The sequence below is a fragment of the Centroberyx affinis genome, unplaced genomic scaffold, assembly GCF_046629955.1.
Source record: "Centroberyx affinis isolate AG114_WGS23_722 - 3 ecotype Tasmania unplaced genomic scaffold, CSIRO-AGI_Caff_v1 ptg000503l_1, whole genome shotgun sequence".
In the NCBI taxonomy this organism is placed as follows: Eukaryota; Metazoa; Chordata; class Actinopteri; order Beryciformes; family Berycidae; genus Centroberyx; species Centroberyx affinis.
In genome coordinates, this window is record NW_027279155.1 from 154675 (window position 1) to 215622 (window position 60948).

The window sequence follows — 60948 nt, forward strand, 5'->3', positions numbered from 1 at the left end:
GCACACGGATTAGATAATGCATAATTTACAAGGCCCTATTGCAGAATGAGATGCCAGACCTGCTATATATGCCAGTTTTGATTTATGGTTTATGAATATGATTTAGGGGTTATAAATGAGATTGCACTGTCTCTTGGCCTCCATCAACACAGCTAGCAACAATGGTTATTAGTTTTCAAATCGCTTTGACTACCACTATGTATCTGTGTATGTATCTTAGCAGAGATGTAACATTTAGGTAATTTACTCGTAACATTTTTACCCAGATCATGTTTATGATTGTGTATAATGAATGATTGAACACCCCGAGTCATAAATCCGGTCAATATAGCAACAATTAGAGGTGAAGGGACCAACCAATGAACCACTAAATAACAGATGATTCCTTAGGGATTTATTTATGCCTCCTCCAATATGACAAAATAGGTCTAGTTTTCAAGACACCCAAAAATAAGTAATTCTACATAAAAACAACGAATGTTTCTGACATCAAAGAGGTAAAAACTGTATCTTAAATAATTTTATATCATAAGTACCACTTATGGCCTCAGGCAAGACTGCTGTGAGCAAACACAGATGTTAAGAATTGAAAAATTTGAAAATCCAATGCATAATTTGGACTAAACTACTGTTAGAAATGCTTATAGTGTGAATAAACTGATAGTAGGCCTGTTCTGCTTTTCACATGGTAGAAGAGAAAGTGTGGCAATGAACTGTGGTATCAGAAAACATGCATGTGGTGATCTTTTTGCAAACTTTGAACATTATATTACCTGAAATACAGCACTGATGGCTCTCCTCCAAGATGTGAATGAATTGGATGTGGGGATGTTGAGGCTATGGGCTATTTGATTGATGAACGGTTGTTAGTCAGTGCCATTTAAATAGATTCTAAAACTGATGGAGGGGAAAGACATGAGGGATGAGCTGTCTGGTGAATCCATGCTCCAACACCAAAAGCTAAAGAGTAAAGGGGTCCGAACTAAATGAATCTACAATCCCTGCCCAAAAGAGATAAGAGGGATTTGTCAAATGAAGGAAATGGATTGCAGAAAATGTGGTGGAGAGGATCATCTCTGCCAAATTCATCTGTATTGTCTCTAGATTAGGTAAATATGGTTCTGTTTATTACTGACTTATTTACGCACAAACATTAAGTCTGTGCACTGTCATCCTGACGTGCACGCACGTGGTGGTGGTGATGGTGAGGGTGCGGGGGGAGGGGGGGTGGCGGGGGAATGTTTGACAACCTCGCGCTGCATGCTGGGATACGTAGCGGTGTTGTTTACAAGATGGTAGAGGATATTTTTCTTTTGATTTGAAAACAAGAAATTCTAAGGCCTCTAACGGTTATTACATTTTAGCCTCATATGTGTAGAGAAACATATATTTTTTTTAAAGGGGGCGACCAGCACAAAAACTCATTTATTCGACTACATGAAACTACAGCAGCAGTCAGCCTGTCAGAAGAAGTGATTTTGCACAGTCACAGACAGATAGACAGACAGGACTACCGTTACCCTTGTTGAAATCACAGGTTGGTATGAAGCCATTGGAAACGTGAAACGCCGTTGAGTCTAAAACGTTGATTCATGCTATGTTCACTTTGTTAAGCTGTTTTATATCGTTGGTTATCGAAATTATCGAATTAAAAGTCGGAAACAACACGAGTGACAACCAATAAAAAATAACGTTAGGTTGAATGTTGACAGTTCGCCAGTCAGCTGTCAACTTTTTCGCAACATCATGTTGTTGTGAATGATAGCGAGGTAATGATGCCGCTAGTTTATAACAAAAATAGCAAATGATACCAGAGTAATTTTGTAGGCTAACAGTGTTCAGAGTGGTATTTTGAGTGCAAAGGGCAGCCTGCGTGTTGTATTTTCAGCTGTGGTTAAATACACAGCAGCACAACATGAGCTACATGAGCAGTAGACCAAACCACCTGCAGTAGGAGCCCTCCTTTGAATGAAACTTAACTCTGGTTTTCCGCGTGTTCTCATGTTTTGAGGCAAATGTATTTCCTTGTGCAAAGCGTGAGAAGCCATTTACACTTAATGAGATGTTACTTGAAACTTAAAACTTAAATTTTTCTCAACGTTTTCTTTCAGTGGGCCTACAGCAGGGGTCTCTGAATCCAGCCGAATGTAAGTCACACCATTTGGACTTGCACTTAACTTAGTTAAACTAATAGCCAAACTAATATACATGCAAGTAGTTAGACTAATGTCCCTTTCTTCACCGCTGCACCCCCACTGAGGCACATGTTGTTTATAAGCACATATCTGTCATTCACATTTTCCTACAATGAAGTCTATGGATCATGTCCTAGCCTTTTCAAACAAGACTGAACATGTGTAATGATACGTGTTCAATATTGTATTTTGTGGAGTAGCAAAGTGCATTTGATATACTTTATTATTTGCATTGCAAATATGTGTTTTTATGCTTTGTTCTAATCAGAGATGACACTGAATAAACGTTCTGACTTCCTGTTTGACTGTCTTGCACAGGAAGAGAGCGACTGCAAAGCATCTAATTGAGCGCTACTTTCGGCAGTTAACCGATGGCTGTGGAAATGGCAACTGCACGAATGAGTTTTGCGCATCGTGTTGTGATTTTCAACCCGTGGATAGCAATTCAGCGGCTGTCAAAGCGCTTGAGCTTTTTAAGATTAACGCCAAACTCTGTGATCCTCACCCTTCCAAGAAAGAATCTGGCGCTCTCCATCCAGACACCAGTGCCAACGGGATCCGTCCAAACTTCAGCAATACCATGAGCGATAAGGATCTCTTTCCCACCAAGGAAGACTTTGCAGGTAAATCTGAGTCTTTTTAATTACAGACACTGACTTTAAACCTGTTTACTCTGTTAATTCATTTTTCATTGTTTCATTTTGGTCCAGATGTTCACTACCTCACAGAGGACACTGTATGTATGATCCTGAGTTTCTGCGAGGAGGAAGGGGACTACTCTCCTCTCATCCGCATCATTGGCAAAGTCTTCTCCAGTGCAGACGCCCTGATGAAGAGCTTTAGGAAGGGTGCAACTCATACTACAGAAGATGCAGATGTGGACAAGCATGAAGATCACAAGGAGCTGGGTGCTTCTTCTTCTGCTGCTCCTTCACCAGAGGACAGTCCTACTCAAACGCTCGGCCCCAACGAGGTTTCTGTGGACATAGACTCTGTGAGGAGAGTGTATGACAAATTCCTCACCAATGACCAGATAGAGGCAGCTCTTGTAAACGCGCTGGTTTACCTGACTCCAAATGTGGAACTCGACCTGGAATACCTTGATGTGTACGAAACAAACCCCGATTACTTGAACATCTTTGTCATTGTGATGGAGAACAGTAACCTTCATAGCCCAGAGTACCTGGAGATGGCGATGCCGCAGTTCTGCAAGGCCATGAGCAAACTACCGGTGCCTGCACTTGCCAAACTGTCAAAGCTGTGGTCCCAGTACAGCCTTGAACAGATCCGCCGCATGATGGAGACCTTCCAGCAGCTCATCACTTTCACAATAATCAGCAATGAATATGACAGCGAAAATCTGGTAAATGATGATGAGACTGTGGTGGCCGCTACTAAGTGTTTAAAAGTGGTCTTCTATGCGAGTCTCCTGGGTGGGGACCTGGACGTAGAGCACAACGAGGAGGACGATGACGAATCGGACTCTGATGAGCTCACGCTGCAGGAACTGTTAGGCGAGGAGCGGCTCTACAGGAAGGGTCCCCGCATCGACCCTCTGGAAAAGGAACTGGGTGTTAGAACCGTAGACTGCAGAAAGCCCCTCATCCCCTTCGAGGATTTCATCAACGAGTCCGTGAACGAGGTGGTGGAGATGGACAAGGATTTCACCTTCTTCAAGGTGGACGCCGAAACCAAGTTTTCTTTCCAGAGCTGCCCCTTCATCCTCAACGCCGTCACCAAGAGCCAAGGGCTGTACTACGACAACAGGATCCGCATGTACAGCGAGCGACGCATCACTGCGCTCTACAGCATGGTCCAGGGCCAGCAACCCAACCCCTACCTGAAGCTCAAAGTACGCAGAGATCACATCATCGACGACGCCCTCGTCAGAGTGAGTCGCAGCACAACACATAACCGTTGCATGAGCATGGGGTGTCACGTTAAGACGAACTGGCTCAGTCCCACTCCTGTTTCTCAATGAATCCCTATTCCTCTGTGTTTCAGTTGGAGATGATTTCCATGGAGAACCCCTCTGACTTGAAGAAACAGCTGTTTGTTGAATTTGAGGGGGAGCAAGGTGTAGATGAGGGAGGGGTTTCAAAGGAGTTCTTTCAGTTGGTCTTGGAGGAAATCTTCAATCCCGACATCGGTGAGTCAAGAAATCACACTTTTACAGTTTTTACTGTTGCTGCCTATGCATCCCTGTTTTATGTCGTATTAATTCAAGTGTGTAATTGTACTCTTTGTATTCTTTCCTTGTTTATTTTTCTGAACAGGAATGTTTACCTATGATGACGAGACAAAGCTTTTTTGGTTTAATTCATCCTCACTGGAGAATGAAGCCCAGTATACCCTTATTGGAATTGTCCTGGGGCTTGCCATTTACAATAACTGCATCCTGGACGTACATTTCCCGATGGTCGTCTATAGGAAACTCATGGGCAAGAAAGGGACCTACCTGGACCTGGCAGATTCTCATCCAGTACAGTAACTTTCTCAAAACTTAATAACAGTGAAAGTCAATACAGTCCTACATTTCTAAACATGTTTTGGAGATGTGTACAGTATTGTAATATGTTCCTGGTAAAATCAGGAAAATAATGTTTCTCAAGTTTTGTGGTAGCAGACATGAAGAAAACATGTTGATTTCACTGTATAAGACAGATAAGCAAAAAAATAACAAAACAACTAAACAAACATTGTTTTCCTAAAAGTGAGGGTTACCAAGTTTGCTATAGAAAATGAAGGATGTTTACAGGTGTGGTGAAGTGACAAACACTTTTATAGCATATTCTTAAAACATTTTTATATCAGTCTCAGCATTGTCTCAGTAAATAAAAACAGTTTGTAGCAGTGGTGGAAAGCAAACACTTGCTTATGCTAAATTAGAGCTTCTACACATGTAAGTGGCTTTCTGAAGAAGCAGACAGTGGCTCTTACAGCAGATGTGTCTCCCACTGCAGGCTCTCTACCAGAGTCTGAAGGAGTTGCTCGGACATACTGGCAATGTGGAGGAAGACATGATGATCACCTTCCAGATATCACAGACAGACCTTTTTGGAAACCCGATCACATACGACTTGAAGGAACAGGGAGACGACATCCCGGTTACTAACGAGAACAGACAGGTGAATGGATTTCTGAAATATTGGTAGAACAGCTCTCTCAGAATTGGATGTTCATATTCAACTTTGACAAACTCCAGAGTTTCTGTCACTTCAAGTGTCTCAGTAATCCTAGGCATGGTGGTGGAAAGATGATGGTTTTAAGTTGGTACACTAGTCAGGGGCTGGACATTGAGTCTGAATATGCTGATAGGTCACAAAAAAAAACTCACTTACAAAAACTCAGTTATTGCACAACTGCCATTTCTCTGACATGTTTCAACATATAGTCATATAAATGTCAGAATCAATAGCATAGAAGATAAAAAAAAAATTCCGCTCTATAAAGGTAAGAAAACAAAAAAGGCCAGCTGATGCAAAAAATGGCATCATTTATTTACATGGTGACAGGTGGAAAAAAGGTGAAAAAAATGTTGGAAAACTTTTTGGTCAGCTCTCAAGAACTGATGATGGACTGTATTTTTAAGTTTTTTAATTTACGCACCTGAGACATTCTGTGTTTTTTGGACTTGATAAAAAGAGCGCAGACATTTTCACTTACCTATAGAATCAATAGCTTACACATTCATCTTTTGATCAGAAATCTAAATTAAATCTAAAACGGCAACAAGAACTTATTTCCATGTATATCAAATAATTTACACTTATGCAATATCACTGATATTTCCCTGACACTAAATGTACACTGATTCATTGATGGGCTCAGGTGTCTTATACAACATTTAGTAATGAGCAGTTGCTCTACTGTAAATTTAAATATCTGTTTTTACATCTGTCGTTCACAGGAATTTGTGGATCTGTATGCAGAGTACATACTGAACAAGAGTGTGGAGAGACAATTCAGGGCCTTCAAAAAAGGTTTCCTCATGGTCACAAACGAGTCGCCACTGAAGTATTTGTTTAGACCTGAGGAAGTTGAGCTGCTTATCTGTGGAAGCAGGGTAAGGGAACAAAACTTAAATTTGATTATTGTTACTTTTTTGTTGCCAGTGTTACGCTTTCCTATGTAATCTGTTTTCTGATTTCACAGAATCTTGACTTTGAAGCACTTCAAGGAACAACAGAGTACGACGGAGGTTACAGCAAAGACTCTCAAATTGTCAAGTAAATCTGATTTATCTTCCTTCATTTCTTTACGCAAAGGACATCAGTTTGATTATAAATAATTTTAAGTAGCAGGTCACACTACAAAACTGGCATTGATCCTAACAGTCTGTTTAAAGTTTTCCTTTGTTTTCTGCACACAGAGATTTCTGGGAAACAATTCACTCGTTTGGAGAGGAGCAGAAGAGACTGTTTCTTCAGTTCACCACAGGCACAGACAGAGCACCAGTTGGTGGCCTGGGCAAATTAAAGATGATCATTGCCAAGAACGGCCCAGACACAGATAGGTACAGTACAGTGAGCTCCATTAAGTATTTAGACAGGACACACACAACATTTGAAGGTTTGGTTCCTTTGGCTGTAAAAAGACACAATGATTACAAGGTTAAAATGCAGATGGTCGGCTTTAATTTGAGGTTCAATTTGGGTATTTTCAGTCATATTAGATGATCAGGTAAAGAACTGCAGCCCTTTTGTAAATGGTCTCCGCATTTCAAGGTGCCAGAAATATTTTGACAAGAGGTCAACTTTCTTTTTCTTTATTTACCTGCTCATCCAATATGGCTATAGAAATATGCCAATATTTCATCCAATATGAAAATACGCCCAAAACTGACAATCAGCACTTCTTTGTCATTTCACATTCAAAGTTGTTCGAGTAAAGAATCACAACATCAAACATTCTGTCGCTGTTCAAATACTTGGGGAACACACTATTCATAAGCTTGTCTCGGATCAGTTGTGTCCTCTGTTGTAGTGTTTTACTTGCCAAGCCAGGCAGTGCCATTACTTTTCATTCTGTCTTCCAGGCTACCAACTTCTCACACCTGCTTTAACGCACTGCTGCTTCCAGAATACTCCTCCAAGGAAAAACTGCGAGAGAGACTTCTCAAAGCCATCACTTATGCCAAAGGGTTTGGGATGCTGTGAAAGACATCGTTTTACAAAGAACATTTTCTCACTGCAATTTTTTTTTTAACTTCATTAAAAAGGGAATTTTACAAAATTACAGAGGGAAATGCAATGAAACAAAATGCTGCATTGATAATGTGCCTAAACACCCCATTCAGTCACACTCCACTATTGCCCTTTCACATCTAGGTGTCATTTTCCTGGAATGTAACTAATATACTGTAGGTTTCCCAAAGAGTTTAATACTGCAAGTAGATAGTGATGTCTCTTTTTACAAGTGTGTTGTGTTTATGTGCATATATTAGTGTGTTAATTACATTTGATTTGTGAAACTGTGAAAGTGCACTTATACGCAGAATTTTAGTGAATGCTAACTTTTTTTTTATTGATGTAGTTTGAGTTTTCTCGTTTTTTCCCAGTTGTCCACAGCACAGGAGTGTTTGATACACAGGCACTCATCCAGAAGTCACTGGACTGGGCATAATGGTGCTCCTTGGCTACAATGATTGTCATTATGGTAAACCGAGGTCTTGGGGTGGAGCCCTGCATATTACCGCTAAGCCAAATCCCCCCCATTGACTAGCTTTATATTTAAACTATTTTTTTTAAGGGTGAAAATATGCGCAGCAAGATCCTAGAAGGTAATTATTTTAAGTATTCATGGGTTGTGCTTCTTCTGTAATATTTAAAATGAATACGTGTGTGTAGATAGACAGTGAAATTGACCAGATAGTGTGGTTTTGGTGTGAGGTGGATTTCAGAATGTATTTACGGACTTAACAATCCAGCTTCACACATCATGAAAAAGGTCTTTGTTTCTCATTTCTTTGATGTTTTGTTTGCAGTAAAGTGTTATTGCTGATTGCACATCTGAAAGTGCAGTCCCTAGACAAATGTGCAATGCCTACACATGTTTGAGAATCACACTTCTTTATTGTTTTATTTGGCCAAATGATTTCTCAGGTAAATAACGAATGTGCAAACAAGATTGTGAAACTCTTATGTAAACCAACTATTATGCAAACAGGTCAAATAAAGGTGATTAAATCTGTAAAACCTTGTTGTAATTAGACATATAAGAAAGTAGCACTGAGCACACATGTCCTATTGGGCCCCCCACCTCTCGGTACGCACAAACAATACAAACAGAAACCTTTTACAGGTTCAAAGTAATCTGAAACTCAGATTTAGCTATTACAAACTGCCATTCCTTCTATCTGGAGCTCGCTCACTCAATTTGAGAGTGATAACATTTGTCCAACCTCAAGGCAAGCTTTAGTTCCTGGGTTTAAGTGGTGGGGCTTCCCTTTGTTTACATTTGGATTGCAGGTTGTGGTTTTAAGAAGGCGAGGTGATAGATGGTGAGAATGAAGGACCAAAAAAAAAAGTTAAATGTTGACATTTATTGAAAAGGTTTGACTGGCTGTACCTAGACCCCCCTGCCCCACCAGTATATAATTAGTGCTCTGCATCTTAGCTGGATGATACTCACTAAATGCACTGCTCATAAACATACAAGCAAGGGGTGGCAGTTTAATAATTGTGATTGGGGCCTCCGCATCAAAAGAAATGTCATTAGAGGCTGTGACTTGGGCCCCCATAATCATAAACTGGCCTACAGGCCTATATCTGTCAGGGTCCCGCCTGACTGCACATTTCAATTGAAATTCATGAAATGTTGTAAAATGCATTGAACACGAACACGGGACTTAGAATATTTTGGGGCCCCTGGTGGTCTGGGGCCCTGGGGCATGCGCCCTGCATGCCCGGTCATTGATACAGGCAACTTCAAGGCAAAGTGTTTCAGTAGTGCTGATTGATTGCTTTTATGTAATTTGCTACCCAAGAACCAGCTTTTAATCAAAAGCCACATTCATTTTCAAACGTGTAGAGTAGCAACACAATTTAATTGGTTATTTTCTATACACTTGCCCTGCCTTCATTGAGAAACAAACAGAAATTATCCACCCAGCATCAGGAAACCAAACCAGTTTGTGTATCATATTGTAATATTCATAATACTGCAAGTGAGGATTTAACTTTTTCCTCTTACCTACAAAATGACAAAATAGGCACATTCATATATTTGTTATATGTACATTTTAATGTTTTTTTTAGTTGGGAATATTCCTATGTCATAACATTGCAGGTTTACAACTGATATTGTATGCTTTGTACATGCAGTTACATACCAAACCATGTTTTACATGAACATAATAATTTCATTGTTGTGTGTTGTTGTACAGTATGCCCTGTAGTTCATACTTAACAGATATATCAAGGTATTTTCTGAGAAAAATGTCATTAATGATTAGGCAGAAAAAATAAACAAATTCCTCATAACACTAGGGCTAAGAAAAGCCATCTTGATGACAGAATGCCCTTGGTATGCAATTTTTCTATTGCTGACAAGTTTCTCTGAACAAGATAGTTTCAAGACAAAAATCCTGAAATGCACATTGACTGTCAATCATAGCATGCAGACAAAAATATATATTTGCTGCATACACTGTACACATTTTGACACATCTTGTACATGATGAATGATGATAATAAACGTAGTGATGTATAAATAGATATAAACATGAGCCGTTAAAAAGTAACACTCCATTCTACCGTTCTAAATGAAAAATCCCTTCATTTCCTGTGAAGTCCCCGGGTAAATTTCAAACATTTTTAAAACTAGTGCAGTGCCCGTTCAAAACATGCCTGTTCGGAATGGGCCGATTGCTTGGCCTCCGGTATCGCTGCTTGCAGCTTTCTCGAGAACCACTCATCCAAACTCCTCGACACTGTGCTTCCAGTTGCTTGCTTTGAGCTTTGAGCTGCTGCAGAGAGCGCTGTTCGCTTGTTTATTCAAAGTTTATTAATGTTGAACGTGTCCCGTGTCCAATCCGACACTGCACATCCTTGAGTCCCCAGCAATACACCCACCAAGTGTGAAGTAGATTGGACGAACGGTTCTCGAGACATGCGAAGGACACACATACAGACAGAGATTCCTTGCTTTATAGTATGATTACTGGACCTTTTTATCTTTGTCAGCTATGACTTCAGAGAGGTCCTCGGGTCGCACAGATTTCACTTTTGTCTCCATGTCAGTGACTCTCTGTTTCATTTTTGTCTGGCTTGAGGTGAACTCTGCCAACAGTTTGGCAAACTTGGTCTGCATGACGTCCAGGTTGCCCTCCAGTTTGAGGATCTTCTCCTCCAGATCCTTGGGGTCGGCGCCGGCGTTAGCAATCGCTTCATCAATCAGGTTGTCTTTCATCAGGATGGCTTTCCCCTTCTCCTCCAGAACCTTCTTGGCCTCTGGATACTCGGTGAGCGCTTCCATCAAGTCGTCTTTTGACAGGGCAAAGAGATCTGAGTAACCTACACTTCTGATGTTGGCTGTTCTCCTGTTTCCCGCCTTGCTGCCCTTGATACCTAAGATACTGATTTCCCCAAAGTACGCTCCATCACTAAGCACAACAAACTGAGTGACGCCATCGTCGGCCACCACAGCTAGCTTCCCCTCCTTGATGATGTACATCTCCCTGCCAATATCGCCCTTCTTACAGATGTAATCTCCAGGACTGAACACTTGTGGCTGCAGCTTGAGCACCAACTCAATCAGCAGACCGGCTTCACAGTCCTGGAAAATACGCACTTTTTTCAGTGTATCCAAATGGACGTTGATGGCAATCTCGGCCTTGAGCTTGTCGGGGAGGTTCTTCAACACTTCTTTCTCATCACAGGTTTTCTTCTCGGTCCACAGGTAGTCGAACCACTTGATCACCCTAGCTTCCAGGTCTTTGGTGACCTTTCGAAACTGCATGTACTGCTTTATGGAGTCAATCTTGGCCTGGAAATCGGCGCGAGAGGCGTTCATATTGGAGATCATGGCACCGACGTTACCGACGATACTAGCAAAAATCAGCACACCGGTGAGGAAGTCGGCAATGACAAAGAGGAACTCCACATCCCTGACTGGAGGAGGGGTCTCTCCGATGGTAGTGAGGGTCAGAGTGGACCAGTACAGGGAGTAGATGTACTTTCTGGCCAAGCGGCCATGCTCTGGGTGGCTGATGTTGGGATATACCCAGGTGTCAGTTCCAAAACCAATGGTTTTAGAGATGGCAAAGAACATGCAAGCATTCCAGTGGATAATGACGAGGATATAAAGCACAAGGTTACTAATACGAAACATATTTGGGAAGCTGGTTCTGGTTTCTGTGCGTTCAAAGAACTCGAACAGCCTTGGCATTTTACAAAGTCGGTTGAATCTGAACTCAGGGTTGTTGTAGCCAAATTTCAGAAACAATAGATCTGTAGGTATCATTGAAATCATATCATATTTGAACTGAGATGTTGTTCTGTATTTATCTCTCAGTTTGGTGGAATCTTTTACAAGCAGGCCTTGCTCCAAGTAACCTGTTGAACAAGCATAACATTAGTAGCCTGATCAGAAAATACAATACCAACAAACAAATGGCAAAAAGGGTTGTACAGAAAAATCCTGATGATTACATTGATTGTATTAACTGTCTTATTGACTTCAATTACTGCAGAGAACAATTTCAAACCTGTTCTTGCTCTGACAAATGTGTCCATGTAGTAGATGGCATCTGCGGTGTAGTCAAGCACTATCCACACATACGTATACGAGTCCTGGAGTTCGTTAAAACAGGCTCTAGAGGACAGGAAGAACAACCATTAAACTCAGTGATCATCCCACCGAGTAAAGAATAAGTTACATGCACATGGAGTAGAGAATACCTTGTCACAATCATCATCAGGTTATAAAATACTGGGGCTGCAATGACGGTAAGCCATCTGTAGTACCGGTCTGTTGCTGGATCCATAATAAAAATTTCTTTCCTAGAAAACAACTTGGCATTAGTTGATGTCTCAAGTTTTTGTTCAAGCTGTTTTTTTTACATAAGTGTGAAACATTAAGTGTGAAACACGTCTGTTTGTTTTCTGTTCTTTAATTGCCCAGTGAGCTCCATGTTAGCCACACAAGCACTGACAGTCCAATATGATGGGGTACTTACGGCGGCTCCTCTTTCTTTTTATCGTCTTTCTTATCATCCTTCTTAGCATCTTTCTTGTCATCTTTCTTCTCGTCCTTTTTCTCATCTTTCTTCTCATCCTTTTTCTCATCCTTCTTCTCCTCTTCCTTCTTGTCCCCATCTTTCTTCTCATCTTTTTTCTCCTCATCCTTTTTCTCATCTTTTTTTATTTCCTCTTTTTTGTCCTCTTTTTTGCTACGGATCACAAATTTAATTTTTATGTTTGTTGTTGAGAGGGACGGAGGTGGTCTAGGAGGAACTATCAGACGGCTACATGACTATCCAACACTGGAGCCATGAACTTGAAAAGGGGTCTGGTGGAGGATTCACAGTTCTTTGAATCAGGCCTTTGTTGGAAGATCTGGTGCAGGTCATACTTTTGTCCATCAGAGGGCATCGTTACACAGCTGTTTGCATTCATCAAATAGTCGCTCTTAAATTTTTGCCACTTAGAAATATTTATTTGGTAAATATCAAAATATGCCAATAGATTAAGATTCATAAGAGGGACTGATCACATCCAAATGGTCCCCAACATCAGTGCTGATGATTAGATTTGTACAACCAGCATCAAATTCCCCACAAGCAGGAACAGGGACTGGGGAGGTTTACACTATCTAACATGAGGGCATAATCAGGGAATCAGGGGACATATTGATTTAAAAACTTCTGTGCTATAAAAAACAACGCCATCTACTGTAGAAAATAAAAATACCACATTAGACTACATCTACAAAATAACATATATAACCTGAGCTATAATGTGCACTATTACTACTTTTTTTTGTTTTGTTTTTTTTTTACTAAAAAGCTACTGATATATTCTATAACTAATTTTTTTTAAAAATCTAGTTAGCAGTTCTAGCTCTATTCTCTGACACAGATCTGCACACACTTACTCATCTGTGTTGTTGCAATTATTCATGTTGTAAGCAGCTAGCGGCCACTTACTGGAAAGGTTTGGAGAAAAAAAAAAGATATTTTTGCACAATACTCAAAATATCAGAAATCTAAAGCTCTCTAACAGGATCTTTCAGGATCCCATTCTAGTCCCATTCTGCCCCATTCAGTTAGGCAAAGCTGTACTTGCTCCAGTTGACAGGAATCAGTTGTTATTGCTGTTCTGTGGTGTAAATTGATGGTTGAACTTGTTGGGCTTGTTTCAAAGTTTTCATATTGTTGGTGAAATCACTGGAGTGTGGCTGTAAGGGACAGATATACTGTATGCTGCCCACTGTATAAGAAGAGCAACCTCATAACTGGGGAGTAAGAAAATTATGCTAGTGTGTATTCAAGGTCACTCTGGGAGGCGATGAGGTCCGCTAGAGTCCAGACAGTTTCATTTATTTGCATTGATCATCTCCAGTGTTATCAGACATTACTTACTTTCTCTTACGGAGGCTGTCATGGTAACCCACAGACTGGGGATTGCTCTCTCGACCGGAAACGTCTTTGAGATCTGGACCTCTAAAACGCTCCAGGAAAGAGTCGGGCCTCTCTGCCTCATGGTTCATTCTGTGAGATGCCCAGTTCCGCAGCATGAATAGGAAGTAAGACAGCCTAGAGGATCAGCAGGAGGCAAAACAGCACACGGTGACACCTGTCTAGGCTTGTGAAACCATTTCATAGAGCCTTAAGCTGTAACTCCCAAACAGCCACTAAAAACCTTCAACTGTGACTACAGTAGTGTACCTGGCCATCGCCCCGGCACCGGCAAATGAATCTCTGTAGGACTGCCGAGGTCTGCTGGTGGCTAAAGACACGACTCCCTCCCCCTGCATGTCAGAGGTGTCTTCACAGAGAGAGTGAGCCCTGGAAGACAGCAGGTGGGGAAAAAATGACAATAATGACACCACACTAACTTCTATGATAGGGAGGTAACACACACCAAAAATTGTTAAGAGGTGCTGATCACTGGAAGTAGACAGGAGAAAACAAGAAAAAGTGTGTCGCACACTCTAGCTCCATAGAATATTGGAGCTAGAAGATCTTGAGGAAGGCAACAGGGCAGAAACGTCATCAAATAGCGAATATTTGCTATGGAGTGTGCGACACACTTTTTCTTGTTTTCTCCAACATACTAAACTTCTAACATAATTTGGGGGACGCTATTATTCAAAGCACCTTACAGGACCATGAGTGTGTACATTTTTAGTATGGGTGGCTCCAGTGGGCCTCCACTCAATTCCTAGCTCTAGTAATGTTAATGCCATGCTCTACCCACTGAGTATTACAGGGCCGCCTCATACTGTGCAAAAACAATCAGGGGTGGAAATTTTACCGGGCAATTTTACTGATATTAGTTTGTCTGACTGTTACACTGTTGACCGATTTGAATGGAGTCTAATGCAAAGGGCACTAATAAGGTAGACAAGTAGTCAGGCTAGAGTTCAAAATCCTGACCCTGTACATAATATATAAAATCCACATAATGCATAGAAACACATAGAAAAGCAGCACATAATGAAGTAGTGGAACATGACTGGAATCTTGAGAGTTTTATAGTGATATCAGACCTGCTGTCCCCATTTTCAATGACAGCGAGATCATCATCAGGGGTGCAGGTGGACAACCGCTGTCTGGTTGAATAGGATTGCTCGGTGCAGATTTTTGCCATGTTTTCCTGTCCAGCTCTGCTGGCCTGGTGTACACAGGCAAAGAGAAACACTGTAGGTAAGTCACAACCACAAGATAAGTGTTTGTCAAGCTAGAAAGTCTACATCAAAACACAACCTCCTATTCACCTACTTGAATTTGTTTGTGTGAAGTGTTACGTGACTTTGAAAAGAAAAGATGGACTATTGACTGCAAAACACAAGAGGGCGGCGGCCTCTTATCATTCTCCACCGTTCTCATCCAGCTCCCTCAAGTGCACTCATGGACGGTTTTAGCATCACAAATTCTTGGTCCACAAAGAGGATGGGATGCATTGAGATGAGGGACGTGTCGCTGATGTGTTTACTGAAGACCAATTTTCACTGTCTGAGCGTAGCGCCTAAAAATACATCCTGATTATGTCTTTAACACTAAACAGGATCAGTGCCCTGTCACTGTGAAAGATCAGATGGGTTTTAAAATAACTAAGCTATGGCTTATGGGCAGCCAGTGTAAGTTCCTATGTTTGGACATGTATACAGCATGTTAAGTCCATTAGGCCCAGGTACTGTGGGGCCGCCGTCAGGGTTTCCCTTCACTTTGAAGTTGTGTACAGTTTGGAAAAACAGCCAGGACTTGCATACAGTCACGTCAAATTGCCAGGAATTGCATAAGAAAATGTCCTGTTTTGGCTATGAAAAACATTTTTTAGGCTCTGGAAGATATTTTTATCCTATTAAGACCATTCTCATTTTTTTATTCAAAATGCATTTGTGTGAACATTACGTAGATGCATATTAAGGGGTTTGGGGGCATGATGGACAGAAAACTTTCAGACAGAATTCTCATTCTCATTCTCAATGGTCAGTTTCAGTCTTACACATTTTAAAGGCTTTTAGAGGAATGGGTGAAAACAATCAAAAACAACGTATTGCCTCACATAACAGATTTTTTTCAGTATTTTGCTGGTAAATAATGAGTCACTGATCTATGGAGTAGACCTACGGCTGCCACACGTGCACACATGTAGATTAGTGCTAATACCAGGGAGTTAACCAACCCCTACTAAATTAAATCACACTGTCACAGGGAGGTTCGAAACACCAGGAGGCCGAGGACTTGCAGGGTGACAGCAGGTAAACCCAAGGGAGTCGGTACACTAAATGTGATTTACATCATCATTGAAACACCAAACAGTTTGGTTGAACGTGACAATCTGTATTTACATTTCAGTGTTCGATAAACGAACATGAGTCTTTTTTATCCACATAAAAGATGGATCTGGGCTATGCTGACACTCATCTTTATTTCCTGGCTTTCAAATATGGTAACCATATGTTTAGCTTTATATAAACTGCATTTGGGCACAGAGTAGAACCAGCTAATGATACAAGCTGTTCTGTTCACTCAACTGAAACAATATTGTATATTTTTTAACTAATTATGCCATACATTTCCATACCAGCTCCATCGCATTGTGTTTGGGACATCTGTCCTTAAGGTTATTGGTTTAATCTTCAATAGAGTCATACCAAAACTCTCTGATTGCGTGTCTTTTATGCTGGTTGAATTGTACAACAATCTGACTTGCACAGTGGTTTTCTTAGAATTTCTGTCAAAGATAAGATACAAGTTATGAACATACAAAGTGTACACACTTATAGGTTTCAGAATCTAAGTGCCTGGGCCCAATCAATATCTGATATTTGGGTGTGGTGATTTATCTGCTGATAAGGATTTTTTTTTCTATGGTAGAGTGAATGATGGACATTTTCTGTGAAAGTGTTTTCTGTTGGAAGCATGGAAGCTCCTCACAAGGTTGTTTATTCAAAGCTCACAGCCTTCACCATGCCATCCCCTCTCACTTTCCTGTCCCTCTACACTGTAAAGCTCATTGCAATGAAAAGAATATAAAAAAAAGGCTTTGTTGTCAATGGTGACCAAGGGCTTCACCGAAGTCTATTTGAACATTAACATTTATTTTTACAGTAAGTAGGCTAACCCTTATTGTCCTCACTAAGGGCAATTACAATTACCTACACTTTGTATGTTTTGTTGATACATTATTGATAGGACACATTCCCATGTCATCTGAGAAAAACATACTTGGCCTACTGGTTCACTTCCCAGTGAAACACCACATCACTCATATAATGTGCCTAGATGTACCAATGTGGTGTCTCAAAAGACCCAGCAAGACGTGTTTCTGTGCACTCTAACACCACCAAGGTAAAGACAGCCATCATATCTTGGGTTTCAGGACCCTTTTACCAGTCTAGGGAGCCTCTGCCTCCACATGATGCCGAGTGCAAAAACATTATAATTGACAAATATTGTTAGAATTTATTTGAGCATCTTTACAATTTACAACCTACCGCTGTGACAGGCTGCAACCCAATCAAACAAATATCAAAACACAGGAATAGATATTTAAAAAAACACATAAATTGAAAATGCGGATCTCCCTAACCAAAAAGAACTGTAGCAATCCTAAATCCCAATGGAAATATTATAGGAATATGATAGTGATACAATTGAAGATAAGAGAAAAATACCACAAAGTACAACGAATACTATCGACTACCACAGACACACCATAAATCCCTATTGGAATATTACAGTGATATTTCTTTGGAGTGCATTTAACTATTGGATGTTTATCTGAAATTCAAACTATTGCAAAGTTTCTGAAGACAAAATAAATGTAGTCAGCTAGCAGCTCACCTGGATGAAGCTCCTCACACTGCTGTTTGCGAGTCGAGCATCGAACAAGTAATTCCCCTCAGATTGCTTCTGTTTAATCCCATTTTCAACATAGAACAAGAATATTTTTTTATCGTTAAATATTCCCGATTCCTCTTTCCGAGCAAAAAGTCACCAAAATTATTGTTGCCAACAGTCCATAATTAGTGACAGCGACTATCCTGGATCAAGTCAGTGGGGATTAAGCTCCGTGGCCAGCAGGCAGGTCCCAGATCAGTCAAGGGGTGGAGCCCGATCAATCAGTTTCTATTTGGCATCATTGTCCCCCACCAATATTTTATAGCCTGTCTCTAAAATAACTGTTTTGATTATATAATAATACATTTAAAGAAGCATCAAATATCACAGAAAAAAACATAATTCTCAATAGGAAACCATACCATAGGAGATAAAAACAAACAAAAACACCACACTATTGAATAAACACGTGTAGACAACAGACAACCCCATATGTGCCTGTGGGAATGTTATAGGAATATTACAATGATTCTTCATTAGTAGCTAAACCCAAGAAACGTATGACCGATGACCGAAAATAACCTTAGTTAAATATGCAATTATATATTTTTGAAAAGTAGCAGCGCGTACAGCTTCAAATCTTGAACACTGTGGCAAGGATCAAAACAAACAGAACACCGGCACTCACAGAACAATAGTCTTCTTATTTATTATGGGCAAAAACGAACGCGTTTGTTTTAATTAGGCCTATATATTTTTGCCATAATATTTTTCAGTGTTACACCCTGTGCATGCTTATGAAACTGGGGGATAATCACTTTCATTTAAGTCATGTCATGATGTGATGATAAGGCAATCAGAGTGAAATAAGCAAAAATGTCATAGCCAAGAATTCAGTTTGGTTTGGTTTGGTTTAGTTTGGCTCAATTCAATTCAATTCAGAGTAAATTTGGTAACAGCAAAGGCCTTGAACTAGAAAGGCATAACTGGAATTTTGGGCAAAAAATGAGATCTGTATATCAAATAAAAGCTCCTGGGGTGATGTATTTAGTAGTATAAATATCTCTTTATGTGATGACATTATCATTATCAAAAGATATTTACAACAGTTGATCAAAGTTAGATGGATGTATACAGTCTTAATAGTGGGGACCGTTTTGGCTTATAGGTTAGAAAAGCGGGCTCATGACAGGAAAGTCATCCTGTGATTCAAACCTCCTGAGGTGGAAATTGAATAAATAACAACAGGTCTTCCCTCAACAAATACCTTGGATGAATAGAAGAACACTGGTTGCACTTGCTAGAAAAGAGCATGCATGCCCAGCAAAAAAAAATATGGAAAGTGCAAATGCATGAGTTCAAGTGAAGATAGGATGAGGGATTTGAGGCAGAAGTCAGGGGACTATGCAATCCTAACTGTAGTTTTCTGAATTGTCAGCCAAATACTTGATGAGCAAGCAATTTGGGTGATTAGGACAGAACGAGAAAAGCACCGTCTGGCTGATCTAGATCACAATGTTTCACCTGTCTCTACACCAATTTAGCCCCGCCCCCTCACATCATCCTAAAGCATAAGGTTAAAAGAAAAATCCCTTGGCGGAGTTGCACCACTAATCCCAGCTTAGACTTGAGTACCTTTTTGAGCCACCTAATGCCCCCTCATGGACGCGGTCGCTTAAAGCAATATTTCACTTTGGTAGAACATTGTCCCTTTTCTTGCATGAATATTTCCATAAGTTTATCTCAAGTCAGCTGCTCCAGTGATCTGTCATCATCACTGGCTTTAGGGATTGTTTCTGATTGTCAATTCACTTACAGATATTTTGAGAATCTGGTCTAAAAATAATCCTTCTAAAGCATATAAACAATGCTGATGCCGACCCTGATAATGTTACTGTTTCTGTGTCTGTGGTCATCCATTTCAAACTGAATGGCATTAGCACTGTAATAGACTTTGAGATTGTCCTCAGTAGGGAGTGGGTTCACGCAATCCATTAATAGAAACAGTGTGTTGGACACACAGAAAAGGTGCTTATGTACAGACAGTCTATGGACCTGTTAACTGACGCAAATAATGATATTAACATTCCCTTAAGATTTTTCATTATTTGTAGCTATGATCCTCAATTCAATTTAAGTGCTATCTCAAAGCAATTATGTAAACCCCTTAACCCATCTGTTATTGTACAAATTCTTTGCAGTAATGGGTACTGGATCATTGTTACTGTGCTTAAAACTACAATAGTATATCACTGGAAAGCATTTTGCCAAACGATACACTGCTTACAACCTGGATCTTTGAGAGAAATAGTGTTTAAGACCAAAATGCACAAAGTAGCTCTTAGCTTAATCTGCATTAAAAATCCTACTTAGTGAGGAAGAGAACAACTCTCAACTGACACCACAATCTTCCTTTTTAATACATAATGCTCACTTTATTTTTTTATTTTAATTTGCAGCCACTTTTCTTCTCTCCTGTAGATGGACAATCAGAGTCAGGTGTACCAATCACCACAACATATCGATTATGCAAAATGTTTCAGCAATAGAGATCAATACCGTACAATCACCATTTCCTGTATTCTTAGTTCAGTTCATAATCACTTGCAATTAGGCTGCACTTTGCTCACAGTGGAACTAAAGCAACTGAAACATTCAGGAAACTGAATTGGCAAAGCGCAGCCACTGCTCCTGGACTGAAGTGCTTCTTGTGGACTAATGGATTAAGATCTTTCTCCATACAGAGGCGATGTTCTGGGAATTTCTCCAAGGCCTAGATACCCTCAAACCAAATTGTCGCTGACAATCCACGCTATTACCGCTTTAAATTTCCTCATAATGCTTCATTGCTAGCCTATTGTCCGCTGGTTAACATTGAATGTTGCCATGGTAAAAGAAATTGTGCAGTGACTAACCAATCACTCTTCTCTTTTCCAAACCTCATTAGGTTTAGGATTGTGTCCAGGTGCATAGAGATCTATTGAAAGCCTCTTTACATCTCTGCCAGAAGCCATGTGGTAATTAGCTACTGCATTCTAAACCCTGGCTTCCCAGAGTGCATCATGACACAGTGATTGTCCCCCTCATGTTGGGCTCTGTGTGTGTTTTCAAGTCAGTAAGACTCACCACCCCCTTCATTTATATACCCTCAGTCACTCTATCATGATTGAGTCCAAACTGATGTGATGAGCCTCTAATCAGGTCAGATCAACAACTGGCAGCACAAAGGACAAAGTCCCACAAGATATGAAATGCCCAACATGCAGTAATAACTTTGAACAATGTGGACTTTTATTTGGAGAGCCGTACCTGAACAAATTTTCAAAATGAAAATATTTGTAATAATCCTAACATTGCATCAAAGTACTGACACTGCAGATACGTGTAACATAGGAGAAGCACTCAGAAATCTTTGTACAGCCTTTGTACAGCCTCTGTGAGTTCTGCTTGTCTTCATACAGTTATTCTGAATATTGTTCAAGAAGCTCAGTGCTCTTCAGGGGTCACAAGGCACCCTGAGTGGAACTAGTGGGCAGTCAGTGACTAAATAGTCAAATGAAACAGGGACCTCTGATTAGTTTTGAATATAGACAGTCCTGCTCCTTATGAGACATTCACTAGATGGGTGTTAGTAATTCTCTGTTGGATTGAAACCTGGAGACTGGGCAGGCCACCGCAGTCAGCTGACCTCACTGTCAGGAAAGCATTCCTGAACAGTTTGAGTTGTTATCCTGCTGAAGAAAAATCCATAGATTGAAACACAGATCAGCACAATGCATCCATGAAGGAATGTTCTTGGCTCACAATGTTTTCCAGTGAAACTGCGGCATTTAAATGTTGCTTCTCTGTTGTCAAGGAGTTCAACATGTGTCGTGATACACACAACACACACGGGACACTATTGAAAGTCAAAAAAACAACAATCATCGTCACAGTTCTTTACACATTCAAACCACTCACGCACCTACTAGGATACTTAAATCTTATGTCTTTCCCATCTGTCTACTGAAGGGAACATACAAAGTGATTAAAGTGGATTAAATGCTGAAAATCAATAAAGGATGATGCCTTTCACCTGGATTCACCTGGTCAGTCTATTGTATGTGTTGCTGATATTTTGTTTACTCATTGTAGATCAGAGGTATGAACATGGTTGTTGATCTGCAGAAGGTGCAGAGCATCGTGGGATAACAGTTTAATGCTCCTGGCAAAGCTGTGCTCCTGTCATAAGGCCAAGACATAAGACTTAATCAGAGAGCAGGTGACCAGTAACATGGACAGCAGGACAGGAGGAGGTGGGTCGGGTGTGTGTGTGTGTATGTGTTTTTTTGGTAAGGCTTTATTTTACAGCCCGCTAATTACGGTGTAACTAGTTTGTAATTATGGGGGTACTAATAAAATAACAATGCTGTAGTTACAGGGTAACAAAACAAGAAGTCCGGGAATTAAGGGGTAACAATTTTTTAGTTATGAGAGATTTATAAGGTAGTTATGGTGTAACTGTTTTCATAATTACTGCATACTTAAAAAAAATAATTACAGGGTACAATAACGTAATTAGGGAGGGACCAAACTAATTTTATTGGTGCTTAAAGGTTCATGCACTGGAAAAAGGACATTGCAAAATGCTACCCATGTTTCTATTAACTACATGGGTTGATGCACAGGTTGTTCTGGAAAAAATAAATTCTACACCTGAAAAGCTGAATTGAAGATGAATAACTTTTCTTTTTATTTTCCTAAAGTATCCCCTCAGATATGATAGTAGGTAGTAGTAATAGGTAATAGTAATATATAGTAGTAATAGTAGTAGGTATTAGTAAGATTAGAGTGAGCTAACTTGTGTCTTAAAACAGTGAAAGTGCAATAGGAATTAGCAATTAAATAGATGTTTAAAATAGGGTATCTTAATACAAATTCCAAATATTCAGTTATGTGTTTTTTAATCATGTGTAGTTTATAAACCATGTACGAAGTGGGACATCTCTGTCATCAAAGTTTACTGGGGCCTGAGCTTCATCTGATGAATCATAAAGCAGCTGGACAGAATGCAGCAGAGATCATAGAATTAGAATGTCAGTGTCATAAAGGAGCGACTGACCTGAAGACAAACTCAGACTAACAGTTACATCTCTGATCGGTGTTCACCTGCAAATGGAGAAAGAAAACTCACGTTGCATTCATTTGGAGAAACATCAACAATATCTACCTTTTTATAATTGTATTATTTAACAGGAAAAGATTAGTACAGAGGATTTTGCTGAATAGACAAACAAGACAAAGACAGTCAGGATAGACTAGCTGTTTGTGTTGAAGGATTTGCATTTGTGTCCAGTACTTCCTTTGTGTGATTTATATTGTAATAGATTTGTTGTTGAAACAAAACTATGATGAAAGGCATAAAATGAAGCTATGATGAAGCATGTTCAATATCAGGTGGCCTCTTGGTTATTTGTTTCATTAAGATGTTGCCATTGCATTTCTTTCAGCATCCATGCAAATGGTCACTCGACTCAGTGCCTTTAATGACAATCGCCATGAAAACATCAACTGCATGTTTGCGAAAATAAGGAGCAATATCTTTATGCTGAAGCCTCTAGTTTCTCTGGAGTGACTGCTGAGCTCGACTGTGATATTTCACCTCAGTCTGCTGTTGGTCTCGGCTCCAAACCTGCTTGTGGATTTGAGAGCCTCAATATATGGGAACCAATAGCCAATGCGGCTTCATCAGCATGCAAACTTCCCTTGGATATGGACAAAGGAGACCTTTGGAGAGAGACCCCACAGAGAAAGAGTCTCCTCTCATGACTGAAGACACAGCGTTAGGTAATGCTGGAGCATCCATCCACCCAGCTCAGCATGTTGAGGCTCAATCCAACCTGCTCTGCCTTGTTGAGGCTCCATCCCATGAGGTTCCAGTGACTGATGACTTCAACCTCATTGAGAGACTGTGGCAGCTTCAGCACTCCCCCATTGGTTTTGGCGATGACTACCACCTGGAGGCAGTTGGAAAGAGATACCTCTATGCTCCCCCAGGTGACACATCTGGATTTGTGGCTGACTGCTGCTCACCCTGTGGATCCACTCTGGGCTGCCTGGATGAGTGGGAGCCACTGGTCAAATCCCACTTTGACTTGGAGAAGGAGGGATTTGGTGAGGAGCTCTTCTACGCTTCATCACATCTCTCTAGATTTGTAGTTGACTGCTCCCCACAATATGGGCCAACTCTGGACCATCTTGACAAATGGGAACCTCTTTGTCCTCCTGGAGGAGGAGGAACTTCGTGAAAAGCACATGAATGCTTCCTCATCAGCGAGTTTGACATTTATGGCTGCCTGTACTGCATACCATGCCCCTACTCTAATCATCAAAGCTGATTCTAAACTGATGCTGTTCCTCCAGGACTTGGAGAAGGAGGAAGAACAATCATCAAGAGGGAAATGGTCAGCCCTTGTGCACAGATTGAGGCCGCTGCTGAAAGCTCTGTCGCCGTCCTGCATCAACCTGAATGTTGTGAGGGAACAAAAGTCGCTGTCCTCTCTGCTGGACCTGACAACATCTCCACCTCAGAGGAGGTTCTCTCTGTCTCTATTGCTGAATACACCCTGATCCACCTGCTTCAGGAAGGATCAACCAACCTGCTTCAGGAGTCCCAGGCTCCAGCCATCCAGGTTGAGGTCAAAGCTCCATTAAGCCTTGTGGTTGAAACTGTAAAGGACACCAAGGATCTGTCCGGTCTGACCCTGGAAAAGACACTTCCACCCATCCAACTGGTCAAACCTACAGGACCTCAGAGTTCCAGTGCCAAAGACAGCCTGTCAACAAAACCAAAGAAGAAGAAGCGTGGCTTCTTCTATTGGCTATCCCGCATATTCAAGAAGAAAAAAAAATCTGCTGGCAACATGGCTGCAACAGCAGAGACGCCACTCCAACAGACGTGCCAAACAGAAGCAAATGAGCCAAGGCCCTGCTTGAACACACTCTCACCTGCACCTCCACTTCTGAACTCCTGTCGTCTTCCTATCCACTTTACACAATTGAACAACTGAATCATTTTATTTGAAACATTAATTTGCACACTACTTTTATAGTGTCTGCGCATTTCTTCAAAACACACCTTTATTCCTGCAGTTATGGGTGACATGTAGCCTAAAGCAGTGAAAGTGTAATGGGATTAGTAAATATATGTTTTCTATACCTCTATTACTAACAATATAATCAATATTTATTCTAAATGTGGCTGTTTTTTCACTGAGAGTCCATTTTGCTTTTAATATGCCACTTGTTTTCTGTTAAGAAAATGAAAAATATTACCATTATGGTAACGCTTTATTTTACAGCCCGTTAATTATGGTGTAACTAGTTTGTAATTATGGGGTGCTAGTAAAATAACAATGTTGTAGTTACAGGGTAACACTACAAGAAGTCCGGGAATTAAGGGGTAACAATTTTGTAATTATGAGAGATTTATAAGGTAGTTATGGTGTAACTGTTTTTGTAATTACTGGGAGCTACTTAAAAAGTAATTATAGGGTACAATAACGTAATTAGGGGGGACAAAACAAATGTTATTGGTGCTTGTTCCCTGTAGTTTTTCCCTTTTTTAATCTATAATTTGTGCCATTTTTGCTTTAGAAATGACATTTGTATACCGATCTTTCTGACATGTATGAATAGTGCTGGCTAATTTCTGATACCTAAAATACATTTAAATATCACATGAAAAAGCTGTGAGTCAATGTTCCATAGATTTATTTTTATTCTGTGTAATATTCTATTCAAAACGCTGAGTTATAATGATTGGACTTTCATCAAGGAGCTTCCTTTGATGATGGGTGGGCCAAGGTTAGCCAAGGAATAGATCATGGATGCCAAAGTTGGACTCAGGTTAGATGGTTACTCAGAACACCCCAAGTGAAAATACTGTATACCTCTGTAGATGACAATGATGATGTTTCGAAGGCAAGATATGGGGAATATACGCAGCAGAGTATGTTGCTGTGCAGACTGGAACATCCTTGATGAGGGAGAGGTGAGCTGGAGTGGTTGGGGCAAAAAAACAAAACAAAACAAAAAAAAAAACAGTGAATGGCAACACTTAAAGAAACAACACTTAAAATCTGGGACACAGCGGTAATGAAATTAACCAAACAATCCAAAAGATGAAATTAAGTTCTGATCAAAGAAACGGACAACATACATATGTACAGTATGAGAAATTAGAATGCAAGCGAGCCAGAGAGGCTCTCAGATGTGTCTTGGCAGCCAATTTCATTTTAAGTGGCCCTGGCACCGCTGTGAGTCCTCTTGTCCTGATGAGTTGTACCCTGTTCATCAGAGGCTTGGTATGATTCCTTGTACCTTGTCATTGTTTTATTCCAAACAGAGAAGACAATTTATCACTCAAATAGGGTTGCTATAACAACCTCAAGGACAAAGTGATGATTTGTGTCCCCTGTTCTAGAGACTGTAAACACAAAATGCCCAACATGAGGAAAAATACAAACTGAATCTCTCCAGTCACTGCATAAATGTGGCAGCGCAGATTAACCGGCAAGTTTGTACAAAAATGCAGTTCCAAACAAATTTGCCCACAGGAATCAATAAAGTTTCATCTTATCTGAAAAGAGTAATGATCCATTTAAATGTGAGAACTTACAGAAATGCTTCAATTATGTCTTGTTGCGCATTAATGTGTAAGATATCAGCTAGATGGTCAATAGTGTGTGCACATATTAAAAGGGCAGCAGCTTGGTACAAGGCCAAATTAGTGCATGGGTTTTGACGCATAAGTGATGGAGAGACCTCAACACTTTCCTAATTTCACATTCATTGTGCAAATAACAATCACAGAGAGATATCGCAATTCAAATACATGCCAAGATCTGACTCCTCTCCTGTATTAATCAGTAATTCCCCAGAGGAGAAGATCCAGCATGAGACCTGGCCATTCATCTGTGACCAGGAGCTTTGTGATTCCCTCTCTGGCCTCCTTACTGTTTTAAATGATGAGTCTGTTGTGTTCAAGGTTAGCAGTCATATTTCACAAGAAGCAACTCTCTTCCTAGGACTTCACCAAATTATTTAACTTATTAGGTTGTTCATCGTGAAAATAAATTATTGGAAGCTTATAATTGAATTATAGTACAGCAATTCCAACCTGTGCCCTAATTACACTTAAGCACCTCTTCCCAATCCCAATCATCAGTTGATTGCACAAGTGTGTGTGCATGTGTGTGTGTGTGTGTGTGTGTGTGTGTGTGTGTGTTGCTGCTCTTTACATACTGATTGCACTTTTGAGTAGAGACTAGATTTAATTATGTGAATTGATACATTATAACATCCATATTCTCAGAGTTTACCAATATTGATGTGAAAATATAGTAATATATTGTTTATGCACACACACTTAAGTTATAGGATGTTGTAATAGTGTATGTTTGGCAAGTTGGTACTTCTCTTGAGTGTCCTTGCCTACAATTCAAACCGAAGTAGCTGAAGCACTGTGGGAGGGTGTTGAGAAACAATACTTAGCATGGACAAAGGGCCTAATTAGAGTGGAAGGAGGAGTGAGCTTGCAAGCATTAAGGTAGAACAAAACTGATTTGCAAAGAAATTATGCTTACCGTGTCTGGCTGTTGCATCACAGGTCTGTATAGAGGAGAGGGAGATGGGTGCAGAAAACTTTGGACAGACAGTTTTCATCTAGTAAAATGTCCAGATCAAATAACATTATGGTGATCATGGTCTTTTAGCCGATTCTGAATGATTAGGATAAGTTTGTTCTGTTTGCCACAGTCAACTGTATGCAGCAATTTCAGAATAGTTAAGTGTAATTATTAGGGTTAGGGTCAGTGTATTTTATTTATCTGTACTGTATTTGTGAACAACCAACATTGATATGTAATATTCATCAGTGCTTACCTCTAATCAGATTTATGTTGACTTCTTTGATGAAAAGATTTCAGTGTTGTACAAGGAGAGAGCAAGCAGTAATGTCACAGACTATCAACTCTTCCATGAGCTAATGCAGTAGCCTATTTGACTGAAGAGGTAATTATAAAATTAAATACCACATACAGTATGTCTCAGTTTCAAAAACATATACTCCTTGTTGTTACATAGCAGCTCATAGAGTAGGTCTTAGTAAATTGTGTCCAATGTCAGCATTAATCGCATTCTGGCATCTTGTTGCAGATTCATTGGAGTTTGGCTCTACTGTACTTCAGGACAAAGATGAAATTCTGACAATTATGAACATGAAATACTAATAATTTCTCTCAACACAATAAAATGATCATTACTATATATTTGATTTATATCAATTAGGCTAACCAAAACTACATAAATGTGTTTTTCTACCATGTTATTGAAAATAAAAGAACAGTACCTCTTCAACTTCCCTTCCCATAAGTCAATGGTGAAGAATTTGCAAGAATTTATTACATCTCTGCCCTCTGCAGGAAGCTTAAGAAATTGCTGTCAGCAAATCCTTAAGTGTGTTGCTGGAGGTGGTGTAATGATGGATCAGGAACCTTGTGTCCCTGTCCTGGCTTATGATTACATCCCTACAGAGTCTCCTCTCCTGTGTTTCCCCTTATCTGTATTCCTCTCAGTCCAATTCCTCCTGTGTCAGTAATGGAACAGAATCTCCTTTGTGCTTGAAAAGAAGAATAGGTAATGAATCTGCATAATAAATAGTGTAATCTAACACAGAATCACTTTTTCTGAGAGGATGTGTTACTCCTGTAAACAGAGAGTTACTACACGATAGTGTCAGGCAATCATTGCTAGAGCTTGCCCATGTTTTCTTCAGTATAATGGTGTCACTGGACACTTCATCTCACTTCACCTAACCCCTTAAAACATCCAATGCTACTAAAATGCTACTGCCCTCAGGGACTCTTTCCATTCTGATTAGCTATTCAGAGATATCAAGATCTATATGTGTGAATGGCAGTAAAGGAAGCTGAACCCACCTTCCCTTTTCTTGCCAGTTTTTGCCAAAGTGTTACTCCAAAGCCTCTTGTTATTTCCAGAAGTAATCTGTCAAAGCCCTGTTGTATTTGTAGGATGTATGTTTAATGTCATAAGAATTCAAGAATGATATAACCTCTACATTTAACCAAATTTAAGTAGAGCCTAGTAGTTGGTACTGCTGCTACATTACTTGAACTGTAATATCAGTGCAAGTTATGGCAGGCACTACTGGCAGGTAAATCTGGTTTAACCTGGTGATTTCCCATGGCATGATCTTTCAAAGGTATCATGCATTGGATTCAGAGCACTTTGCATCGGGTGACCAAGGTAGGACACAGACTCCTGTTGGGTTGACTAAAGCAAGTTGGAAGTTTTTTTTCCAGCCAAACATAATCTAAAAGTCTGTTCATAACTAACTGTAATATTAATTAAGCAATAAGCCATGAGAGGCTGTGCTTTACAGTGGTTAAGAACAACTATGAGACATGTTAGGCACAACACAAAGCAGAGTGTTTGTAATGTCGTTCATCACATAATTTGCTGACACTGCTTCAAAATAACAACATGGCGGGTTGTAATTAAAATTCATGTTTTCTTCAGATACTGTCATGCCAGCAGAGCTGGCTGGTAGAAAGAAAATGGGCTGTCACAGCTGGTGTTACGATTTTGGCACTAAACCCTCATGGGAACATTCAGACAACGGCATATAACAGTTTTCATCTAAATACTGTGGCCCAGATAATCTCTCTATATACCAAATGTTTGACATGTTCCAGCATGTAGGCTAAAAAACAATATTGAAATCCCAACCTCTAATTTTTTTTTTCTATCCATGAGTAGAGCTATCAAATCTCAAAGCAGTTTGCTGCAGAGGGTTCCTGGAGCTGGGAGTGCCTCAGACTCTCGCTCAGGGACACTTTGCTGGGTGGATGCTTGCTTTACAGGAACTTGAATGTGGGTCCAGAAAGGTCCTTGCTAATGTTTGCTTGTAACACAGTTAGCAGAAGATGGTTTAAATCCATTCCCTCCTGGTCTACAGGCCAAGCACAGTCGCACTGTGCCACTCTGTTGTCAGTCACACCAGATGAGACTTGGATTCCCATTCTCTGGCTTAGGAGGCCAGTGCTTCATCCATTAGCAACCAATGAATTCATACCAGCCCACCAAACTTGGACAGTCCAATTGTTTGTGCTCATGATCAACTGCAAAAACCAGAAAGAACCATGAGCTACTGTACGTTTCAAAACAAAGAACCAAAACTCTAATCTATGAATTTTGTCTCAAGATGGACTTTTACTATAAAAGGCACTAGTTACAAAAATAGCCACAAATACATAGTTACTTGTCACTATTCTGCCAGCCACCAGCCACTATTGTTATTTTCCAGTTGCTATGTAATAGATTATAATTTACTAGTGACTTATAATTCTTGCTAGTAGTTTTAAGTAACTGATATTAACTATTCTCTTTTAAATATTAACATGTGATTTAGATACAAACAACACATTTTTATTAATAGGTTTTTCATTACTCACTACAGTCACTATTTTAATTAGCACTAGTCTCATATCCAATTCTGCTAGGTATTATTCATTTGTCACTAGTAATTATTTAAAGACTAGCTGCTATTACACTCTTCACTAGTGAATGTTCCATTGGTACTATAGTTGCTATTGAATAGTTGAATAGTAGAGACTAGTTTTTCAATAATGACAGTTGTATGATCAACATCTATTTTGACTAGTCATTTTCATTTTAAAAGTAGGTTTTGACCTACTTTTAAAATAGTAATAATAGTAAATGGAAATGTAATAATAGTAATGCTGTTAATTTCGATGTTAAAGTCACTATTTAATAGTAACTTGTAAAAGTTGAATAGTGACACCTAAAAATTTGGATAGTGATTAATAAATAGTCAGTAGCAACAAATACATAACAACTAGTAGCCTAGAATTGGATTAGAGACTAGTACAAATGAAAATAGTGACCAGTGAGTGATGAAAGGTTGATATGTAAAATGTGTACAATTCAGTTAAAAAGCAGCTTCATTTTTTTTTTACTAGTGAGAACATAAAAGTGACTTGCAAAAATGAAATTAGGTACTTGTGACTATAAAATAAATACTAGTATTTATCACATCGTTACTAGTAAAAGAAAAATAGTGACTAGTGAAAACCAAATTAGTCTTTACTACCTATTTAATTAGAACTAGTAACTATTATATAAAACTAGTAGCCTAATATTACAATAGCAACTATAGTGACTAGTAGGATAGGGATTGGTGACTTCAAAATAAGTAGACCTACTAGTGGTTATTTTTGTTAGTGTTTTTAGGGAATAAATGATCAAATGTGTGCCATATGAAAAAAGGCAAATTGTTTCAAGTTAATTGTTTCAAGTTTGTAACTTGAAATTACCGATTAACAATTGGGTGTCTAGAAGCAATGCAGGTCAGCACATTACAGACCTTGCACACTGCAGAAGAGCAGTTTGTACCAATCGATAAAGGTACACTCACTCCGCTACAGTAGGTAGCAGTATACACCACTATAATGCTGTGTCAATCTGTGACGCGCCCAAATGAAACGGAAGAGAAAGAAGAAGAGCGGCCAACGTCCTATTCACTTAGTTGAGTTCGAGTTTCTTCAAGGCTATGATTGACAGAGTCAGCAGAGGTTTATATTGGCATGTCCGCAGACTTGCTCGGTTATTATTGTAATACAAAGATCTGCAGTATGGCGAGTCAAGAAAGAGCTCATAGTTTTCACCACCCATCAACAAGAACAAAAACATCATATATCGGATTCCTGAGGATGTTATTTATTGCTTTCATTCACACGTCGCGGGCGAATAAACAAGGTTTGTAACTTAGCTGGCTACGTACACTAGCTAGCGCTAACTACCTTAGACATTTCTATCCGAAGTGTAGGTTGAGGTTATCCTATACGGGCCAACTTTATCACAGTTAGCCTGCTAGCTAGCTAATACCTTGCTAACCCTGCTCCGCTGTACCTATCTCTGCTTACTATTTAATGTAATTTTATTGCTGGAATGAATTGGTGCCTTGGAATGATGCAAATCATTCTTCAAAATGAAATTGATGTGGCCTTACACTAACTGGTAGCTTACTAAATGTTGTCACCCATACCATATATAGCTAAGCAGGCTAATGTTAGCTAGCTAGCAAGACATTTTATCTTAAGAAATAGGAACAGGAAAGGTAGCTTGTTAGCATTAGCTTAGCTAACACTCTATGATCTTAATGCATTGGAATGAAGACATGGCAGATTGGCAACATAAATAATAAGTCTCTCTATCGCGCAGGCAAGATAACATTACTTCCTCGTACTAGTGCCAGATGAAGGTATTTTGTAATTTCTCAGATGACGGTTATGTGTAAACGTGGCTGAAGGAGCGTTTGATACATGGTTCCAGCGAGGCAGTGATCAGTCCACCCTGCTGTCCTAACGGGCCAAATCGAATATGACTGAAGTGTCAGCTGTCAGATCCACCTATTCAACGGGCTGTGTTGTCCTTAGCTTACCAGTAGTGAGTGTGTAGCTATAGTTCACGTCCAAGAACAGCGGTGCCAATTTTGAGACGTGCCTGAATTGTTTAAATTGCTTCCAAAAAGTCATATTAGTTACGTTCCAGCTCTTTATCTTCCAGGAAATACAAGGACGCAGTGATTCCCTCTCACAACAACACAGCGTTGTGTATTTGGCAAATACTGTGACAACTAATTCACTGTTGTATTGTCGCATCTTTATTTCTATGCTCACCGTCCTATCATAGAGAGTGCAAGCTTAGCAAACTTAACATAGTAAACTTAGTCCTGTCAGAAACCGCTCAGAGTAAGTGCGAGTGGTGTTGAACTATTGAAACATCCCAACACAGGCCTAAATGACAGAAAGGGTGACTTGTGATTTAATGGAAAGAATCACAGGTTAATTTGCTGCTGCCCTTTTAATATTTTGACCATTAACCATGTGCCCATTATTGTTAAGTTGCTTGACCATATAAGTTGCTTGAGGACCAATTATAGAATGATGGGCAGAAAGATCCTAAAGGTTTTGGAAACAGTCTGTCTTCTATTTGTAGCCTTTGTCATTACTTTACCCAATGTTAAGTACCCACAAGCATCTTTTGTTTTGACTTTTGTTTTGTTTATACCATGCAACTAAAGAGTATAGGTTTGAGACTCATCAATGGCTCTTTCACTCACATCATGAGTTGCATTAGGTGTCACCTCTAATCAGTATAGGTTTGAATGGGAGGGTATCCCAGGTACATCTAGGCTACTGTCTTGATTTTTAATGTGATTATGTGCTTAGCAATTACTGATTTTACACATGGAGTTTGCAGTAAATTAGTTTATTTCCATGTAGCACAATGTTCCACAGATCATTGTGTCTGTTACAATGGTTAGCTAATTTAGATTGCATTCCATTACTGCAACCCATTCCACTTTGAGCATAGTCTACTACTTTTCTGCACCCTATCACAAAGACACTATTCACCTCTGCCTCAGTGCCATCTGTGTATTAATCTGAAAATTAAACTACTAACTCTAAAGCTTGTGCTGGATAACCAGCCTGAGTGAAGACCAATCATTCCAGTGGAAGATTTGTAATTTGTAATGCTTTCCCTGCTCAAAGTTTGCCATGAATTGGATCCATAGAGGTTGATCTTCTAGCACAAGCTTTGGCATTTCAGATCGTGTCAGGTGAAAAGCTTCTCTGTATAGTGAAAGCATTATACATGCTGAGTAATGAACTGAATGCTTGGATTTCTAAGCCTGTAGATTCATATTATGAGTGAGTAAAATGAGAGCCAATGCTAAAGCATCCTTTATATTTGTTGAAACAGTCTTTCCTTTGATAATAGGCTAATTATGAAGAACACTGAGGAGCTAATATCCTTTTCACATACAACCCGGGAATATTACGGTATACTGATCTGGGTCCATCCCTGTGGACTGTCACCTTGTAACATCATCAATAACAGACAAGTTTACATCCTGTGTTCACAATGGCAGATGACATGATGCTCCAGTCAGGGCACAACATCGGTTAAACACTGAACTTTGACGTAGTGGAGCAGACTTTCACGAAGTGGAGCAGAGTGTGACCAGGTCTCAACCCTGATCTCTACCAGGGTCGTTTTATAGGGTCACCTTACCCAGGTCGGCCCTTTACAACTGACAGTCAACCCATGTATTTCTCCGGTCACTAGTCCAGTGTGAATGGGGTATACGAGATTCAAGAGGGGTGTGGGGTGGGGTTACCTTTGCCAGTATTACTTCGTGTTTCAGTTCCAGGTTGTGGTCCTGATTATTTATACCATGTCTGTGAGTAGATCTAGGCTTACAGGCTGGACGCTTTCCCTCTTCTATCCTAACTGAATAGTGGTTTGTATTTGCTCGCAAAACTTAGCTGAAAAGTTGCAGCACAGTAGTGCTATCTCAGATTTATGGCAGGCAGCAAGGAAATATAGTAGCTGATTGTTGGTAATGCCATCCTGCACATTGCATAACCCACAGCTTGTGCTCCAAGAGAATGAAATGCAGCCTTATGATTTTAAATATAAATTATTCAAATATGTGTTATCAACTTGTGGAAAGATAGCTGTGATTGTACAATATTTGCGTGCAGCTATGAGTGACAAGATTCCTAAGTAGGTCTGGTGTTTTGAAAATGTATGTGATAATTCTCAAAGTCTTGAAAAGTTTGAGAACTGCACAAAAAGCCTGAAAACAGGAAAGAAAATGCTGTTCAGTCCTGGTATACTATAGAGTTGACAACACACATTTTATGTAGTTGCAAACTCACCCCTTCTTGCATGTTTTGTTGTTTGTTGTTGTGAAGAATAATCTTTATTTTTTATAGAGTCATATGCCATAGTTGATAGGCATATTTCCTTTAGCCAGAATCAGCGTGTTTTGTAGTGAACACTGACCCAAATCATCAAATCCAGTCAAGAAATTAAGGTGTAAGGACCCAGAGTTAAGAATCCCTATGTGATTTACACTATGGGGACTTTCCCCTGAGTGCAGAAAGCATTTTAGAAGTTATTGTTCTCTACTGATTCTGATATACAGTTGTCCCCTGTGATTTCACCACTTTCTTGCTGATTTACAGCTGGCAATTGTCCGCCAGTACCCAACATAAGTCCTGACACCACTCACTGTCTTAGATTGGCTTCTGACTTTTGCAGTGTTTTGAAAGATGCTTTGCCAGGTAAATCAGTTTAAATATAGCAGCCTTCGGTAGCCCGTTCATTGACAGGCAAACCACTGCATTTCTCTTTATATTCTGTTTCATTGTGTTTACCTATGTTTTACCTACAGAGCTTCTATATGTTATATTGTAAAAGTTATATTCAGTAGTATTGGCTAGGTTTTTACGTTTTTCCCTTTTACATAGGTGCCATTTAATGATGATGATGATGTTAATATTAATAATGTCTTTGCTTATTTTCACAGCATTCATTCAGTCAGACACAATTCTAGAAGTTCTACATTTTGGCGAGGGAAGCCTCTTACAGGTAAGAGATATTACTTAATTCAATTTTTCGTTATCATCTAAAACAGTCCCATTTCTCATAAAGGATATTAACATTTACACTATTACAGAACTAGAAAAGGTAATAATAGTAATTTAGATTAAATTTATAAATTTTATACCTCGTAATGTAACAATATATATGTTCAGTTATTTACAACATTTTTTGTAGTTGGGCTACATGATGGCTCATGTCTCTGTTCTACTTTTTTTGCAGGCAGACTCTGACATTGATTTTAGTTTATATCATCAACAAAGGTAAGTCTTTATTTCTATCTTTATTGTCTTTATTTAGTTTATAATGTCCTCTCCCCAAGTAAACTCAGTTTACAGTTAAAGACGCTACATGAAAAATATTCTCCTTACCACAACATTGTGAAATTGTTGTGATGACTCATTCAAATGTTAGCAGCAAGAGCTGCAAACTATTTGCAGTATGTAGTTTATATTACATAGGCCTGTGATGCCTGTTTGGTTACATGCAAGTGTTAGTGTGGGTCTAGTCAAGCAGTTGATTGTACACCTTTTACACATAAATTAAACAAGCACATAAAACAAGCTTCAGGACAGGCTGCGATTATACTTCACTTTGTCATATAGATGCAGTTTTTGAGGTCTGATCATTCAAAGGTCCGATCTGATCAAAGGTTGGGTGTTGTGAGATCACATCACTCTGCGTATAAACTTGGTTTGAAAATGTCTATTATGTGTCTCCTATAGCTGTATGTATATACGTACATTGGTCCATATTTTTTATCCAGCTCCTCCTCTCCATCTCTTTGCATAACTCATAAGCACACTGTGGCTGGATGTTTCCAGACTTGTGTTGAATTCTGGAAAACAACACAATCCTGACCACTGCCCTGTCTAGTTTTGAACATCCAATGGCAGTGGGAACAAAATCTGAATTTTGCCCATCATTCACTCTGTGCGTCATGGCATGATTGAGTGATACAAATTGCATTAAAATGACAAGTATAAGTACAAGTATAAGCATAGCCTGAAGTGATTGGGTAACATAACAGTGATCTTAATTTCATTATGCTCCTGGCTTTAACATAAGCAACATTAGCAAACACAGTAACAAATGTCAGAGACACTGCTAAAAATTATAGTGGAACGAATTTTCAAATGGATGATCAGTCACTGTGGTCATGTGAATGACCAAGTACAACAAGGTTATTCTGCCAAGCCTAATGAACTTGGACATCATTTTCATTATATTTGACACCAGACCAAATGCCAGCTAACAACCAAAAATGAATAGCTTGATCATCATCATAATCATAATCACAAGCTGCCAAAGCCAACAAGACAACACAGAAACAACACACAACCATGCTAACAATAGCAAGCTTGGCAAATTGAAAACTGCTCAATCGATGCCATTCAAACTGCCCATGTCGGTCCACTAGACCTCAGTGTGCCTCTCTCCTGACACAGCAGGTACAGATTTGGAACAGTTCATTCTAGCTGTACAGACCACTGAGACTTTTAATGCGAGTTTGTCAGTAGATTGCTTTTACCCACAGTGACAGGGCTAAGAGAAGGAGACAGGGGCGGATAGTTGTGTCTTTTGCTTACTTCCTAACCCTCTGATACTGACAAAAGCCCCTGGTTAAGTCATATGGCATCAAGGTCTAGATCGATTAAATGTCATACTCAAGCAAGCCTCGAGTCTAGACAAAGGCATGCCTGACAGAAGTGCATCTTTGGGGAAGTTATACTTTCCCCACCTCTGTCTTTCACAGACACACATCAGTTCCTTATAACTGAGCACTGTCAGGACTGTGGTGATCGTTTCAGAAGAGCACTGTATATCCAGTCTCCTGAAATACTGTCTGGGATACTCCAAGGATTTTTCTTTACCAATTAAACCTTGAGAGGAAACGGTCTTAAATGTCTTTATGTGATTGGCTGGACTCGACTGTGTGTTTATGTTGCCTATGCCTAACAGATAGAGCTGCTCAAATCAGTAAATATTTTTTCTAGATCAGCAAAAAGAGGGAGAAAATCACTTTGCTATATGACAATTTACAACAGACATTCATAGTCTCACTTTCGTTTTTTTTAAAAATATTTATTAACATTGAAGAATGTTTTTGTATCGTGGCTTGCACATAACATGTAGCTAATCTGTCCTTACTTTTACATGTATAGTCTGTGTCATACAATAAGCCTTGTCCATTTGTACAGTATGTTCTAATCCATGCAGGGGGTTATCTTGCATGGTCATAGCATGACCACTCCCTCAACAGAGCCTGGGGGAAGGGTATTTTGCTGTTATGCTGTGTTGCTTCAGAGGTTTTCTAAACGCTGAGCTTCCCTTTTTTCCCTTGATCATCCCAGGGTTTGGTGTCTGTCTGTCTTCATCTGTTGGTTGTTTATTGCTCTCTCTCTCTGCCGCCACAACTCAGCCTGAATCAGTGCATCATCCTCCTGTCTGTCAAACTTGAGCTTCTCTGTAGCGTCATCTCTTAGTGTGGGGAAGTTGTCAACAGACTAGCCACTTCCATAGGAATCTCACAGTCACTCTGGCTTTTTTTGGTACCCCCAGCTGAAGGTTAGCCTGACACTAGACATATGCAGATCCGAGGCCAAGAAGCAGCGCCCTCCCCATGATCCCCCCCTGCTACTCCTATTACTCACTGACATTCAACACATTAGGTCTGAGGTGCTCAGCAAAGGCCACACAGAATTCACTGTCAGAATATAGTTGAATCCTTAATCGCAAAAGAATTGTATCAACATGCATACAGCTGAATGAATTTTCTTAGTTATTATATTAATGAGAGAGCTGAGGACGGACAGTAGATAACAAAGCATCCCTGAGAAACACTATAGCCTTGCATGGTTGGGTCTCTGTGTGGATTACTATCAACCCCAGGGGATGGAAATCCACTCCGTCTCCAGCCAGCTCAGCTCAAGGAGGACCGTGGTATTGCCATTGTCTCCTCCTGCACACGTAGTCTTGGTAGTAAATGGGTGAAATTGATCTCCGGTAAATTGTCTGACCCCAAGGTAATGTTAAAGTAATTGCATTTGAGTGACTCACTGGGGGACGATTTTAGCTACCAGCACTTCAATGGTACACAGTCAGAGTTGGGAGGATAAAGTATTTCATCAGTAGTTTTTCCTTGCATACAATAGCTTGGTGGCAACCTTATAGCTGTTATTTGAACTTTTCCCACTGATCTGGTTCTGTGTGGTCCTTTGTCAAATGAGTATTAAGAGTATTACATGATTAAGAGGCAAACGCCTTCAAATGTCAAATGACTTTAAGCTCGGTTGTGTACCACACCTGCATCACTGTGAACTTCTATTTCCATGAGATTTACATAAGGGCTCCCATAACACAACTCTGTTGTACAGTCGCCTCGCCGTTTAGTTTAGCCCATAGATGATTTGCTTCCCTTTGAGGAGGGCCTTGTCTATTGTTAAGATACACCTGTTGTTAGGCGGGTTTGGTGAGTTTTTAACCCTACGCCTGTGCCCTAAGATCACACCTGTGAAACTGATGCTCAGTATTGTTTTCTGCTTGCCTTCATGTGAGAGAGAAACACAACACTCTCAAGGTTTTTTTAGTCCCAGTGTGACAAGAAGAGAGGAGTTTTTTTCCTATGCCTCTCCAGTCTATGGATTTTCATAGAGATTTTCAATATGGAAGTTGTCTCTCGCAGATGGGAACAGTGTTCCCTGGACCATCATATACATCGTTAAGAGAGCCTGGACAGAGATTATTGATGTCTCGGCTGTGTGTTTGATGTCGCATTTGTTTGAAATGCACACAAACATGGATACCGTTTTTCTTAGCCTGCTGTTTTTGCTCCTGTCACGTCTTCCTTTCTCTCGCAGCACGTCCCCGCACCGTGGGAACTGCCGACCTATACGTTTTGAACCTCCAATGCTGGACTTCCACGAACAGTGAGTGTGCTACATGTTGTTGTATCCTCTGTCTTTATTACATTACACACTCTTTGTGACACTTTCTATTATTTATTTACAAAGTGATTTAAGTAAAGAAGCAATTACTCTATTCATTTGAAAGTAGTTATTTACATTAAAGGGTGTAAGATTGTATTTACTATAAGGTTACCCATCTTTTTTGAGGTGAAGAGCCACACGTTATCTCACTTATAAACTCACTCACTGGACATATTAATGAAAGAGTTTTTCTTAAATGCGTTCAGAAGCTATGTCCAGTATTTTGTTAGCTTAAACAATGTTTCCTATACCCTATGGATATTTTACAGACTGATGCTCAGCCAATATGTTCCAGTGTAAAATTTAAATTTTACATAGCCTGGCAAGAATTAATGGATAGCTGAGAGTGGTGTATTTTAGCAATTTATGGTATGCACTTAACAAAGCCATATTTTTAGTTTTGCAGGCGACACCCAGGTTCATGGCCAGATTTATAAGATCACATTCCACACTGACAATGGGTGTAGCACCCATGTAGTGTGATCCAGCTTAGTGTGCCAGAGTAAGAGAGTACATTAGGTGATTCAGTAGTGCTCGAAGGGGCTGCAGCCCCCCCCCCCCAACTCCCAGTGAACCCACCCAGCTGTCTCAGCCTGCGCTCCCCTGTCCTACTTTCTCAACAAACAGTCGTCTTATCAGCTGTGTATGTTTGGAAGTAATCAAAATGTAACCTTGACAAATTCTCACCCTCTCTCTAACACACTGAAAATGAAGGCAGGATTGAATTACTGGCCATCATAAATCAGCCCATATGAGCTCAACTTCAGATACAGTGTAGAAAACACTGAGATATTGGACAAGCCCGTTCTTGTCTAAACTGAAGGGAGAGGGGTTGGTCCGTTTACATATATCTTCCTTGTGTTGGAGCTGCCTTACTTGCTTCTTCATTTGCTTCACTTAAGACAAACAGTTGATTTGGAGATATGAAATTTGAGAAATGTCACTATATTAATTCTCCACTAACCACCTGACTGGCTGACTACACAGACAGGTTACATCTGTCACTTTACTTAGACTTTGAAAGGAACGTTCTTGACCCTTCTTCTTCAAGTGAATAAAACTGTATTATAGCCATATTTAATTGCATTTCCTGACTCTCTTTTGTATTTCTGTTTTACTATCTCATCTTTAAAAGCAATCTTTGACATTATTGGTCTGTTTTTACATACATTTTATATGTGATAATTTTATTGGAGCTCCCTATTTTAACCCGCATGCAATACGTGTCTTCTACAATAGTTTTTCAATTTTTTGAATTTAAGTTAAACAAGCCCCTCTGAAAAATTGCCATACAAATTTATAACAAATTTTTATATTTATACAACTGATACAAATTGTCATTAGATCTATGGGCCTAGGAAATGTGTGTATTGTATATTGTGATTTTGGGCTGTTATAGTCAGTTGTTGTTTTATCACTTTCTTTCTTCATCTATAGGCCTGTGGGAATGCCAAAAATGGAGAAAGTTTATTTACATAATCCTAGTTCAGAAGAAATTAGTTTGATATCAATATCAGCAACAACAGCACATTTTCATGCATCCTTTTTCCAGAATAGGGTAAGTAGTTATCACCTGAAAATCACTTTCTGAACAGTGATTTGCTTTTGTCATCAGGCCAGTGGTCACAATACATTTAATGCATGTCTAACAAGAACTGTAGAAATGCTGTATTTCCCCTTAATATATATTTATATTGAATAGTTCTACTTATCTTTAGTCATATGGCTGTGTGTTATTAAGGTCACCGTGTTGTTTGATTATCATTAGTGTCTCCTATTTAAAGGTGTTATGTGTATTTAGAAACATCAATATATCATTGTCAAATTAATTGTGATACTGTGGTATAATTACCATAAACAAATGAGACCATAGTAAAGACAATCGGTAGTGTCTGTCTCACACCAGTAGTATTGTTAGTTCTAGTTTTTCTTAAAATTTAGACCACATTATTTCCCATAAACATCCTCTTTGCTTCCTGTCGCAAAGAGGATGTTGCTTCTTGTCCCCCCTCCCCCTCCTTGGTGTCGCTTTTCGTACCTTTGTTTTCTCTTTGGCTTTGCTGAAGAAGATAAACATGTTGGAAGTGATTTTTTTCTATAGGCCTTTCACTCTTTCCACCATCTGCCATTGCGAGAAAATCTGAAAGCTACCTACTTTATCGAGGCCTTGTGATTGTGACTATTTCGGCAAGCAGCTAGCTGGCTACTATCTGACAGACTACGGGGAATTGTGTGTTAAACAAATGAATTTGAGGCAAAATTCACTAAACAGTTACCACTTGCGGCCACAGGCCCCGCCAGAGTGCAGAAGTTACAGAGTGCAGCTTCAAAATGGCCTTTGTCAAACAATACCCGACTGGGAAATTCAGTTCTCATAGCACTAGACCTTTAAAGTCAGGTGTCATGGAACAATGTGTTGAGATCTTAGCAGTTATCAGCCCAACTGTTTGAGGGTCAGTAGAGTTACAGTGGGCTGAGAAGTTGTAATCTGCTTGGTCTGTTAAAATATCTAGTTCAGTTACAGACGAAGCTGTGTTTGTTGTACCAAACATACTTTTTTGTGCTAATTTTTTCTCCCCATCTTTTTCTTCAACAGATAATTCCACCAGGGGGAAACACGTCATTTGATGTTGTGTTTCTTGCCCGTGTAGTAGGGAATGTAGAAAACACTTTATTTATTAATACATCACATCATGGAGTGTTTACATACCAGGTAGAGACCAAAATAAACATCCCTACTTTTTCTTTTTGAATTGAATGTTTAGTGTCAGGAAAGTGTGACTGATAGCCTAATATTGCGTCTCCATCTCTGTCCTGAAGGTTTTCGGGGTTGGCATCCCGAACCCCTACAGACTGCGGCCCTTCATAGGGGCCAGAGTCCCAGTAAATAGCAGTTTCTCACCACTAATAAACATCCACAACCCACACAGTGAACCACTGCAGGTAATCAGTCATTTAGAGCACTCAAAACCTCTGATGATTAAACTTGCCCTTGTTTGATTCTTTTTTGTGTGAAACTGATGTATGCTGATGGATTGATGATTACTGTAGGCATTAGTTGTGTGTGTGTGTGTTGTTTTCTCCCAGGTTGTGGAGATGTACTCCAGTGGTGGGGATTTACATCTAGAGCTTCCCACGGGTCAACAAGGAGGCACTGGAAAATTATGGGTTAGTTTCTTATCCTAGTTTCTTTCCTATGTTAAGTTCACAGTTTATTTATCTGTACCTTTTTATAACAACACTTAAATAATAGACATTTACTGCATGGCAATGAGAGTTGAATCATAGTCACCTATGCTGACTTTTTCCCTCCAGGAGATTCCCCCATTTGAGACAAAGGGGGTGATGAGAGCCAGCTTCTCGTCGCGAGATGTAGACAACCACACCGCTTTCATCAGAATCAAAACCAATGCCCCCAATGAAGACCAGTTGATCATCCTCCCTGTAGAGGTGGAGGTCACCTCAGGTGTGTCACCAAATCCTTGTGAATTTTCATTACCTACATTTACTGTATTACTCAGTGTGCTTGTGTCTTTCAGCTAAACATTTAACATGATAAACATTTGTGAAACTTGCCTTCAGCCTATATATTTTCTCTATTTTCTCTTTTTCTTGGTGTAGCCCCTGGTATATACTCCTCCACAGAGATGCTTGACTTTGGTACGCTACGGTCACAAGGTATGGAGTCCTACAAGGCTTAGGGCAACATGAATAAGGGTTACATTCTGCAGTTATTCTTGAGTAATCCTTCTCTGCTGTCTCTTCTCTTCTTTCTCTTTCATAACTGGTTTGTGTTACAGATCGACCAAAACAGTTGAATCTCCATCTTTTAAATTCGGGAGCAAAAGATGTTCCAATTACAGTAGGTTGCCTTGTGCTTTTTAAAGCCATATATTTAACAGGCAATCTGAATCCTTATCTTGACGGTATTTTTTACTTATGCTTTACAGAGTGTCCGGACAACACCATCAAATGAAGCGGTCACAATAGACTTCAAAGCAATCACGCTAAAAGCTGGAGAGAGTAGATATACCAAAGTTGCAAGTATTAGTTTTGATGGTAAGTCCTGTACCAAACATTTCTGGAAAAATGTTATTTGTTTTATTTGTTGATATTTATGTGGCGATAGTGGGCTCTTGTTTTGTTAAAAATATATCCAATATTATTTCTTTCATGAACTTGTGATTTGAATGTCTTTTTTTCGTTAAAACAACCTTGAACCATGAAAGATAGGCCTGTTCTTAATTTAGATTTTCCCGAGGCATTTGATTTGCAAACTGCAAAGCTTGTGACAAACAATTGGTGGAAATCACATTAGGATCTTAAAGGAAAATGCCTCTGTTGTTGGGTTTTTGCTCCTTGCTATCATTTCTCCTCCACCTCAGATCCACATAGACTGTCGTTCTTTGCATACATTGTATCATGGCATATGTAATTAAAAGTGGCATTGTCCTTCAGTGTTAAATGCCATCAAATATGGCATTGACACCAAACCCTCCTAGACCACAAAATGTATCTTTGCCTACTGTGCCCCCATTCAAATTATTCAATTGAACAACAACAAAAGTATTTTTAATTTAATATATTTTCTCCATGATTGAAAGCATACTCTGAAAACATCTAAATAATACTGAAAACATTTGGAAGGAACAAATATTTGTTTCAAAGGTATTATTTGTCCTGCTGAATATGGTTTTCGAATTCAGTAACATCCCTAATAGACGCCCAAGTAAATCACATTTGATATACCCGATGTAATAACAATAGTAATTCTCACTTAAAGGAGAATTAAACAAAAATGGCATAACTTAAGGGAAACTTAGAAAGTTAAGGCTGAATTTAAAGGGACATATACGGGACATGTAGGCTTACTCTCACTGTCATTCACAATTAAGCACAGGTTTGGTTTTCTCATCTCTACAACCAAACATGGAAATATTAAAACAACAACAGTAAAACTGCTAAATCTGCTGCCTGGAACTTGAAGATTTCACCTGGGGAAGACCAAATGAGAGGGCAGCTTACCTAAAATTGCTTCTGATTTCAGCGATTCCATTCACTATTTGGGTTTATATTGTACAGCCTCTTCTTGTGGAGCCTTGTATCCTAATGCACTGCACTTAAATATCTGCTCTGTGATCTTTGCTTTTCATTACAGCTTCAAAAGCAAGAAGACCATATCAGTTTTCTGGTAAAATAACAGTAAAAGCAAAAGAGAAGAGTTACTCGAAGCTTGAAATCCCATACCAAGCAGAGGTTTTAGAAGGGTAAGTTATTTTTGTTTGATAAACATGTTTTACTGATAACATCCATCAATAATATGGAGAGTTGACAGTTTAATACAGAACAATAAATGTCAGCCTGCATATGAGTAAAAATGATCTATAATATACATCCCTGCGTCATAGATTGATTCATTAAGGTCCCTCTGGTCTCTCCTCTTGCAGCTACCTGGGCTTTGACCACACAGCTACCTTGTTCCATATCCGGGACAGTCCCGTCGACCCAGTGGAACGACCCATATTTCTCACAAACACCTTCAACTTTGCTATCCGAATACACAATGTGTCCCTGCCTGAAGAGGCCAAAACCATGTTTAACGTGAGTGTCGCCATAGAATGGGTTATTGAATACTGAATCTAAACCGTTATATACTCATAGAGAGCAAAATCACATCACTAATTCTCTTCATTTTAGGTGCAGAACTTCAGTGCCCCCATCCTCATCCCCCCACACGAGTCACGTTACATCTTCTCCCTTCTCTTCCGGCCGGTCCGACCCTCTATTCACATAGACAGCAACATCTTGCTCATCACGAATGCCTCAAAGTTCCACCTGCCTGTCCGGGCGTACACAGGCTTCTTAGAGGTACACAACGGCCATATGGTTTGTTTAAAAACGTATATATTGAATACTAGCAAATACTGTTGTACTGCTTGAGGTACAAGTCTCTTTAGGTCACTCACTTACCCTCAAGGTGGTATTGAATTAGGAGTTTATGCAACTTATGAGTGAATGTTCTCAGCCTTCTGTGTTGATGCCAGGATTTATGATGGGAATGTGTCTGTGTAATGTGGTGTTTGTTCCATGTTTCCTGGTCTGAACAGCCCCTGGTCCTGTCACCCAGCCTGAAGGAGAACCTCCTGGACTTTGGTGTCCGCAGTGCAACAGACACCAGCAGCATCACATTTGTGGTGGTCAACAGTAATCCCATAGAGGTGAGAATATATACTGCATGACATACACACACACACACACACACACACACACACACACACACACACACACACACACACACACACACACACACACACACACACAAACCTTTGGACAGTTTTTACAGGAAAGAAGTAAAAAGAAATCTGATGCAAACTCGAACTGGCCGCAATTTTGTGTTTGTGCATATCTGTCTTTCCAATTCATTGCGCAATTCACCAATTCAGCTCATTGTGCAAGGCATGTCTGTTTCATCTTTAGAATAGGCTGACTTTTATTGAGTACAATACCTTATCAAGATCATGTTGTGACATGTACACGTTCATTCACACATTGGTAGAAGATATGGTGTGTGAGTTTAAGCAATTTGAAGTCGAGCTACACATTGTGCAGCAATAGGAAAACAATCTGTAGACTAAACGTAGATTCTCACACACCTTTCCTTGTCACTTTCTGTCCCCCAGCTGGAGATCAAGTCCTGGCTGGTCACAGGTGACAGTCTTTCCATGGAGCTATTGAAAACGGAGAAAGGGAACAGGACAGTGGCTCTGAGTCGCATGCGGGAGCTGCAGAACACTTCTGCCTCCCATCACAAAACGGTAAGACCTTCTTATCCGTGGAAAGCTTGAGTCAACAGTGTCGCAATGTCATTCCACAGCCAGTTCTGGCTTTATGTTGTGAGCAGGATGCCACTAAATTTGACACAATCACCAAAATCCTTGTAGTAATAATAGCAGAGAGAAAAAAGCTCAGGGAGTACTCTTAGCCCCAACTATTTTAATGTAAAAGAAAAAGTAAATTGTGCTTTCAGTGTGAAAATATATGAAGCATATGAAATGTTGCTTCCGATAGTAGTGTCAGATGCCTTAAATGGAAAAGAAATCTAATGCATGTTTTTGTGTCTCTGTAAAGGTGATATTAGCCTCTGGCTATTATGCAGCATTCAGAGTGACACTGGTGGCCAAGGCGCTGGAGGGCACGTATGACGGAGCCATACACATCACCACAGACTATGAGGTAGGTAGTCAGTCAAGTCCTCTCTCTGTGCAGTTCTGTTGTTGAAAGGAATGCACAACCACAATTCAGTTTGGCTTTAATATTGATGGTAATATTCCTTTCCCTCAGATATTAACCATCCCAGTGAAAGCTCTCATTGCAGTGGGGACGTTAAACAGCTCCCCCAAACACATCGTTCTGCCACCCTCCTTTCCAGTAAGTAACTTTACTGATCTATTCATGAGAATGACAAGACTCCAAATATACATAGACCTACAGGGCATTACTGCATTTGTAGGAAATGGGTTGATCTCTCTCTTATCCTTATAATGAATGGTGGAGCTACCTTGGGTCAGCAACCATCTAATGTTTTTTCTAATTTTCTGAGGAGTATTTCACATGTGTCCTGCACTGTCAGGAAACAAGATTAGATTTCAGACACATCCTGATGCAACCAGACACTGTCAAACACAAAGCCTCTTCACTCCTGCTTGCGAACACGTGAGGTAAAAGGCCTTTGACATGTCTGTATGTGTGCTATTTGTCCTCAGGGGAAAGTTGTTCACCAGAGCTTCAGCATACAGAGCTCTTTCACACAGAGAGTGAGGCTACAGCAGATCCGCTCTCTCACAGAAGATGTACGCTTCTATTACAAAAGGCTCCGCAACAATAAGGATGAGTTGGAGCCCAGACGCAAGTCTAAGGTAGGGGCTCGTCTCACAGAGCAAAATTTGTGAGGCAAAGTGGTTCTTACAAACCAACAGAAAATATTACAATGTATGTACTTTTCTCCCATCAACTCCATCTCTTTTACAGGTGGCAAATATTTATTTTGATGCCAGCTTGCACTGTGGTGATCACTGTTATGTTGGACTGCCATTTGTCCTTAAATGTAAGTGTTCTTGAGAGTCACGTTTTTGAATCGGCTCACATTAAAATCTCAAACAACTAACAATCAATATTCAATCGCTAATATCTATTTTTTCTTTCATAGCGGAGTCCAAGCCTCACGGACTGGCCTTGCAGGAGGATATTTGGGATGCTGATGTGGATCTGCACCAAAAACTTCTCAGACGATGGAAAGAGCTGAAAGAGCGCTCAGGCCACGAGTAAGTCATATAATGGTTACAGGATCTTTGGGCATGGATTATCAAATTTTGCTGTTATTTGGTTGTTCCATACTTGAGGACTACTTTACAAAACATCATGAGATTCTTTTTTTTTTTTTTTTTTTTTACTGAAGGGTTGAAGCCATCTTTGAAGTCAACACAGACCTTCAGAAAAACGTGCAAGCTAAAATAACAGCACAGATGACCTGGCCGTCACTGGTCAACTCTTCACAACGAATTATGTTCCCTCTCACCAATACAAACAGCTCCTCTGTGAGTAGAAACAACCTCCCTCTTATTCATGCATGCACAGATACACACACACACACACACACACACACACACACACACACACACACACACACAGGCATATCTTCAGGTATAGGTAGAGTTGTGAACTAGTGTGTGTAACATGGCGCTGGGACAACTGTCTGTTTCTTTGCAGGAAGAGGAAGTGATTCTGGAGAACCCTGCCGATGTCCCTGTCTTTGTCCAGGTCCTCCCCTTGGCTCTGTTACCCAATCCCTCAGTGTTTTCTGGAAAGCTAGCTGACAGGTTGGAATTCCCCACAACCCACAAGTTTTTTTTGCTTTTTTAAATCTTACTGCTTTGCAGAAAAAAGGCAAATAGTGATCCTCACTGACTTTATTTTCCAGGCTACCATTAGGAAATTTGTCCAACATCAACATCAACGCGAATACTTTGGAATTCCAGGTCCACAGAAATCAAGTGAGTACTACAGGATAGACAATTGACTTCAATGTTACGATGCAGCAGTTATTCAAGAATTCTAGGAATCAGCTGGTTGGCATAAAATCGAATTACTAATCGCAATCCTCTTGTCCATAATTGAGCCAACATGTGGAAGTTGTTTATCCTTAACAGGCCCTTTTGTTTATTTGGCAGACATCCCTAATGAAGAGCAGTACAGGGTTTGTAGAGGGATCAACTAGACCCTTTGTGTACAATCTCCTCCTCCTGCCTGGAGAGGTCAAGTCCTTCAGTGTGAAGTTCACTCCTACCAGCAACCACAGTGTCTCCTCCCTTCTCATAGTCAGGTATGCATTTGCAAAGCCGTATTCAGTTTTTAACATAACCAACTAAAAATTCCCATTAGTTTATAAGTGTTCCTGTTCTGAAATTGTTTGCATTATTGGGAATCTATTTAGGAATAACCTGACTGTGATTGACACAATCGTGCTGCAAGGCCGGGGTACAACGGAGAGCCTGAAAGTTGCAGGGAAGCCTCCAGGACAAGGGAGCTCGCTGAGGTTTAAGATGACCGAAGCCCTGCTGAAAGACTGCACAGAGAGTGAGTTTGTATTGCTGAGACCCTGCTCATGGAGTCTGTTTTACTCTGAGTAACATGTACCAGTACACAGGATGGTAGAAAATCCCTTGTGCCATAATCAAAGGGCGAGCATTCATACAGAGGCCTAATTCAGATGTCAAACGGATGATGTTCAAGCCTACAAATTGTTATTGTAGAGGACATCAGGCTACGCTGTCATACATCTACAGGACCATCAGACAGGCAGCAACATTCACTAACCTCCTCACACATGCGCGTATGTCATTGGGATTATTAAGTGGGCCCCTCCCATCACAGATGTGTCATTGAATTAGTCCCACAACACCTCCAGAAGGCTTAACAGTGATTTCTGGCGTCCCGGAACCATCCTCCTCCACACCTGCTCTCAATACCGAACACAGCTAGTCACCTAAACTAACCCTAACCCTAGCTCCCAGCATTACTTAATAATTTATAGTCTCGTAATTGGTCTGAATAATAATAGGTTAATAGGACAGGTGACCCTGCTGGATTCAGTTGGCCTACTCATCAGTTCAGAAAACAAATTGTTTCAGCAACTGGTGACTTTAGTTATGTAAGACAATTATGCCAAGAGCTGAGAATGGTGTATGACTACCCACTCCAGCTGCTGTAGCTACACTCTCATATGATATCTAACTCCTGTCTTCGTCATAAGATGGATTGCCATATTTGGACTGCAACTGAGATAAACCAGAGCAAACATACTAGTCACATTCAATATATGCGTGCTACAAACAAATGCTAACAAGTTGCTATCCTCTTGTGCCGTCCTGTACATTGATAATGAGATTTGCACAAGTTGTCCACAGTGTCCAGTTCAGTGTACTTTATTTTTCCTTGAAGAGACTCACATGATTTGGTGTATAACACATTGGATTTCATTTACAACCTATTCAAAACCCATTGTGTTAATTTTCTAATTGTTTTGAATTAACCTCCCCTCCTCGTTTATTTCAGAGACAAAAGTGAAGGAGCCAAACTTCACTCTCAGACGAACATTCAGAGTGGAAAACACAGGCTTGCTCCCGATCAACATCAGATCAGCAGAAATCAACGGACAAGCTTGTGAAGGATATGGATTCAAAGTTCTCAATTGTCAAGAATTTGCACTTAAGCCAAATGCTTCAAAAGACCTCGTCATACTGTAAGTGAACAAAACTGCCACATGTTTCGATCCCATTTCTCCATCAGTATTTTGCAGACCTGTTACCGTTTAGTCCAAATTGGATCTGCGGTCTGAGAACTAGGTCAGCATAAGAATGCGGGTATTGCATCGTAACTCAAGTCACTAAGTATACACATCAGTTGAAGAGAGAGAGTGTGCGCGTCTGTATGTATTTCACGTGTGCATGTGGTGTGTGCTCTCCCCATCACCCACAAGCTCTATTAATACTTGTCTTCAGCCACTCTTGGTGAGTAAGCCTTCAGTAAGAGGATGAATCGGCTCTCTGTCCCTCTGTGGCCTCTCCTCGCTGCCGTGAGTTCTCATTTCCCTACTTCATTTAAAAGGAAAATCCACCCTAAAAAAGAATTAACACATATTATTCCTACGATCGTGGACAGTACATTTAGACTTGTTACTGTCATGTTTTTTTTCCCCACAACTCACCCCTCATAATTTAGACTATGCAAATTTTCCAAATGGAAAAGCACATGTTAAACTGAACTGAACTATTCTTTCATTGCAGTTACATCACTTAGTATTGATAGTATCAGTATTGCTCAGTATTTGAGAGAATCCCTCATGGGTAGTTTAGGAATATTTAGAAAAATTAAGGCTGTCCAACCTCTTTTGTGACCTTTTTCACTTTTGATTTTAGCATAATAATTACCCTTCCTTAGCCCTATTCCCTTTATGTTTTTTTTATTTTATTTTTTTTCTTATCATTCATGCTTTCACATCTTGAAATTAGTGTAGCTCACTGTAATCTGGTATTTATCAGGCATCTATCTCTTCTCTTTGTCCAGAATGCTACAGCCAGACTCTTATCTAGATTAAAAAAAAAGGGACCATATTAGTCCTGTTCTGGCATCTTAACACTGGCTCCGTGTCTGAATCATCTTCAAAATCCAATGCATTTGTCTTCAAAGCTTTGCATGGTGTAGCTCCTGAGAATACTGCTTAACTGCTGTCCCTGCATAATACTGCTAGGTCCCTCCGGTCCTCTAATCAGGGGATTCTGGCAGTCCCAAGGTCCCAGTTAAGACTTATGGGTGATAGGGCTTTTGCTGTGGCAGCACTGAGACCGTGGAATAGCCCTCCTCAACGCAGATCAGCTGAATCTGCTAAAATCTTTAAAACTTGTGTTAATACCTGTTGTTATTCAACTTTCGCCACTTCTGACATCTCTATTGCTCTACTTTTGTACTTTTGACCATGCCCTTATTTTCCTTATGTCTTAATTTTGCTGTTTGTGTCCCATACTCTGGTCCTTTTTTCCGCTTTGTAACCCCCCTATTTTGTAAAGGCCTTGGGTACAAACTGTTTTTGTATTTTAAAGTGGACTCTTGACTGGGCCCTGGCACTGCCCCATCAATAACTTATCCTACTAAAAAAAACAGCAGCAAATGAGATTCTTACAGAGCATGACATAGATCATTAATGACTTTGCAAAGTCAGTGCACTGTTGAATATCTCTAAAGAGGCCACGTTATAACTATTTTGCACGTAGAAATGCAATAATTTATACATAGGCCACCAAATCCTTTCACAGCACAGCACTAATAATACCATATGATATGCCTTAGTTTTGGCCCGCTCCCCCTCTGCTACTGCCCGTCCCATTGTTGTCGTTATCATTTTCTGGGGCTGCTGGCTGACAGCTTGTTTGCACATGAAACATCAGTTTAGCACATTATGCTGCATCCTATCTTGCAGTATCTTTGTTTTTTGTTTTTTTTCTGCACTTTTTCAGCTTTTCTCTTTCTATACTCTATTATGTTTACAATCTTTCAATCTTACAATCTTACTTTTAGAACTTGTGTTGACAAATTACATTGTAAAACAAACCTGGGCTTGACTAGTTCTAATCCCCCCTATCAGCCTTCAGGTGGATTTTGTTGTGTTTTTGGAGCGTGCATATCAGTAGCCATGTGTATGTGTGTCACTGCCAGCCTGATGCATAGAAAAAAAAGAGAAAGCGGGCACACGAAGCCTAGCACACAGACCGTCACCGGTCAGTTCACGCAGCATGTCAAGGTGGTCCATTTATAAAATTAGTACGTCCTGACGCATCCAGCTGGCTTATACACTCCCTGGTCCACCGAGATTCCTCCTGGTTCTTCCAATTAGCCACCATGTGTATGTCCAGTGGCAATGAATGGACGACCTACTTTGTGGTCACATTGACAGACCACAGGATGATTTAACAGACTATAATGTGTGTGTATATGAACACACATTTTATGAGGTGGTGAGTAAGGTATTTGAACTGTACTGAACATCGAATTTTCCTTTCTTACAGGTTTACACCCGATTTCACCTCATCTCGAGTGATCCGCGAGCTGAAATTGGTGACGTGTGGAGGCTCTGAGTTTGTGTTTGTCCTGAACGCCTCCTTGCCCTACCACATGTTGGCTGCATGTGCAGAGACCTTACCCAGACCCAACTGGGAGCTGGAGCTCTACATCATTGTCTCTCTCATTATGAGGTTAGCATTGCTCTGTACAGTGGCGTAGCGTTTGGACAGTGACACCTTTTTGACATTTTGGCCTTGTACTCTTATCACCTTGGGTGGCAAATTTTGGGCAGCAGAGAGACCGTCCTTGCCTCCATGACAGCAAGCATCTGCCCTGATGAAGTGTGTCCTTGAGAAAGACACTAAATCACTACCAGATCCAGGGGCGCTGTTCTGTAACTGACCCTGACCTCTGACCTCCCTGTGGAGGGAGGAAAACAAAAAGAAAATTTAACCTCTGGGGATCAATAAGAGTATTTAAAAAATGTATTTAACATTAAAACAATTTTTGTACACGGCCTAGGGCAGGAAATGTATTTGGAGAGATTATTGCCAGAGTCGCTTTTAGTAAGTCGGTGTAAAACCAAAACTGGCATGAAACGGTTGATTTTAGTACCTGTGAAGGCAGATGATCCAAAAGTATATCACTGACCAAAAAATTTAAATTAAAGAAACTGACATGTTTTCCCAGTTCTCAGTATGCAACTTTAGATTTAAATTAACAATCAATGAAAATGGGCATTTTGACAGTTTTGGAGTATAGCTGAAATTTGCATTCAGAGAATGTTTTGAGAATGTTATTTCAGCCAAAGCAATACTGAATACTGACAATTGTAAGCATAATGATTAATTTGTTCTGTTAATTGTAAGTTCTAACTTGAACTTAATTTCCTTTTGAGAGAGCAGAGCCAATGTATCAAGAAGTGTTTGAACTCACAAAATGTCCACAAGCACTCAAACACTGTGCTGCTGTATCTTGTTAACACATCTTTTCAATCCAAGTAACAATGTTGTATTTACATTTGCTTTTTTCTGTTTAGCTCCATGTTCCTGTTGGTGATTGCCACAGCATACCTGGAGGCTCAGGGCATATGGGAGCCTTTCAAGAGACGTCTGTTTGTGGAATCCAACTCTACCTTGGAGACTGGGAGACCATTTGATCTCAGGGAAATAGTGCAAATTCACAGTGATTCAAAGTAAGTCTAACATTGGGATCTGCGACTTACATCTGGGGCCAAATAATTTTGTAGCTGCTTTGAGGGGACCGAAATGTGTGTAGGTGTGTCTTGCTCTCAAACCATATGACATCATCAGTATACAGTATGATATAATGTGACTCTAATAAGGAGAATGGCCCATCTTATATTAAAGTAATTTGGTACCAAAAGATTTGAGATTTGGGAGCTCCACAGCATCGTCTGTCAACTTAAATTAATTCTGAAATACTCCAAATTTGTCATGTTCATATATCCAGAAACGTTTTTGTTGTGGGAGAACCTATAGGGAAAACTAGAGTATACATACCACTATAGCATACCAGCATACCTCCATTTGGGCCTACAGCATACCGCTATCTAATCTAATGAATGTAACTTGCATAAATAATTTAGCATCAATATTTTGTAATTGCATTGTCTGGCTCACATACTATCATTCGTAGATACATTTACCTTTCCCTTAGTGTTGGATAGGAACATTACTGAACAGTACTACTATGTGTGAGCAGGAATAGGTCAGCTTTTGACTGACAAACTGAAACTGTGTTTTTAGATGAGAGAATAATGGCTAAAATATTTTACGAATTTTTTTAATTGTTTAAATGACCCTTACAAAAAGATTATTACTGGTGTAACCACTCACTGATTTTCTGGGAGCTGTGTTCTGAATGAGTTGAGTTATATGTTTATACGTTTATGTTTCTCACACCATTCAGCTTGAATGATTACAGCGACTCGCATCAGAACTCGAGAGGACTGTATGGGCCCAGCAGTGGAGCGCCGCGGCTTGGAGGCCGACCGGCTAACGGCCGTACCGTATCGGAACCAGACAGCCAAGATAAGAGGCCCAGGCCAAGCTTTAGCCGCCCATCTATGCAAACTGCTTCCTCCCAGCTGGCCAAAGGAAGTACCACCTCAGGCCAAGAAGGCCCTCAGGCTGCATGCCAGCTAACCAATCGGAAGACTCGGAACGGCAAGCAACAGCAGGCAGCAGGCCTTCTGGACCTCCCGGGCCGAGGTTTAGCCGGGTCATCATTGCCTCACAGAGTCCTCTGCCCTGAGGACGCAGAATATACCAACCTGCTAGGGGCCATGGACAATGACCTTGACCGTCCAGAGTCACTTAGCGTGGAGGCTTCACAGGAGCAGAGCTCTCAATCTATACAAAACAAAGGTATCCACATTTATTTTACCTGTGGCAAGTAAAGGGGTGTTGAGGGTCTGTATTGAGTAGAATGGCAGGTTTTTGTAATCATTCCCAAGTTTTGAAAGGAGTTGTGTACATCCTCTGTCTTGCCTGCAGTGTTGGAATCTAAAGGGAAGCTGCGGGGCAAAACAAAAGCCCAGAGGAAGAAGGAGGAGAAAGAGAAAAAGACAAAGGTAAAGACTCAGGGAGATGAGCTGAAAGATACTCTGGCCGACAACGATGACAGCTCCTCAACTACTACAGAGACCTCTAATCCAGATGTGGAGGCTAGCATCAAAGAGGTACACATACTCATGTGCTCAAACGGCAAAACGATACAATAACTAGGTACAGTCATCTTTGTGTGTACTTTGGGGCATGCCCATGGCTTAATAGGCAGAGACACATTCCATTTACGAAAAAGTATTGTTCAATAACAAACTCACATCCTGTTCTGTGCATCATTTCTCTTACCTGTCCCTCCAATTTTTCCTCGCTCTCGACTGTATACTTTCTAATACTACAGAGATTACGTAAAAATAATCCTTTAAATAGAGATTCTACCAACACGCTGTTGTAATGTCTTTTCCCATTCCCCCTGCCAGGAGCCAGTGAAAAAGAAAGGAAGGACAGTAACCACAGGAAAAGGGAAAGAGGAGACTTCAAATTTCCTAATAAAACCCAAAAACAAGAAACAAGGAACCATAAAGAAAGAGAACCAAGCAGAAAAATCGAGGTGTGTAAACGTCCTTGTAGGTGACAGCCATCAATTTCCTGTTATTTATCCTCTCTTGACATTGTTTAAAATCTTTATTCTCAGTTCTCTTGAGCTGCCGTATGTAACACCACTGGAGAACAAACAACGCAAGAGCTTCACATCCAAAGCTCTTCACCCTCTTACCAACATCCCAAAGACAAGAACCCTGCAGAAACAGAGATGTGAGTTTCTTCAATTAAATTCTGTCACTTTGCCGTTTGCTTCAGTACAAGATTCATTGTTTCTGACATGTTTCTTTTTGCAGTGGCTGGGAAGCTTGAAGACGGGCGTCCTTCTCTGCTTGTGAAGTTGTTGTCCAGTGGCTCTGTCCCAGAGCTGGGCCACAGCAGCAGCTCAGAAGGCGAGAAGGAGTTCGCCTCTCCGGAATGGGATCTCCCTCTCCCCAAAATCAGCAACCGTAAGTCATGACCCGACACCATCCTGTCATTTCTAAAGCCTGTGTTTCGATCAGCCTCTTGAACGGCTGCCACTCTCATGTTCTCTAAACACGCAGAAGCTGATAGTCTTCAGCAGATCTCCATCCAGACGATGAATGCAGACCCCTTTCTGAAGAGATCCATCTCAGCCAGGACCTGCTCCCCCCCACCGTCTTCCCCGAGCTTAGTGTCCCGAGGCACCTACAGCAGTGTACTCAACACGAACAGGTATCCACTTGCCAAAATTTGCATAACAAAATGCACCAACAAAACACAGTACTTCAGTATGCCATATTGTCACAACACTGATAACTAATCAAGATGCTTGGTGCTCTCCTGACACTTTTCGTAGTGAGGGAAACTTGAAGAAGGCCCCAGGGAACAAGTTGTCTGTAGCCGCTTCACTCCCGGGCAAAAATGGGAATCCCACTTTTGCTGCTGTGGCTGCTGGTTATGACAGAAGCCCAGGTAAATATGTAATGGTGACTTAATACTTGATCAATGTGTGTACACTAGCCATAAGATCGTTTTGTTTTGGGAAGATGCAAGTAAGTATGCACTCTGCTTTGTGTTCTTGTCAGGTGGCAATGGCCCAAGTAAAACTGATAACCAAGGCAAGACTCTTGCACACATGACATCAGTGGAGAGTGACAGCTCTGACAGGTAACTACAACTCTGGGAAAATCACAAAATGGCAACATCAGAATACAATCCCCACTGAATATTTTTTTAATTCTCCCACAGCTCTGGATTATGGAGTCCCATTGACACAGCCAACAGTCCAAACTTCAATTCTGCCAACTCCTTCTCTGCATTTGGACCCAACAATTCTTTCAATCTGACAGGAGGTAACCCATGTGGCTTACAGGCTGTTTAAGAAAGAACATAAGAATGAAGAATGAAATACTGCTGCATCACATTATGGTTGACTAGCTGTATTATTTGTAACAAGTATGTGTTTGCTTTAGTTTTTAGTGGTATGAATTTCCCAAAGTCCTTGGAGCCTCAGCAGAGCTGGCCCGAGTTCAATGCTGTGTCCTCCTCTATCTGGGACGTCCCAAGCAGCGACTCTCTGCACTCCTGGCCCAGCAGCTCTAGCTCACCGACTGCCCCAACTGCAGTAAGATCCCTTATGTGCTGTTACTGCAGCTCTAAAATACTCTGTTGATTCTTGATATCATTGTAAAGTCTTCTGTTCTCTGTGCAGTCAATCTTGGGAAACTCTCGCAACCCGTGGTCCACGACGACTCCCTTCGGCAGCTCCATTTGGTCCACAAGTGGAGACTCTGCCTTACACTCCTTTGCTCCATCTACCAACTCCACAACTCTAACGGATCTGGTCAGCAGTCCAGCCCCAGCCACACCAGCTCCCACTGAGATGAGTCGGACCTACAACCCTTGGAGCATGTGGCGCCCCACTCTGAGCAGGCGGAGCTCCGAGCCCTGGCCCAACTCCTCTGACAATGGCAACTGAACAGCACATGACTTCACTTTACAAAAGCACGTCATGGGTTTGATGTACTTTGTACGCTAAAGCAAATAATTTTTTAATCAATGAATCCCAAGAGAAAGCAATGTTACATCAAGTGTAACACGTTTGGTAGCCCAGTGCTTTAGGCTACCAACCCCCTATTTAGTTCTCTGCTGCTTTTTATTCAGGGGGGCAGAAATGCAGACTTTATTTGGATTCATTTTAACATGTGCCCTTAAATTAAAAAAATTTTATAGCATGGCATGTTATGCCAGTGCAGACTTTTTGCTCAATTATAGAAAATCCCATTTGGTAATGCTGCATTCCTTGTGAAGCTTTGGTACAGCAGCACAGCTTCTCTAAAGTTCAGTGTTACTATGTTGGAATAGGCATCTTGTGTTCAGCCATGTGTCTTCTGTTTTGAGGATCATTGCCATTTTCGTTCTTCTTAATGGCCAAGCTGTATTATGAAAGTTGGTTATACAGGTCATTGCATCTTATCAATAATTATCTACCCTCTTCACTAGCGCAGATTCTCAACCATGTGCAATCATTATCCAAGAGTATGCAGGTTTTCATTCCAACAAAACACTGCACTAGCTGATTTTATCACTTCCCTTTTCTCTGGTTGAAGGTGTGCTATCAGTGAAATCAGTTGCTGTAGTGTTTGGTTGGAAAGAAAATCTGCATATTCTGTATGGCCTCAATAGCACCACTGAGAATTATTGCCCTCGGTTATCGTTTGGCAGCAGGGATCATTTCATACCCTGGTATTTGTTTTTCACAACACCAATGGCCATAAAAGTTTCATGAATGTTCATACTCCCCATTTTAAAATTGGGCTCTGCTCTAAATATAACAAAGCCCTCCGTTAGAATAAATTTGAATTGGTCAAGTGATCCAAGAATACTTAAGTTTGAGGTTTGTATTGTACATTGCCTCTATTTGTCAGCAAACTGAAATAAAGGCAGATAAAGCGAATCACTTTATTGTTGTTTTTTTCCAGAAGTAATTGCTAGTTAATTCTACATGTGAAAGAATGACTTGATTCAGGGTGGAACATTAACTTCTTTATTTTTCCTGACTAACTGCAAGATGTTTAGACTTGACAGTATTAGACGTAGTTATATTTTTCATTACTTGGCACAAGGTTGTCTGAGCGACTCCATGAGTAACTGACTGAACTTGGCAACATCACATTTATTCATGACAAATATACGGTGTCTCTTTTTCAGCTGATTTGTGCGGTCCAGTGCCATCATGCCGCGGCCGATTTCCCCCTGCAGCTCAACACGGACGGGACATTCAATGTTCTCCGTTACTACACTGCCGTCGATGCAGGCTGCCATCGCGTAGGCATCGTAAGAGACAAAGCCGGGTCCGAAGTACACATCCCTCTTATTCATCATGGCCGTCTTGGAGTAGGCCCAGCATTTAGATGTTATCATCTTCATGAAACGGGCAGCAGGGGCGTCCTGATTGATCAGTTCTTCAAAGAACTCCTGTACAATCAAGATCAGGCAAAACAATTATTAAAGTGTGGCCGCAGAACTGTGCATGTTTTTGTAATTAGGTGTTCACAAGTACACATCTTACCCATGTCAGTGAGTTTCTGCAAGAATATTCCCATGTTGCCAGGTGTGTAGGGCAGAGGAACTCTTCCAGCACAATATAGGCAGATTCTGGATCCATTACAAAGTTAAACTCTCCACATAAGGTCACATTCCCTTTTCCTGCAAAGAAAAAAAAACATGTTATAAAGACCTATACTTTCCCCCAGGCATATAAATGCTGTAATTCTACACTGGTATATTACCTTCCATGTTGCCACCCATAATGAATAGATCTTTGAGCTTTTGAGGAAATTGTGGATCCAGTCTGACAGCCAGAGCGAGATTTGTGAGCGGGCCAAGAGCCACCAGGGAGACCTGTAACAAGTAAGCACATGTCAGCACTACACCTCAAGATGGCAGCCATACATCACACAGGATTCGGTTCACAAGTGAGAAGTGACAACGGAGAAGTGTTTGACCTGGTTCTGGTTTTCAGACACCAGTCTAATCATTGCGTTGACAGCATGTTCTCTCTGGATTTTCTCCCTCCACTGTGGATCTCTGTCTTCAATCACATCCCCAAGTCCGTCGGTCCCAAAGTGGTCACTCAAGGGTTTATGAGCTCCAACAAGAGGACCAGCAGAGCCTTGAAACACTGGAATCTGAGGAAATGTGCCTCTGCTTAGTACCGTTTTCAACAGGGTTTGTTGATAGACATGCAGTAGCCATGCATGAGATTATCATTAAAGGAGCCCTGGTTAACAGAGTTGGGGTCAGTTCATGAATGGACTCATCAATTCCAATTCAACTGAGGGATTGGAATTTGAAAAAACCTACAGGAAACAGAATTGGAATTGAAATTTGATTTACAGGAATTTCAAGAACTTCCATTTTTGTTTTGTTTTTTCTTGCCACATATCTGAAATTAGTCTTATATTATCAGTACTAAATTGAATATGTTAAGGTACCTGTCAGTGCATAACTCGTAATACATTATGACTGAATGTATTTGATTTGTTTAACTGTCTTATTTGATTCATAATGTGTGAATTATAATGTTTAGCAAGTCAAGACTTTAATGGAATTCAGTTCTGTTTCCTGTCATTGCAATTGCAATTCCAGGAATTAAATTATAATTTACCATGCACTCAATTCAGTTCATGAATGGCCCCCGCCCTGCTGGTTAAAGAACAGAAACACTAAAGAGGAATATACCTTCTTCCCACGTTAAAGTGCAGAAGCAGAAGTCAACAAGTGACTTAAACATTGGTTCAGTAAACTTACTTGCTCGCGCTCGCAGACGGAGAGCACCCTCAACACATTCTGACAGACATTCTCCACTGCTGCATTCCCAAAAACACAGGTAATACCCAGGATGTGAAGGTTAGGCGCTGCCAAGGCCATCATGATAGCCTGGGCATCGTCTATGCCACAGTCTGCGTCGATAATCACCAGCTTCTTTGCCATGGTCTTCTGTAAAATTCAAATTCCCATGCACAGTCAAACTGATTCATGGAGCATTTCATAAGCTTTTTGGTTAAGGAAAAGCAATGATACTTTTTTTTTTTTTTTTGCTCAGCTACAATTGGCAATGTTATACCAGTGCTGTTGTTATTGTTCTTAATGTTTAGCAAGCCTCACCTTAGTCACCTTACTGGACTTTGGCCTTGGCTTTTAGTGCCATGGAATTAAACAATCAACCATTACCCTAAAACACTGAGCATATTAATTTGTGTGTATACATGTACAGTAATTTTGATTTCACAGTGAGGTTTAACTTACTGATCACAGAAGTAAAACAAATCTGCGTCGACTGTATTCATTTGCAGTATATAAAACGCAGGGTTGTGTTGCTTATGTGACAGTGGGGTTTCATTCTTTATTTTAACATGGCATTCATTTTCGGAAAGCTACCCAGTTGTTCCAGTAATGATATTGCTCTCAAGTACAAAGTGTCAAACAGCACCGTAGCTTTTAAC

General features: G+C 40.3%; 4 protein-coding genes across 5 annotated transcripts; 2 read left to right on the plus strand and 2 right to left on the minus strand.

The window, feature by feature from the left end:
- The first annotated feature begins 1308 nt into the window (after positions 1-1308).
- ube3a (ubiquitin protein ligase E3A) lies at positions 1309-8361 on the plus strand. Its single transcript, XM_071517582.1, has 11 exons — positions 1309-1537; positions 2112-2147; positions 2514-2818; positions 2906-4086; positions 4200-4344; positions 4472-4677; positions 5159-5323; positions 6106-6261; positions 6351-6424; positions 6568-6711; positions 7234-8361. Coding segments are annotated over exons 2-11 (2499 nt in total). The 5' UTR covers positions 1309-1537; positions 2112-2145; the 3' UTR covers positions 7355-8361.
- Positions 8362-10355: 1994 nt separating this feature from the next.
- On the minus strand, positions 10356-15010 carry cnga3a (cyclic nucleotide gated channel subunit alpha 3a). Of its 2 annotated transcripts, XM_071517608.1 has the most exons (8): positions 14910-15010; positions 14086-14205; positions 13780-13953; positions 13293-13343; positions 12376-12588; positions 12098-12199; positions 11905-12011; positions 10356-11752 (listed from the first exon to the last, which is right to left on the minus strand). In XM_071517608.1, the coding sequence occupies exons 1-8, from the start codon at positions 15008-15010 to the stop codon at positions 10356-10358; spliced, it is 2265 nt and encodes a 754-aa protein (XP_071373709.1). The 2 variants fall into 2 exon arrangements, with proteins under 2 accessions (XP_071373709.1, XP_071373710.1); XM_071517609.1 differs by lacking the exons at positions 12376-12588; positions 13293-13343.
- Positions 15011-31334: 16324 nt separating this feature from the next.
- Positions 31335-57427, plus strand: tmem131 (transmembrane protein 131). Its single transcript, XM_071517579.1, has 41 exons — positions 31335-31548; positions 35174-35235; positions 35470-35510; positions 39108-39176; positions 40674-40794; positions 41833-41949; positions 42057-42179; positions 42324-42404; positions 42552-42702; positions 42858-42914; positions 43037-43098; positions 43187-43295; positions 44395-44503; positions 44684-44837; positions 44934-45104; positions 45344-45454; positions 45917-46051; positions 46365-46469; positions 46578-46664; positions 47000-47152; positions 47265-47340; positions 47443-47557; positions 47692-47830; positions 48003-48112; positions 48214-48286; positions 48464-48615; positions 48727-48869; positions 49848-50034; positions 52355-52540; positions 53389-53544; positions 54282-54739; positions 54869-55053; positions 55357-55487; positions 55572-55690; positions 55774-55926; positions 56023-56173; positions 56298-56413; positions 56527-56608; positions 56690-56793; positions 56914-57065; positions 57153-57427. Exons 1-41 carry the CDS (start codon positions 31377-31379, stop codon positions 57417-57419), a joined length of 5445 nt encoding a protein of 1814 aa, XP_071373680.1. The 5' UTR covers positions 31335-31376; the 3' UTR covers positions 57420-57427.
- Positions 57428-58529: 1102 nt separating this feature from the next.
- Positions 58530-60436, minus strand: LOC139642645 (inosine-uridine preferring nucleoside hydrolase). The gene is made up of 5 exons (XM_071517580.1): positions 60254-60436; positions 59449-59631; positions 59233-59344; positions 59013-59149; positions 58530-58918 (listed from the first exon to the last, which is right to left on the minus strand). Exons 1-5 carry the CDS (start codon positions 60434-60436, stop codon positions 58553-58555), a joined length of 981 nt encoding a protein of 326 aa, XP_071373681.1. The 3' UTR covers positions 58530-58552.
- Between the last annotated feature and the right edge of the window lie 512 nt (positions 60437-60948).

Coding starts and splice junctions, on each gene's coding strand:
- LOC139642645 (XM_071517580.1), bottom strand. CDS start 60,436: ATGGCAAAGAAGCTGGTGATTATCGACGCAGACTGTGGCATAGACGAT. Junction 59,345..59,448: donor TGTCTGAAAACCAGAACCAG/GTCAAACACTTC, acceptor TACTTGTTACAG/GTCTCCCTGGTGGCTCTTGG. Junction 58,919..59,012: donor GCAGAAACTCACTGACATGG/GTAAGATGTGTA, acceptor TTGATTGTACAG/GAGTTCTTTGAAGAACTGAT.
- cnga3a (XM_071517608.1), bottom strand. CDS start 15,010: ATGGCAAAAATCTGCACCGAGCAATCCTATTCAACCAGACAGCGGTTG. Junction 13,344..13,779: donor GACAGCCTCCGTAAGAGAAA/GTAAGTAATGTC, acceptor AAACCTTTCCAG/TAAGTGGCCGCTAGCTGCTT. Junction 11,753..11,904: donor ATTTGTCAGAGCAAGAACAG/GTTTGAAATTGT, acceptor CTTGTTCAACAG/GTTACTTGGAGCAAGGCCTG.
- ube3a (XM_071517582.1), top strand. Junction 2,819..2,905: donor CACCAAGGAAGACTTTGCAG/GTAAATCTGAGT, acceptor ATTTTGGTCCAG/ATGTTCACTACCTCACAGAG. Junction 6,262..6,350: donor TGCTTATCTGTGGAAGCAGG/GTAAGGGAACAA, acceptor CTGATTTCACAG/AATCTTGACTTTGAAGCACT.
- tmem131 (XM_071517579.1), top strand. CDS start 31,377: ATGTCCGCAGACTTGCTCGGTTATTATTGTAATACAAAGATCTGCAGT. Junction 50,035..52,354: donor TCAAAAGACCTCGTCATACT/GTAAGTGAACAA, acceptor CCTTTCTTACAG/GTTTACACCCGATTTCACCT. Junction 56,414..56,526: donor TGGTTATGACAGAAGCCCAG/GTAAATATGTAA, acceptor TGTTCTTGTCAG/GTGGCAATGGCCCAAGTAAA.